This window comes from Dermacentor andersoni, chromosome 6, assembly GCF_023375885.2.
Source record: "Dermacentor andersoni chromosome 6, qqDerAnde1_hic_scaffold, whole genome shotgun sequence".
Lineage (NCBI taxonomy): Eukaryota > Metazoa > Arthropoda > Arachnida > Ixodida > Ixodidae > Dermacentor > Dermacentor andersoni.
Window position 1 is genome coordinate 84,580,278 of NC_092819.1, and position 72,089 is coordinate 84,652,366.

Sequence of the window (72,089 nt, forward strand, 5' to 3'; positions counted from 1 at the left end):
TCTGGAATTTTGTCATGCTGTGACAATAGAAGCGGCTGTGAAGCCGGGGGTCCGAGTGGCCAAGACGGTTCCATGGCTGGTGCCATGCCAGGCGCAGGAAGAAAGAGAGGTCCAGAGTGGCGTCTGAGCCATGAGAAACACAAGCTTTATATATAAATTTACATGATGATGGCTCACAAGAAGGGCTCCATGATTTCTGGAACCCACTGCATGCCAAAGCATTTACATATCCGAGCACACCTCACAACAGTCAAGCTCCACTTTTTGAACAGTTCCTTTCCCTTGTTACGGTTCCCTGTGTGCGGCGATGAATGGAACGAATGTCAAGCGCCTGAGACACGACCTACCTAATCGTCACGCTCGTCAACATGAAAAGACTTGTCCGTCGGGTATGTGCGACGGGATTATCATCATCATCATCAGCCTGTTTACGCCATCTGCAGGGCATAGGCCTCTCCCATACTTCTCCAACTACCCCGGTTATGTACTAATTGTGGCCATGTCGTCCCTGCAAACTTCTTAATCTCATCCGCCCACCTAACATTCTGCCTCCCCCTGCTACGCTTCCCGTCCCTTGGAATCCAGTCCGTAACCCTTAATGATCATCGGTTATCTTCCCTCCTCATTACATGTCCTGCCAACGCCCATTTCTTTTTCTTGATTTATTTTCTTCAGTGCAGTTGACAGGCAATGGCATGTGAAACATGGATCGACGCTGTTCCCACGGAAGTCGTCGGCGTTGGCTTTTCGCAGCAATTAGCGGGCGCGCCGTAACGGCCAGCTCGTAGGGAACTTCGGGAATCTCGTCTCGACAGTTGCTACCGCTCCAAAAGAATGCAGCGGTTGTGGTCACCTTGAAGGGAAGTGTTTCTTTCTTTTTCTTTTTTTTTTCTGCGGGTCAATAGTCGGCGCCGGGCCACATCACTGCTGCCGCTGGCGCTGGCGCTTGGCCTGAAGCGCACAAATAATGACGTCGCCGTTTAGAGACGCACACGGTCGATCACCCATCGCAATTTGGGGTCCCAGAACTCGTCTCGTTTGTCGACTCTGGGTGGTCGAACGGACGAAGACGCGACAGATAGTAGTTGCCAGTTATGTTGAGGTGACGCTGGTTTCGTCGCCAGCTCTTTGGCGTCGAAATGACGATGAAAGAAGGACGGCGTTCCAAAGCTGCACGCTCTCCGGTAAAGCACCCTTTGTCCAGAAGGATTGTTAGGCACAACAAAGCTGAGGAAGTCTAAACGCTACCTTGTGGTAGTTAAAGCACAACCTAAATTATGCTTTGTTTTGACCAATGTATTGCTTACAAGTTATTGAATAGAGGAGGGAATGCCGGAGGATTTCGTGCAGGGGAGGCTTCTTAGCATGCCTGTCGTCGCGAAGAAAGCAAAGTTATGTGCCGAACTCACTGCGTATGTTGCGCACAGGAAGTCGTGGAGGCAGTTTAGCCCTCCTGTCGATTTTCGCCCTACTGTTTCGCAATGCTGTCGAGTACCGCTCAAATAAGTCACGCGATGTCAACGGCAGAAGATTGTGTCAATGTGTGTCTACGAGTATTCTCTTAACGCGTATTCGTGCGAAACGGCGACCTCTGAGCAATAATATGTAGTCAGATAAAGTAATAAAAGAATAAGCTGCTAGCGTTAGCACCGCGACCGAGTGTCACCGCTTCTGCTAGCACGTGTTGACGCTGGCTGCCGTTAGACCGCCGGACGCAGAAACGCTAATGTGGCAAATACACATTTACCGACAGTGACCATCGGCAAATCGCGCGATTGGTTCTCCGCAGCCTTCGCCCTCACGTGCTGGAATACTAGTTATTCCTGCACGTGAGCTGCATGGCCTTCTCTACCCCGTCAGTCAAATTTGTTTCGCTTTACCTCTCGGCAACGTGTGCTGCAACAGTTTCTACCGCTTTGCGAGCTTTTACCCGCGATTATAGGCAGCTGACGATGATGAGGATGATGATCACGATGATGCTTTTTCGGCGTCCACTCTAAAACGGGGCGGTGAGAGTCACCTAACCTGCTTGAGTTGTTCAGGTATGATGTACATGTTTTTCGTTCTAGCTTTTTTTTTTGTATACATTTACCTAATCGTTCTTTTTTTCTCTCTCCCTTCCTCAAAACTTCTCTGTCTACTACATTGTTCCGCTAGCTACGCATGTAACGGATCCGGTCGTATTCCGTGCCTTTTTTTCCACAAATACACTAAGCGTCCCTCGCTTATTTCGGCTGCCGACAATTGATGCTCGCGTCCACCTTAAATCCGGGTGACTCGGCTATATCGAGCGGAGTCGCCGCCTGGCGGACACTGGCTGGACCACGATTGAAAAAGTAACACGTAGTTATGTATGCGTAGAAGCGGTGAAGTAGAGTCACAATAACTAGCCTTTTTAAATCTATTGTACAAGAATACAGACTGTTTTATAACCAGTGCAAGAACAGCAGAAAGCTAAGTTGCACAACAGCAGAACCAACAGAGTAGGCTGAACGCAAGCCGAACACCAAAGGAAAGCACAATGGATGTATCGGAAAAGAAACCGCGTTTTGCACTGCCTTTCACGTATAGTAGGAATGACCAGACCGTCGCGCCCAATGGTGTGGCATTGGAGGGCAATATATCAAGAAGTTACATTAGTCAGCGCGTTTTGTTAGCAAACAATCGGCCCAAATCCCGCACAGCGAGGCGCCGTCGTGCGCATTTCAATGCGCGCCGCCGACCGGCCGTCCACGCTAACGCGGCGAGAGTGCTGCCAACTATAGCCAGATCTCGCGGCCAATAGAGATAACTGCATTTTTGCGCCAACTTTTTGGCGCTTATGAGGTGAAGTTTGGACGGGTCGATACACAGGCTACTCTCAGCGAACGCAGGCGCCTTTTCCTACCATATACATCTAGACACCCAAATAAACTAAAAAACGAAGGCTGAACTCATTAACAAAGCAATCGAGACCAGCTGGACGGCGACAGCGAGCCAAAATGCGGGGACCTGCGACTTGTACGGCGGAAGAATCTATTGCTTGTACTATCCAGGCGATTTCGTCGCTCACCACCAGCTCGAAGCGCGCCGTGCTCACAGCACCAGCGCAACAGCCCTATATTACCGACACGTATGTTGGGAAAAGAAAAAAAACAATCATTTGGTAAAGCACCACAGTTAGATGCCAAAGGCAGCATCTCCGTGTACCTTGATAATGCAGGCATCTCCTCATGCTGGTTAACGTAAAAACCACATATCTTTTGCCCAAGCGGACAGAGGAAGATGTAACACGATGGCATGTTGATGCAGCATCTGTATATCCCAAGCGGAGAGAAGAAGATGCAACACGATGGCATGTTGATGCAGCATCTGTATATCCGGGCCCATCTCAAGGTATTCAAAACTCAATTCATGGGTATTTTTATGCGTCGCCTGCGAGAAAACGGTGTCGATCGTCAGTGCCAAGATGTTCTCCACGGTTCTGGTTGACTAAATGTGTGCCTGGTGCGTGCGTCATCGCGCACGTCAAGTCGCAGCCATCTGGCTGACTAACGTGCTAAACGTGTGCCCTAGTGTCGTTGGGCGCGTGAGGGCGCAGATAATGGGTACGAGGCGGCGCCACGTCAGGAATGTATGAAATGAGTTTATAAAATAAAGAGCATTATTGTCCAATCGAATGCTGCTGAGCGGTCCTTCGAATTACTAACTCCTCGCTGGCCAGCGACGCTTGGCGCGTTGTCATTTGACCTTACCTAGGCGCAGTTAAAACGCAGACATGAGCTTGCGCGCAATGGAACGCGCATAAAAAAAAATTACCAGAGCGACTATAACGCTTTCGCATTCCCTCGCATAGGCAGTCTGAAACGTCTCTGCCGAATTTTTCTTTTTTTCATAGGAAGCTTCTCCTGAATGTGCGCTTCAATTTACTGAAGTTTCGCTTCAGAAAAAGCCTTCACTGTGTTACATCAAACCTTGACCCTGACGAGGGCTCGTCGTGACAATGTAACAGTTCCCATTCATTTCACCTTGAGCAGGCAGAAAACACAAGAGACCAATCTTCCTGACCAAATTTTAATGAAACCAAACAAAAACAGAAACCACACAGAAAGGGATTAACGAACAAGCACACACATAATCTTTAGTATAAACGATGCTGCGAGACCTATTACCCGTTTCTTTTGAGCAACGAAAAAAAGAATGCACCCTCACTAAATCCAAAATTGTTCATTCAATAAACCTGAACGTTAAAAACAAACAGCTCATACGCAAGAAGAAAGAAATAAAACAGCAATGCGCATCACACCCTCAAGATTTCTGTGTGTGTTCCTTCATGGGGCACCGAAGGATACCTTAATCTAAACGACACCGACTACACGATACCAAGACATAGCGAGATCTTTTCTTTTAGTACGGGATGGCAAGCTAGCCAAATCACATATAAACGCAATACAAAAGCAGAAAATGTACATAAAATGAGTCCCTCAAATACGACATGAAAAAAAAAATGTAGAAAATCACACACAACAGTAGAATCAATGGTGCAAAAAAACGCAAGTACAGCGATGAAACCAATCTGCCAAACAAACTATTCCACACTCTCGAGACAGGTACTAGTATTGCAATACGCCCAGGTTCCCCCCTCCGCGTTTTATTTTATTCATTGTTTAACAAGGGAGGGGGGGCACATACACTTACTCTACAAAGCAATTCAACGCACATGCACAACGCTTGTGCCGTAAGTGGGAGGCCCGTAATTGCGGCAATGCGGCGTCACAGATAAGACTGGCTCCTTGTGAATGCGAAACGAGCGCCCGCGTGCTCTCAATAAACTGAGGAAATGGGCCCGTGGAAAGAGCGAGGTTTACAAGTGAAAGCGCAGCGTGAATAGATGCGCGTCGCGGTCGGAAACCATAAAAAAAAAAAAGCCCCGGAGATGTGTGTCCAGTGCCGTTAAGACTGCAACTGAGATAAGAGTAAGCACGAGTCCCCACGACCAACGGGTCGCAAACTTGCTGTACGCCTTGCCTCCTAGCAACAAGCTCTCAGTGGGTCGAGAGAAAAAAAAAAAAGATCAATATGGAGCGGACAACGCACCAGCAACTCCTTTACTCGACAATAGTCGCGTTGCCAAGTTTCTTTTTTACGCTGAGCCTGTATTTACAATAAACGGGGAGCTTAACATAGTAATATGGCCTATCGGTGTAGCAGGCAAGCTTTGATCATTCAGTATTGCAGCTTCTTACGTAGCCTAGCAAGGCGTGTGTCCTTCTCCTGCTGACCGTAAAGCAACTTGTTCAAACCAACGAATAAATATCATTGACGGGCTCAATACCAGGCTGCCATGCGTTCAACAAAGGGGTTCGTTGCGGGTAGACAACACCGTTAATCGTTGACACAAGCCTCAATGTTTTCCTATCCGTTTAACATTTTCGAACTGTTCAAATCTGGACGGGGAAACGGCGCGTAAGACGAGAACAATGAAAGATCAACAACACATGCGCTGACTAACAACCTTGTCTTTATTGCAACAAGGCAATATATATATAACGGGGACAACCCCCTGCATGCGCCGATCATATCGTCAAGGATAAAAAAAACTGATAAATAGTTGTATGTAAAAAGGTGAATCAGCGATTTAAAAAGAAAAGTCGTTTTCCCTCAGGAACGGTCTACAGTGCACATTCTGAGAATGGGATTTATTGTGGACCGTCTAAAGTACACTGTAGACCATTGCTGAGGGAAAACGACTTTTTTTTTATCGACGATTCACGTTGTTTACATAAACTGTTTATCAATTATTTTTTTATCCTTGACGATATGCTCGACGCATGCGGGGGAGCTGTCTTGGTTCTATATATATATATATATAGCCTAGTTACAATAAAGACAACGTTGTTATTCAGCGCATTTGTTGATCTTTCATTGTCGTCGTCTTAGGCGCTGTTTTCTCGTCCAGACGTTAACAGTTCGAAAACGTTCAACCGACAGGAAAACATTAAGGCTTGTGTCAACGACTGCCGACGTTACCTTACCGCGGCGAACCCCTTTGTTGAACGTATTGCAGCCTGTTATGCAACATCAATTAGCCTAACCTCGATCCCTTATGCTGTTCACATTTTCTCGCGCATGCTTCACGACTGTTTCGAGCCGTTAGATCCACAAACTACGGCATGTTTGATTTCGATTGGTCTTGGGAATAGCGCAGCACTACTCTGTTCTGACTGTATTGATACGTGTACTCCGACACGAGTTCACTTAGTTACCGTAAAATGAAACCAAATTGTACCCAACACATGAACAAACAAAACACAATAGTAAAAAATGGCCACTTCCAACCCAATCACAACATTAATCACAGTGCGGTTTAACAAGAAAGCTAACTTTACGGGAGTTTGTGGCCGAGTTATACTAGTTTTACTTCACCATGGCAACACGTGCAAGCAACGAGATCAGATAGACATAAACTGGAAAGATGCATCTGTCCTGTCTGTATGTCTCCTGGTTAGTGCTACTCGCTATGCTTGCAACTTCAGCTTGAATGGCGCAGCACTTTGCACATAATAGATATGTCCACTGTACACGTAAATGAACAGCCCGAGAGCTATTAGCAGACCAGGCACAAAGGGGCATCATAAAATGTCCAACCGCATATTTCGGTTCAACGACACCTTAAATGAGCCCTATGTAAATTGAGCAATCTCCACATACACCTTCAGACTATCCACAAAGGTGGTTTTCGAGTATTGCAATTTGATTGCACTGATGACAATGGTGATGCTTCTGGTGTTACTGTCCCAGCCACATACAATTCGGCATGAAATAGTCCTAGCACAAGGCAATAGGATGTATCTCAAAACATGCAAACAGTGTTTTGCATATTGTAGTGGTACATTACGATGCGACTTCTACTTTACAGAGGCATATGAAATTGGAGCATGTCAATATCTCTCTTCTTGCATGTGTTAACTATTGCAGAAGCTTCCGAGTGCCTTGCCTGCTCAAGCGCAGTATTTTAAACGTGTCTGCTGCAAGCGTTTCTGAAGCAGCTTAAGCTAGAGAAATCTACTTCCAATCTGAATTTCTAAATTGTTGTAACAATACACAAACGAAACAACTTGAAACAGTTTTGGCAGTGCTTGTTCTTAAGTATCTTATGTAAACAACATTCATGTTAACTCTTCAGGAACAAACTTCACGCTAGTTGAGCTTGGTAAGGAACTGTGAATTAATATATTCACACTGAAGAGAAGTCAAGGCACACTGTTCGCTGTATGTAACATCACAAAAAATTACTGCATATGCGTCCCTTTTCACTGGCCAATACCAGCCGAACAGCAGTACTCTCAAAGAGCCTTATGCACTCAGCTTCCTGCATCTTGCGAGCTACAAGGCTTAATCAGCACAGTAAAAGGTCTCGAAATATTGCACAGTACAGGAAAATGCAGTTTTACTTTCAAAGGTAGAAAATCTAAGAGGCTCTTTGTTGTCCTGAAATTATCAGTTTCTTAATCAACTCATCAGGTAACGAAAAGTAAACTTATCAATGCAAAGAAAGTATTACATACCAAACGTGAAGAAACTAGTTCTGACAACACTGAACACAGGCTTTCATAGTCAACTGTACAGCAAAGCCTGCATGTAGAGAGAGGGAGCTTATACAAGCACTCCTCGTGGCCATTCTATGGCGAATGGTTTTGATTGGCACTTTGAACGAGAGATTAAGGTACTATGTAAGGCACATGTGAAAACTACTTACAAGTCCATGGCAAGGATATCGAACACACAAAAAAATGGCAAAAGCAAGCAGCATTGTTGCGATTTGGTGCACTGCCAATGCAGCAGCTCTGTATAACAGAAAAGAACCAACAGCAGCATCAATGCAGCTAAAAGAAAGGCACTAATAGGTAAATGCCTTGTGTAATACCCTGTGACCAAGTGAATCCCCTTTGTTGAACTGCTTTTGCCATGACTACAGTGATGAAGGTGTTATTTCATACATAGAATTCATTAAAACCTATTGACCACAAGTGCATATAGAGGGTCAGGCTTTTTGCGGAGCTTGAAATCACTGTACATCACTCAAGCTAGTCCAAGTAACATAATTCTCATAGCAAGTCTGCTCTATACAGTATGGTAGCTCATATGTGGGAAGTTTTGCTAAACCATGCAATAAAGTGAGGCTTCATAGTTTCCTACAATGGCATTCTCAATATGCTCATATAGTTATGACTACAATTCTAGTTTCTGGTCACTTAGCATTAGATTGTAGTGCCAAATCCCTATTTATGGCTCAATTCCAGCAGCACACAAAACTTGAATTCTCATTGATGAGCCATCCACGAAATTATGGCACTTTAATGCTGCGAATTGTCCAAACTTAGTTCAATGCACCACATATCAGATAAAGGTGTCTGTAGACAAGGAATTGTCATTAAGCAAATCTATGCAGAAAAGTAGGCACTGCAAGAATGAGCCCAGTGCTTCCTCACTACACACGTTCCAAAATAGGAATGGTTCAGCCTTGTGTGGCAGTTCCTCTTAAGGAGAAAAAAAACGCCGGGAAAACTTTCAGTGATATCTATTGCTTCGGCAGACCCTTGAAGATGAGTCACTGGAACATATTCCTTTCAATGTGAGCAGCTTTCTGGAAGCGATGGTCATGATGCCAAAATACAAGCAAGCAGGGACTTTTTTGGCACATCAGATGCAATGCACCACAACGAAAATGCCGTCGTGGTGTCTACGAATGAAATGGATATGATGGGTGACTGGGTGTGAGTAGCAAAGAATCACTGGGCAAAAACTTCACAGCACAAAGTCCTCGGCAACATCGCTGCTCAGGCACAGTAAACACATATTGCCTGCCATCGAGCATAGCGGGTGCACTGCGCATGGAAGTTACAGAGCGTCCACTGCTCGATGCACTATGCACATCAAAAGTAAACGAAACACGTTTCTGCAGCGTAAATATAGCAACACTAAACCTAGGACAACACCATGCCGCATCGCAGGGAACAGGGTTCACTTCGCGTTCATGCACAATGGAGGCACTTTTACAGCCGCGCGTGCACGCAGAGTCCGTCGCATTCCACTAGATCGTGCGACAAGGCATTTGCATCGCAGGAACCACATTTCGTTTATGTTTGGTGCGCATGTACCCTAAGCAACTTTCATCCGAGCAACTTCAGTCAATTCACGTGAGTCCCGCTTCATAACGAAAGGCTCATTAAATTCGACGCCCTCTGCTCTGCCGACTGGGCTGCGGCAATGGGATCCAGGGCTGGCAGTGACGACGAGACATAGTGGCCGTTGGTCTGTTGCCGCAGAACTCCTCCGGCGGCACTGTAGGCCATCAGTGAGGACAGCGTCATGACTGCGGGCACGCGGCTGACGGAAGCAATGCCAGCGCTACCGGCTTGACTAGTGGGCGCCATAGTCGTCAACCCAGCTGTGCTGAAGTTGAAGGGTAGGCTGAGGCTGATGTGTGGCAGTGAAGTATTCTTGCCCATCAGGCTGTTCATATCGGCTGCAAAGGTAAGAGGGGGACTCAATCGAAATGGATAGACCAACATGATGCACAAACTTCAGATTCGCATGCAGGGAGTGGCCATATGGGCAGAGACTGTGTCGGAAGTTCAGTATACAAATTCAACATGTACCAATGCTTAACAGAAGACTTGTGTTCTCAGAACAAATCACTCCACACACAAATTATTCACATCTACTCAAATGTACAATCGGACCAACAGTGTTCGTGCTTCAAAATGTCCTCTGCTGTATCGCTTCGAGGAAAAAACGTGACTGTCCAATAGCACCAATTTGTGCAAACCCAGAATATAGAGAGCCTCCTCAGTTCGCGCTATGAAGCCATGCCATCGTGAAAAAAGGGTAGAGAGCTAAGCATTGCCCACACCACTGTAAATAAGTGCCGGTTGTCGTATTCTAAATGACAACGAATGAAAGTGCTTAGACCTGTTATAAGGAGCTTCTATATTACCCACAACTCAGCACATAACGATACTCACAAAACATTCTACAAATGAGAAACAATGCTTCCCTAACAGGCATGACAAAACACAGTATCTCGGTCAGAAGCTAACCTACGCATTGGCCCCAAGCAGTAGAGAAAAGTATAAACGAGGCAAGTACTTGGCAAGACTGCAAATGCTGCATATATTCTATGTGAAGAATAATTTATTCTATGAAGCAGTTGTGTGCTAAAGCTCTCCGTTATGGTCACTGAGAAGATAAGTCTGCACGAGAACATATTTGCGAACTTGGGCCATTTGATATCCGAATTGAGTATGCTTTTAATATTTAAATGTCAACAGTCCTATTTTAATTATTTCTTTACAGAGGAAACTTTCCCAAATTTTGCATGACATGAGCTTATATAATATTTGATTAACTGGTTTAATCTGACGTGGTTCTAGGGTCTCAAGTAATCACTGGGACTGCGACATATATGCCGCTGTGGAGGGCTCCAGAATAATCTTGACCACTAGAGGTTATTTCACGAGGACGAAAAACTTGGTAAACGAGTGTTTATGCGCACTTCCCGTTTCTAAATTAACCCGCCACGACCAGGAAACTGAACTCGTGACCACGTGTTCAGCGGCAGAACGTCATAGCCAACAAATAGAAAAATAGACACTAAAGGGAAAAATCATTTTAGCTGCATTAGTAAATGATGCTTCTACAATACTATAAATCCACTCTTTGCGTAAGATGAGGCTGAATAAGCGAAAAAAGATGCAAAAACTAAAAAAAAAAAATTACGAAGAAACTCCTCTGAGAGTTGTCTAAGTATGCGTAAGCATTCTACCACTTGCTCATCTTCACGCAATCTCCGTCTCCATCTCATGCTCATCTTTATTATCAATGTTATGAAACTTGATCCGACCAGTACAACCTACAGCGCTGCGGCCACATGAACTGCTGCCTACGGCAGCGCAAGGTGAACTGATGACGCAAGCGAACTACTGCAGGTGGCGGTGCCAGGTACGCTGATAACGTTCCGATCATTATAAGCTGTTATCGCTCTTCATGGCCTTATCTATCCACGTCGAACCGTAATCAGCCACACTCCGGCGGCGGCTGCATATGGCGCGGCAAACTACGGCCGTATCTTGAAAGCGATCTGCGATGGGGGCTCAGTGCGGCGAGTGCTGACAGCTTCGTGTGCTCTGTGTTCACGCCGCGTAGATCGCGTTGAAGTGATCGAGTGGCAGCACAAAGGTGGATTCGCTCCTTCCTGCGGGCGCCATCTTGAAAGCGATCGTCTTATGGGACGGGCGGTTTTCCTCGTCGGGTAAGCATAGAAATGCTCACGCATTAAAAATGGGTGGCCGACGCCATGTTGAAGTTGCCGCGCCAGCACACCTCGAACATCCGATTGTGACAGCGTCTGCTCGCGCTGATAGTTGATTTTTCTTTATTGTTAGATACTGAATACCTCGTATTCCAAAGGGGCCAAAGACAATCTGCCAAGTTTCAAGAACTGTATATTGAGCTACAGAGGCCTAAGTATGAAAATATCCGATTGAAGAACCTCACGTTAGCACGCTGGTGCTAGACTAAGAAATTTAATCAACTGGAACTTTGACCTCCATTTTCTCCTTTAATTATAAAACTGCAACCATAAAATTAAACAATCTATAGTTTTCAAAGTAGTAGTACTAGTTTCATAGTAGTAGTTCAAAGTAGTAGTACTCACCCATGGCAGGTTCGGGTATGCGCGTAGAGCCCAGCAGCTGAGACTGCTGCTGCTGGTGCTGCTGACCATCCTGGTCCTGGTGCGCTTGCTGTGGCTGCTGCGGCGTCTGGTCGGCCGTGCCCGTCGACAGCAGGACGCTACCGTGCGCGGCAATGGCCGCCGCAGCGGCAGCGGCGGCTGCGGCTGCCTCCACCTTCACGATCGCTCCACCGCTCGCGCTGCCAGCCGCTGCGCTCTTGGGCTTGCGCTTCCTGGTTTGGATGCTGTCCTTCTTCATGGCCAGCGGCCGGTTCACCTGCGGACGGGCGACGGGGGCAACGAAAAAGTTGTTCATCCCGCTAAGCCTAAACTCCGTTTCACATCAAAGAAAATTAATACTTTTTTCCAGTGTTTTCGGGCCATCAAAGGTACGTTCGCACAGAGAATAAAAGTAAGCGCGATAACTGATTAGTTCGTAATTGGTTTTCTGAATTATCTATACAGCTATCTATCTACCTTGTTTGAGTGTTCGGGCATGCGGTCATTGGTGCACCGCCCCGTTTACCGCTATAGAAACTGATTCTTATAATCTTATAGGAATCTTATAAACCACGCAGACACAACAGTCAACAACAAACCTCTGCCTGTGCTGCTTTTTACAACTTTTTTTGTTGTTCTTGGTCACCCGATTGACTCGGTGGAACAGGATACCTAACTTATTTCTGGCAGTAAACAATAACCTGAGTGCCCTGCTGAAACCATTTTTGGGATTATGCGCAACCTGGTGCACATATGGGACAACCGCAACCATTTTCTGTGAGTGATTCTCAGATTGAGCAGCTGACGATTGCTTTATTTTAAGGCTTGTTGCGAGGCTTCCAGCGATGCTAGTTAAAAGCGGTAACGGGAAACCTGCCATGCTTCAGCCTGGCTACTTGCAGTTCGAAGCTTGCCTCTATTTGGTGGTCACAAGACCTGATGAGGGCCATCTTCATGCAAGATCTTGCGATACCGCCCTTAACTATCTTTCGAATGCGCGGAGGAAAAAGGAAGAAGGCTCTTATGATACCAAGGAGCATAACCCCCACATACATGGTTGCTTGAGAACGAGACCTCCAAGCCTGTTGTGACTGTGTGGTTTTTAAGATTCCTTTTTCCTGCAAGCGTTTCTATATCGGTCAAAAGGGGCGGTGCATCAATGACCGCATGCACAAACACTCAAACAAGTTTCAAAAACAACCTAGAGATTGACAATTATCACTGCATTACAATGAATGCGGCTGCAAGCCGTCTTTTAAAGATGCGACCTATTTGTCAAAATACCGCGATGACCACGCACGTCTTAGTTCCGAAGCCTTTCACATTCATAATAGCGACGAAGCATGTGTAAGCCTCGTCTCCAATTCTTTCCTTACGAAGGATATAGCCTTCCTATCTCATCTATTGCAATTTATTGCCCCATCGTATTCTGAATTTTCTATTGCTTTTGTGCTTTGAGATAGCAGTAGACTATATATATGATGACTGAAAGAATAAAGACACTTGGTTGTTAGCGCTGTGGTCTGTGTCCCTCTCTTCGTCCTGTTGTTTAGCACTGTTTACTGCTCGTGATTGCGATTCCTTGAGCAACAGAAGGTCAAACTGCCCTATGTTGAATTTCGCGCCAGGACCTCGATCTGCACCAGGACTTCAGTGTGACGTCGCGGACTTCAAAGATACAAAAGCGCTTATGAAAAATTAAAGACTGTAATAAATAAATAAATAAATAAATAAATAAGTAAATAAACAAGTACTTGAGTAAATAAAAGCCGACCCCTATCTTGTCGTGTGGACATCTTCGCGCACGTAGCAACGCAGTTTTTCTTTCAGTCTTGTCTGGCGGGGCAAGTTTCCACTCACAGCATACAATGCCATTTCGTAGTGTGCGTGTATGTTGCATAAACGTACTTCATTCATACAACTTACTAATCAGCTGAAGCATCCCTTTAAAAAATGTATTTCAACTAAAAGTCGATAGGCTGTATATCCCGTTGCCTCTTGCGTGTAGCGAATCCGACCAGCCTCCGCAAAGCTAAAGACTTTCGAAAAAAGAAAAAGGCACTGTCACCGGCACCGACCGGGAGAACTGGACCTCGGCAGCTCGTCTTCATCCTTCGAGGGCGTCACCGCACGTGCCAGTCGGTTGCCGCAGCTCAAGCTGCTCGAGTGTCTCCGAAAATATGTTTACGCCTCGCGAGCAGCTGACGAAAGACGTCGCGAAGTTGTTTCCTCTCTTTCTCTCTCTCTCTCTCCATTTTTTCTTTAAGTTTCAGCTGGCAACCACGGCGCACTATAGCTGGTCACGCGACGGGCACGCACGGCGGCGGGGCGCCACGCTTGACCTCTCTCAGCCCGTCCAGCTCGACGCGGAGGACGTTCTGAAACTGAAGCGGATACGTTGCGTCTCGCAACCAACCTCTTCCTCTGCCCTCTACACTTCATTCCTGTTTTCTTCCCTTTTTTTTTTCCTTGCCCTCCTAACGTCTCGTTGTTTCTTCACCGCTGCCGCTTCTTGGGAAAAGCGATCCCCTGCGTTCACACACGATCCTTCGCGGCCATTTGCTTTAACTTTTGTTTTGGGGAACTATTTTCTTTCTTTCTTTCTTTCTTTCTCTCTCTCTCTCTCTCTCTTTCTCTCTCTCTATCTCTCTCTCTCCATTGCTGATTTGCCTCTCGGCTGTTGGTTCAGCGCCGGTACGTTCGAGCGCCTCGACCAAAGGTCTCGCTGTCCTGGCTATAAGAGGGCTTTAAACCCCCGTTCCGTGCACAGCGGGTGCATGACGCATAGAAAGTGTCGGAGGTCTGAACTTATCTGCTACCAGACGAGCGGAGTGGCACGCTTCTGAGACCACAGGCCACAGGGCACCGCCTGCGTGGTGGTGGTAATGTTGGGCCAGGCGGATTTAACTCGGTAGTCGATCGAGGCTTGGCGATTGCTCCTCCTGTATACAACGCGCAGCTCTCTCGGGGCAGTTTGTCGCTACACGTCAGCTCTCTTCAAGTTTTACCAAGATCGTATGGCCTGCTTTCGTCATGCAGGCGTGCTCCCACGAGCGTAACGTACATGCATAGCCTCGATACCAAAGCGCATCCTACCACCAGCAGTAGCTCAGTGGCTATGGCATTGCGCCCGTGAGCACGAGCTGACAGGCTGGATCCCTGCCGCATCGGCGTGTAACCTGCTCTCGGAGCACGTCAAAGAACCCCTAGTAGTCAAACTTAATGCGGAAATTTATGTCTCGTTATCAGATCAAAGTATTAGCACAGAAAACATCTGAATTATTGTTTTTAGTGGCCCTGTAAAGAAACAAAATACCCGAGCTGGCGCAACACGTTAACCTTTAGTGACCACGGGAGTTATACAGCAAGAGTGCCCCTGTGTGGACATATCCATTTCGTCTGCTGCTTAAGTGCTTATTGGCGATTTCGGCTCGCTGCCGTGGATGCGCCTGCCCAGCGCAGCCAATCAGAACTTCAACAGTAGATGAAATGGGCATTTCCACTATAGGTGGACTCTTACAAAATACCTCCCCGGGGAAAGGAAAATCAGGTCCGGTGCTACGCTGGTTCAATGCAAACACTAGCAGCGATGTAACGAAAACGTGGTGCTACTTTCATTTTTTGCTGCCTCCGTCTGTTCCAACGCTAGTGTAATAGAAACACTAGCACCGATGCGATGAAAACGCGGTGCTCGAAATGCGCGCGCACGTGAAATGGTCACCAATCTCGCTTCGTTATAACCCTTCAGCTCAATGGGGCAAGAAAAATATACAAACAAAAAACATTCTAACCTCGACGCAAAAAAGTTGGGTTCCTTTCCACGAAAAACAACAGAAAGGAATACGAAGAATGACGCTGTGCAAGCGTCTGTCGGCGCGGACACCGCGTCACAGAACCCGAGCTCGACGCGCGCGCCGTAAACACGACGCGTGGACGCGGGAGCCGGTCAGAGGCGCCGCGAAAACCGAGACCGGCTGATAGACGGCGACGGTGGCGGCCAGGGGAGCGCGATATAAAATAGCATCGCACGCCCCCGGTCGAGATAGGGGGACCGCCCTTATCTGCCCTATTAAGGGCCTTCACGAGCGCAGCCCGTATATACGACCCGACGAGGATTTAGCTGAACGCCGAAAGCCAGGCTACTGCACCGCGTATATATGTAGAAGGGGCCTGGGAGAAGATGCGTGAACTGAGATCTTCTTGAGTTTTCGCGTAAGGCTACCACCCGGCTGCTGCTCAAAGTTCGAAAAGGAAGGAAATGCATTTGTTCCGCGGCTTAAGAGAGGGTCTTCCACTCGGGAGCTTTGAAGACGCAGTGTTCCATGAAAGACCCGGAGTAATCTGAGAAAAAAAAAAAGTTATATGCGTGCCGATTGCATACCTCCGAGATACCGGTTTGATAGACGTTTGCTGAAGCACACGCACCTAAGTGCGAAGCAACTGCCGACTGGACTCGCCAGGTAAATCCCCCTTGGTGCAACACCATCACCACCTATATACTGTCACGTCGGCGGCTCAGTGAAACTGCGTTCTGCTGCACACGACGCCGCGGCAGCCTCATTTGCATATAGGAACGAAACGCATGAAGGCTCGTTTGCGATGCTTCAGGGGTGCGTTAAAGAATGGCAGAAAGCCGATATCAATCCTTCCCTCATTTCAAGTACGGCTTCTTTTACATACCCCGTGAGTTGCTTAGGACCTTATCGTGAACCTCCCCGAGGGCATTAAACCGGCCAAACTCAAGACCGTTAAGAACACATAAAAAAAAAAGCGTCCAAAAACGGGGCGATAAGGAGAGACAGACCGTTTTCGGAAACGAGGATCGTTGTGCCGTGGACATGAGCGTCGCCGGCGCGGAAAGAAACAAAAGCATTGCTCGAGTACCTCACTGCAACTTTGTGATTCACAGGCTTTTGCGTATTTTGAATTGCGCGCAACGAGAGCTCTATCTCTCCTATTCTTTCTCATCTATTCGTCCTCGTGTCCCTTTCTGTCAGTGCAGGGTAGCAAACCGGACTTGCGTATCATTATCCTCCCTGTACTTCCTCTCTTCCCTACCTCTGACGAAAACTCGTGATATGTACCGCTCTACGGTTACGGTTACGACAATTAACCAGTGCCAGGCGTGCGTTTGCGTGCGCCGATCTGACACCTGGATGTGGCAGTAACAGTACCAGCGCAGCGAAGATGCTATGCTGAAACTACCTGCAAGAGCGCCAGCCTTACGTACAAATCATGTGCTGTTATGAGGGAAAGCACCTCATTTATGTTCCACGCCATTCACTACCCTTACACCTTATGTGCAACGCGATCTTCCGAAGAGGCATCACGCGACAGTTTCTCAAACCAAAAGGATTCCTTGGGGAGGATAAACCAAGAATGAGCCGCTGCAGGGAGGAAGCCGGGGTTTGGGCAATCTACTTCTGGACAATTTTACGTTGCGATAGTTCGGGCTGCGCTTTCTAAAAAAGTATGATATGAAACAGGGCAGGATAAACGCAACTCGAAGTGCTGTAATCGCGTGGTTGCTTGCAATCTGCTTTGCAAATAGCAGATAGTCTATGTCATATCTAGTGCTCAATAACGACAATTCCAAATTTAGCTTGCTGGCGTCTCGCGTCCCCGAGTCACTTCTATGGATTAGTGTCGTGAGTACGGCTAACTGCACTTGTCAATGTCAACATGGGCACATGCAAACAGCAGATAGCTTAGAACGCTGAATACGGTTCTATAGGACTACATTTCAGGACAAGCTTTCTAGAACCCGTTTTCTTAGAGAGATGTTAGCGCGGAATGTAAGTTACGATGCCACGATCACCTCCGCCTGCAATACTTCTACGGTTATCGCGCGTCCGCTGAGATATCTTGAGCCTCTATATATATGTATACGTTGTCAGGCCAATAATTGTTATCCTGCCCTGCCCCGTTGTTGATGTTGCTTGGTCCACCTGTCTTGCTCTGCGCCTTTCTGTTATTCCTTTCCCCAGCACAAGGTGGCCAGCTGATACACTGAACACCCTTCCTGTATTTTCCTCTCTTCTTTCCTCCTGTGCGTTTGCTCCGATCTTGATTTGATTCATTTGATGAAATTCAAAACGCTCTAAAGTTTCGTCACCGGCTTTTCCCCGACGTTTCGTCATCTAATGCAGGCACAGAAACGGCGTGATGCATTCTGATGCTTCTGTGCATGCATTAGACAACGAAATGTCGGGGGAAAGCCGGGCAAGTAAGAACATACTGGCTAATGATTACGCCTTTAAGTCGTGACACGCCGGTTTACCTTTCGCGAGGTAACCATCAATAGGTTCTACGGTCGCGCGTAGAATCTTACGGCACTCTCGCAGGGTTATATTATTCGATCGTCGCAAAGAAACACTGTAGCTATAAGAGATGCCTTAATAAAGGGAGTGGAGGGGGCGTCAATTTCGACCGCCTGGGTTACTTCAAAAAGTGCTCTATAGTCTCAACCACGTGACGCGATTTTGCATTTCGCCGCCACCGGAATGCGGACTACGCGTCTGGGAACCGAACCTGCGACCTCATGCTCAGCAGCAGAACGACATGTGCCCTGAGGCACCGATCCTGCGGGCAATTTGTTCTTCCTACCCTTGAGTGTATTTTGGTGCAACGTATTACAATGTAAAGCTTAAATAAAAGCCGTCACGCGAGAATACAAAGCATTCAGCTTCGATTTCTTTAGTGAACCTTGAATAGGTTGCCAGATGGGTATGACGAAAAAATGAAATGATAGGTACAGTGCAGTGCCCGACCCACAAGCAACACACCACAAAACTCGACGAACTAAAGCACCTTAATGTGACCACTATGTCTCCGAGGAAGGTTAAACGTGCCTTCGTTGCGGGCGTCGCACATGCAGCATTGGTCCAAGGGTCAAGTACGTGTCGCAGCTGCTTTTTCCGTTACTTATACTACTACATGCCCAGAAGTATTCGGTCTAGTGTGATTGCGAGTTGCTAACCAAAGTTGAACGTAGCGCGCGAAGAATGCCTGTCCGAATGACATCGTTACTGCCGCGTTCATCATTAGCTGAATACAATTTTGACTACTTTAATTCACGAAGGTTGTGGCTTCAGCTGAGCGCGCAAGGCTTGCTTAAGAACCACGTAGTCGGTTCCCAGCTCGTTGCCAAATGAAGAAAACGACACAGAGCTGCCCGGCGACACGTTGGCGTCGCAGACATCCTAGACGCGGCGGCCTTACTCAGGAGCATGCGGTTATGATCAAAATCTTGACGCTCCGGGTTATCGCAGAAAGCACCGAGTCTCCCAAGGGGGAGGGGGTTGGGTCGGTTGTACACAGCACACGGACTGGCGTCCCCTGTTGCTTGGATGACTCGGCTTCTGGTCGCTTCAAAACCGAGAGGAGACCCCAAGGTTCGAGGCAGCTCGCCCGGCCTGATAACGTCAGTCAGAGACTCGCTGCTCGCGTCAAATGCGCGCACACCCGGTCTGGCGAAACTGAATGTGCAAGATCGCTTTTCATGCTCGACCTCACCCTTTTCTTTTTCTTTTTTTTCTTCTGATTTAGCTCAGGCGTGTAAGTACACCCTGGGGACGCTCTGCGCAATTCAGAAGGCTACGACTGCTACGCGCGATGCAGTGAGAACGGCTGGACCGTAGCTCGAGAGTCTTTACCAAGCTCGTCGCCCACCTTGCTGAATAACAGCGACACTATAAAAAGAAACGTATGACTATACTTGTTCGGACGACACGTTTAACATAGAAGTAGCTTTATAGATTGCTAAGATAAAGAATCAGACATTGTGGCCGATCTCATGTGCTCTGAACTTATCATACACTAAGTCGTGTATAAAGCCGCCACAAACTTCGAACGGGACGCGAACGTCGACTATAAAGGCACAACAATGAGAAACGCTGACTCAATTTTTGACTGTTAGATCGGTTCTCTAAAACTTCTTGGTATTTCTTGCAACGATCATGCGATGGTATAACCGATATATACATTCTGGTACGCTCGCTTGTTTGCGTTGTCCCTGTCAAGAAAAGGTCGCTTAATATTTTTGTTCAGAAATGGAATATGGTCTGTATAGTGTTACCTTAATTCCTACAAGACGCTGCCACACCCAGTGACGTCACAGAACGCTCGAGCACGAATCAAAAAGTGTTATCGCTGCCTTTCCATCTTGCCCCTCTGCCCAAGGTAAGCAGGTCCCCCCATCCTGTATTCCAGAGCTGCAATCTACCAGCACAGTATACCTGGTAACCTTAATACATCTATGTGGTGTTTCTTTAAGTACCTAGGGTTGTCTGATGAGCGTCGGGTCGCTATTTCATTAAATGAAGGACAGTATTTATCATAGTGATGCCGTGGCCAGTGTTCCATTACTCATTTTAGCCACATGGGCCAGACCTCGCTATCATGTTTTCGGCCCTCAGTCAGTGCTCGGTGAAAAAAATGAAACATTCAAGTGTACTTCTACTTCACTCCTGGAGTAAATTTTCGGCGGCGGCGCAATCAGGAACCCGTTGCCTTTCTAAATGTTTCTTCTTTTTTTTAAAATAACTGGTTAGACTTGGTTAGGCGAGGCCTCACAATTTGTCGCTACCAGCGGCCAGTACGTCGGCATTACGCAAACGCCATTGCGTATACCGTAATACCAGGTACACTAGAACTATCCATTAGCCTCGTTTACGGATCCGGTAACCTGCGTTTCTTGAGCGGTAATTCGTTTACGGAAAAGCTGGAACTCTCCAATCTACGCCCCCCTCCTCCCCCACCTTCCTCTTTCCTTGAGTATCAAGTCATTAGTGTACGTACCCCATGAAGGCGGAAGTAGAGGCCACAGGCGTTGCACACAGGCTCGCCAGCGTTGTTCCTCCTCCACAGCGACGTCGTGCTTGTGCTACAGTTGGAGCAGGTCAGACCCAGTCGCCGCGCAGCGGACTGCAACGCGCAAGAGGAAAGGAAATGAGAATGAGCAACACTACTGCCAATACGGGCAGCATGCATTGCAGTTAAGGTTGCCAACAATCCCAAATTTAGCGGGGCAGTGCCGACTTGATGCAGTAGGGGCAATCAAGTGTCCCGACTCTTGCTTTCTTTTTTTTTTTATTTCTAGTCTATACGAATAAACAGACCAGAGTTCATTTTTCCTGGCAGCTCGTTTTCAATGTCTGCATTTTTTTTTCTTGTGTGTGTGTGTCCTGTTGCATCGTCGTAAACATAAAGGCTGTACCTTTTTATTTATTTTTTTTCGTACATCTAATCCTCTTATAAGCCGTAATCGTTCACAGTACCTCTTTTCGTATTGGGAGTCATGTTAGTCAGGTGACTATACAATACCTTTCTCGTAAATCGCGACACGAAAGAAACAAACAAATATTGGTTAACTTCGTTGCACCTACAGACTGACATCGGGTCGGTCATCACCTGCCACTGAAAACTTTTGGCAGAGGGGAACTAAAATTAACGTGGCGCTGAGAGTGCGAAATTCGTAAGCACGAAAGCAGCAAGTAGACGAATTATTATGTAGACTTCCTATACAGTTCTTAGTGAGCGCATTGCCTTCTTGTAGATTATATACACTGCACACAGATAAAAGTCAGTAGTACAGTTTGGTCTATTATGGTCCACGGACTACTGTATGCGTTGTCAACAGGAAGTCAAAATATTTTTGCAGACGAAAAAGTCGCATCTCTGCAAGGTGCATACGACCAGTCTGTATAGAGTTATACAACAAAAATATCCTCCAAGTTTCTCTGAATAAATTTCTCCGAGTTTTGGTTCCGAACAGTGACCACGCAGTTCCGATACTTTAGTTGAAACAATGCAGTGTTCACTGCCTTGATCGCCGCATCAGTCTTTGCAACTAGTATATTTCCACTTCGTTAGGAAGAACGGGTGGCGATTAGATCAGTTCGGTGTCGCTAGCGCACCAGGCACTAGCGTTTTAACTCGTTTGTTAATGCGGCATCACGTTGACGGAACATTCTAAATAAAAACATTAAGTGACGACTTGGCGGTAAATGCGAGTGAAATGCATCAGCATTACCTCGCAGCTCTTTGAGGTCCCGCACCCGTGCTTTACACCGCATCCACCACTTTGCAAAGTGTTGTTAAGGATCTCACTCGACACAGGTCCACTGACAGGAAATGAAGCCAACGAGAGCATCGGGGAAACTATCTGTGGTTCAAATTTGAAATGTAATTGGAGGAATCGATAGTGAAATGGATTTATGCGGCTATATACATATAACAATTACATCATTTGTTTCAGAGCCACGTCCCACCTTGTCAAGTGCAGTAACACCTAGAAATGTACTACGCCAAAGCGGAGCGTTACCAAATTTCGCCGGTGCACAAACGATCGCGGGTAAGAAACGCCTTTCCGGGCTCGTCTAATGCCACAACTTTATTGCGCCTATCAGCGCGCCACGATTAGACAAGAAGCACGCACTTAACGAGGCGTTCGCCCTAATGGCAAGAATAACTTCGACAAATCGACCCTGGACAAGAAACAGAGCGAGAGCCCGCTCATAACGGATGGTGCGGCGCGAGACAAGATAATAACGGATCAGCGCAACACAAGCCTCGCGTCGGCGAAAGCCAACGTCATCACTCACGCCGGGTGGGCGCAACGCGGTCGGGACAAAGACAAACTGTTGTGCGGGGCGCGATCGGTTTCGGTTACACACGCAGCCGCGCCGCGAAGTGTTTGGACAGCCGCAGCGTCATCGCCTTCGTCGAGCGCTGTCAGCTCGTGGCTTCCGCAACCGGTCCACGATGCAAACGCGTCGACGTACGCGCATGCGCAGCAAGCACCTAGCTACACAGTAAAGAAGAATCGCCCATATCGCCAGTGCGGAAGAGGTTCACGGGACGATGGAGTTTTCAAGTGATGAGCATGGTGGCACAACGAGGAGCAGCCGCCGTTTGGGTCTCATGTTTGGGGCCTAATTTAATATTATAATTTGTGTTCGCAGGCTTCGTGTACACCATTCGCAGGCTTCGGTGTACACCACCGATGCCAAAAAGGATGCCGGCAGGTGTAGTCCTTAGTAAGCTTAGTGTCCTTAGTAGACAACAGGCTATAGGTTTGGTTGTTCTTTTTGGTGTTTCGCATGTCCAAAAACACGATATTTTGAGGCACACCGTAGAAAGAGACTTCGGATTAATTTTGGAACACCTGTGGTTCTTTAATGTGCACCCAATTAACTTTTTATTCATTGATCATCTTTATTGAATGTTCTCTTTATTCATTGTTTCTTAAAGCGAAGCTTTCTTTGCCTCTTCCTTCGACTTTCCCGCTGCTGCTGCTGTCTGGCATACTGCGTCGGGGGATGGTTCAGAGCGAGTGTTTACATGACAGGAGCGCTGTAGAGATGAAAGGCGACGCGAGAAACTCGTTTGGACCTTTGTACCGCGTCGAATGCGCACAATGCCACTCTGGAGCTCCCTGAGCGTCGCCACATTAGCCTCATGACAGCTGAAATCAATAATCGGTGACCAACGGCAAAAGCATTGCAGAAATTGCAGCGCTTACGTTTCTATTAACGTGCAAGTCCAGAGGGAGGCTAGATAGAATGGTAGACAGGAGGGGGGCGAGAAAGCAAAGAACGGCTTGAACCGATGCAGTTGCAAAACGAATGAACAACGGCCCTGCCACTCTTCGCTCGCAGTTCTTATACAAGCGGGAGGGGGCTTAGGGAAATAGGTAATAGGTGACGTGACGACACGACAGCGGTTGCTGGCAAACGGGATAAATTTAAGTTCAAGGTAAGGTACGGTACGTTTATGCTATTTCCGAAAAATAAACACCATGCAAATTTGACAAGCGGACAACTTACGCAGGGCGTAGAGAAGCAGAGCGGCAGTTAAGCGCACCGCAGGGTGTAGGCGACACTACGGAAGCGGTTACACGTCAAATCAACATTTCTGGGCCCGCCGAAATATGGTTGCGGCTATGGCAATGCTCGACGTTGCGGGTTTGATCTTGACCGCGGCAGCCGTATTTAGACAGGGGCGAAATTTAAAGAAAAATGCTCCTACACTCAGATTTCTGGACACGCTAAAGAATACGACGGTGTCAACGTTAATCCACAGTTCGCCACTACGGCGTGCCTCATAATCCGACTGTGGTTTTGGCACATGCAGTCCCATAATTCAGTTAAAGTTTAATACTTCTGTCGCAATGTCATGTGCCACGTGAGGCAATAAATATGAACAACCCTCTCAGAGGTTATAAAGTATGGCGCACAACAACGCCTGAAGCAAACATGTCTCCCTGTGTGTTCTGCGTACTGCGCAGACGAACAAGAGGGGTGCACAAGGCAACGTTGAAGAAATCAAACATTTGCCGTCAACATCGCCACTAATTATCGCCAATCAAAGCGAACAGCACAGAAAGCTTACATCGATTCCCATATATATTTTTTGTACTTATACTTCCCTGCAGACAGTTTCCTTTAAATGTATGTGCGCGCCAGCATTGAAACCTTATTGTTGTTCAGAAGTGAAAAATGGGTGAGTTGGTATGGAAGGATGGCTAAATTCAGAGCTCGAACTACTGGGACACAAGCTAACGCACAAGAAAATACATAAAAACGGCGCTACTCGCTATTGAATGTTTTATTCGATAGGTTGAAGGCTTTATAAGCCCGAGATGTCCTACTTCATCAAACGCCATAAAAATAACAAAAAAAACAGCCTTAGCCTGTGTCAGTAGCCGTGCTTACTGCTGTTCCTGGGCACGGTAAATAAATGGTTTATTATTATTATTATTATTATTACTATTATTATTATTATTACTATTATTATTATTATTATTATTATTATTATTATTATTATTATTATTATTATTATTATTATTATTATTATTACTAAAAAAATGCGCGGAGCACAGAGTAGAGAGAGTGTGCGAGCCAGCCCTGCTCACCAGTCTGCTCACCACTCTTCGGGGCGTCTTGGCGACCGGCCTGTTGGCGCCGTTCATCTTGTTGTAGAGTCCGCACGCGTTGCAGAGGTAGTGGCCCGTGCCGTCACGGCGCCACAGCGGAGTCGAGATGGCGCCGCAGTTGACGCACTCGCGACCCTCGCCCGCGTAGTAGTCCATGTCCGCTGCTGAAACCGCAGAGAGAGAAAGAGAGAAAAAAAAGTGGGAACGACGCTCATCCATCAATTTTACAAACGAGCTCGCCGGATCGGCTGTGCAACCAAAACTCTGCCAAGAACCGCCGCAGCGCGCAACGCACGCGAGTATCGGATTTCCCTTTCCGTGTCAAAGGCTCAAACTCAAATTGAGCTCAAGCTGAAAGCGCGTTTTCATTTCTCAAACTGGTCGGGACATACTATAGCAAGCATTTCCTTTAAGGTGAAACTTTCTTTGCTTCCTCCTTCGACTTTTTCGCTGCTGCTGCTGAAAGTTTCTTTGTAAGCCGCGTCGGGAGGAGTGCGTGTGTGTGTGGGGGGGGGAGGGAGTGTTCATGGCGTGTGTATACATGCAGGAGCGAGTATATGAATGAAGCTATGGGGTTTTACGTGCCAGAACCATGATCTGATTATCAGGCGCGCCTTGGACCGCCTCGGGTTCCTTAGCGTGCACATAAATTTAAGTACACGGGTGTTTTCGACTTTCGCGCCCATCGAAATGAGGCCGCGGTGGCCGGGATTCGATCCCGCGACCTCGCGCTTAGCAGCCCAACACCATAGCCACTAAACAACCACAGCGAGTGCAGAGAGGATAGGGGACAGGAGAAACTCGCTTGTACCTTGCATCACCACAATACCCTCTCGACGGCTGTAATTATTCGTGACCTCCCGTAAAAGCATTGCAGAAACTGCAGCGCTTACCTTTCTACTAACGTGCAACTATCCACAGGGGTATCTAAAGAAGGCAACAGATGACTAATAAATATCGGGCCCCTCGGTTAATCCCCGTTCTTGTTGTCCATAGGGGAGCTATACAGAATGGAAGAAAGGAGGCGGGACAGGAGGCAGAGAACCGGTAGAACCGACGCAGCCAATACACTCTTGGCACTCTTCGTTCGCAATTCGCACACAAGGGCTAGAGAGGGAAAATGGCATCTTGAGAAGGCCAAGAAATGCTACTATTTGGGTGCCTCGATGCGCGGACAAAGGGGCGGGCACCCACGGCGGTTGCGGACAAACTGGATAAATTTAGGTTCAAGGTACGGTACGGTACGTTTCTGCTATTCCTGACAAAAAATTTAAACACCGTGCAAAATTGCCAAGCAGGCAAATGACGCACAGCGTGCAGACTCAAATCATCATTGAAGAATCGTAGCGTGTGGGCGTGGCACTTCCAACACTTCTGTGCCCGCTATGGTGGCTTTGCGGCATCGCTCGAGGTCGCGGGTTCGATGCCGACCGCGTCAGTCACGTTTCAACGGGGGCGAAATACAAAAACGCTCGTGTACTTAGATTTAGGTTTTCGTTAAACAACCCCAGGGCGTCAAGCTTAATCCGTAGTCTGCCACTCCGGCGTGCGTCATAATGTGATTGTGGTTTTGGCATGTACAGTCCCATAGTTCCAAGTAAAGTTTAACAGTTCTCCCCGATGCGATGTGCAGTGTGAGGCAATGACAATACTAAACTTATCGGAGGTTATGAACAATAGCGCACAACAACGCCTCAAGCAAACATGCTCTGTGTGCATTCTGTGCACTGCTGAGACAGCAGTGATGCACGCAAGGTAGCATTTGCCGTCAACTCACCAGTCTCGTATTGCACGAAACGCTGAATAAATGATACATTCGCCCGTCAACATCACCGCCAATTATCGTCAATCAAAGCAAACAGCACAAAAGGCTTCGCTTACGTCGATTCCCACAGTGCCTAGGATCCGCATAATTTTACACATACATCTGATCAAGCGTCACAAGGGGCCAAACGCTGGACCTATGTTCGAGAACAACTTCCTGAACTGCAGGACAGGCTCACGTCTCCAAAAAAAAAAAAAAAAAAATCCTCATGACTCTGCCCACTGCAGAATTGTCAGAGCAGTGCGTCCGTACTGTGTACATACTAACGACCAGCCTGTTGCAATGCATGCCTTCTGGAGCTAATGGTACTGCAGCTCGCGACGTGCGGTGTATTCCATTGCAATCCACATCACCCGAAGCTAAGCGCCGAAAACGAAACAAAAAAGCAAGTCCCTGTGACACATTGCGATGATTCACGTGGTGTAGGCAGTGATCGAAGACTTCGGTCGCCACTCTGCCATGACGCGGCTCGCACTCTCACGACGCTGGGTGAGCCGGTAAGATGGAAAATGCGCGTGTCCGGGGTCGCACTAGCGACCTCGTTGCAAGAAACGAGGTCGCTGCCACATTATTCTTCGGCTCGCGAGCGAAGGCGTGTAACCGAATATTTCTGTCATTTTGGCAACGCGAAGACGAAAACGAAGTGAAGTCATTTTTTCGGAGAATTGCTTTTTTGTACAGCTTATGCAGCTTATGATACGCGATTGAGTCGGAAGTACGCTTGTTAACCCCGAGCTTGCGAGAAGGTTTTACGAACAATAGGGCCGGTACAACGAAATAAGTTTGTTTCGCCTGGTTCTCATCATTCCTTATCATCCACCGCTGCCCACAGGTTGATGGTGCTCGCAACAGAGACGCAGAGCCTTTCGGACCACTGACCAAGTGCGAAAAAAAAAAGCAAACAGGTGAGTAACAGGCTCGATATATTGTCCTGAGCCCAGATTTGCAATTTCTGAGTATACAACGCGTGTCATAGATTTTCGCTTCTATTACAGAGGAAACAACGCTCTATCACCCTTCTATTATTACCCAGACCATATATACTGTATGTAGCGCGAGAGTTCGGGAGTGTTGAAAAAAGACAGCTGATTACTAGAACAGTAAACGAGGCCCGCAGTTTCCCTTTCCCGAATTTCACAGCCAAACCTCAGGGCCTATACGTCAGTGCAACGTCACTAATATCAAAGGACATACTCGTGTTCATGCCTGCTCTGGCCAGGCAGAAAATTCTTGGATCTTCCTAAATTATGCCATTGGTTCCCTTGGAAAGCAATGACATCTCTATTTACCGATGAACAATTAACTAGGCCAGTTTAGATGCCGTAAAAGTTAGTGACGTCACCGCGAGTAGTTCCGGCAACTTCACGGCGGCGTCGGTACGAGATTTCATCCTTGCATTCGCTCACCGTTAAACGAAACCTCCTTCCACAGTGAGAGGGTTCAGCATGCTATTGCGGGAGCGTACTTAACTACCACGGCATATCTTAACTGATCAACGCAAACTTGAGTTTCATTGTGGTAGAGCTATTCGTTTGAGTGCTTTTTATAAAGCATTTCTGTTGCGAGCAAGCGGCGTTATCCATCGTTCTTCCGACTGCGTTCTACTTAGCGAAAGAGACATCAAGACGTGCATCTTTAGTGTGCCTGCAAGAAGCTAAAAGCTCGAAGACGCGAGCTTGTCCGGAGGAGGATGCCTCCTCGGCGATGCGCGCACTGCAGCCTGTCATTTACGCTACCGCGCAGGCCCCGACCGGCCCTGGTCTGCAGTTCGCCATTCTTTTTACGACCATGCACCCGCCTGCTTCGCGGTTTCAAGTTCGCGCGCGCTTTGCACGCGTTGGACAGCCTTCGCGCCTCCGTAGGGAACGCATAATATTTATGTGAATCGTCAGACACGTCGTTAGCCCTCTCCTCGCGTCTTGCTTTCTTTTTATTATCATTATTATTTTGTCGGTTTGCTTTCCCGCTCTTCGGTCGGTTCCGACTGTTTTCCATCACGAGGACGACGACCGCGTAATTCTTGCGCTCGAAAAAGACATCGAAGGGCGCACGAATGCGAGCTTGAAACATTGCCCGGCGCGATGCTGACGGCGCAGGAGTTTCATATCCGAGTGTACGCGTCAGAAAACGGAAGTACGCGAAAAGCTTTCCGGAGCAATACGAGCTTGCATTAAACGATGCGGGAGTCGGGAAGGGTCGAGCAAAGCAGAAGCTTGGAGTAGTTCTATGCATTTCAGAGCGGTTAATAACAAAAGTTTAAAAAGCTTTTTTTTTTTTTTTTTTTGTAAGGCTCAGTCTGTTAGGACACTCTTTACTTTCGATAGATCCGGCGAAGTGCAATTGTAACTACGTGAAAGTTTACTTTTTATTACGTACTGTTCAACTTATTTCTTGCTTCTCTAACCCAAATGACTGCTTTTTAGTGGCATTTCTCTTCTGCCGGGCGATGAGAAAAAGAAAATGACGCGATATATAGCCATAAAAGCTGGCGTTTTGCTTGGTCTGCGGAGGCATTCTCCGTGGTCTGCATAGCCGTTTGTGGCTGCCGACGATTTATTAAAAACAAGGAATAAGCACCATATCAGCAGGCAGTAACTCGGGCATTGGAACAAGCACTGGCTAGCCTTCACCGCTTGAGGCAAACTTGCATCTATGCGTCTGTGCCACTAGTGGGTGCGTTTTACAGCGAAGCTGTATACCTCTATACCGTCCAAGGGAATTTTCGTGTCGTAAGCAAAAAACTCCCTAAACGTGGGCCAATCCCGAAGATAGTGCAATACCGGGTCAACCCACGGTGGAGGTGAAGCAGGCGATAAGCACTCCCCCTACGTGGGCCGATTGCGAAGATAGTGCAATGCCAGGCCGACCCGCGGCGGAGGTGAGTTCACCATTAAGGGTGAACTCACCTGCACAGCTTCAACATGCACAGCTTCGCACAACACATGCACAGCTTCGCTGGTCAACCTTCTTCACAGAATGGAAGGGCACTCAGATTTTTATCGTAGTCGTCTTCCGAGACGACACATCACTCCGCTAAACAAAGCTGCGAATAACTCGCCCCCCCCCCCCTTCCTCCCTCTCTCCCCGGTAAATTTCTGTAAGTTTTCTTTGGAGCTCTCTTTCTCGGGCTGCGGCTTTATATAAGATGGCCAGGTATACGAAACCAAGTTTACCAGCGGCCGTGAGTTCCCGAAACATCATCACGCATCAAGGCCAGCAAGATCTCCCTTTATTTCACTCACCCGCGTAATAATAATGAATTTATCCGATTGAAACACACTTCTGTTTAGAACAAGAAGAAAGGGGGTTAACCGAGGGGCCCGATTTTTATTAGTCATATCATAAGAAGCCAACAAACACCAAGGCAACCTTAGGGGAAATTACTTGTGCTTGATAAATGAAATAAAGAAACGATAAATTAATGGAAAGGAAAGTGGATGAAAAAACAACTTGCAGCAGGTGGGGAACGATCCCACCTGCGAAGGCTGTGGGATCGTTCCTCACCTGCGGCAAGTTGTTTTTTCATCCACTTCCATGTCCATTAATTTATCGTTTCTTTATTTCATTTATCAAGCACAAGTAATTTCCCCTGTTTGACTTTGGTGTCACTGTTTGTTGGCTTCTTATGATACTTCTGTTTAGAAAGCACTAATGGTGAAAAAAGTTTTCCTGTCATGCAGACGACTAGCATACAACAGCAGTTAGCGGCGCCGTTTGTTTCTTGGTTTTACGACATATTCTCGAAATCGCTTGACCACTTTCCTTAAATGAACGCATTCAGGTGGCCTCTCAGTAAGACGTGTCAACACGCCCATTTGACGTCGCCCAATTCCGTTTTGTGGACCACGGCGAAGGAAAAAGTTGACACAATCGCAGCGAATCGGACTCTTGGTCAACCGGGGGCACAAATAGAAGTCTTCGCGAATGTACGAGCGCTGATTTTGCTAAAATGCACAGATGACACACGTGCAAGTTGGCACGGAGCTGCAGGCAAAGCTGGCGCGCCTATGTTACATTTTGGAACATTTGATATCTGACGGGGGAAAAAAAAAGCCGCTAAGCCACTGCACCATAGCGTCTTGTTCTCGGCCTAGCATTTCTTTTTGAGCGAATTGCAAATGAAACTTGCTAGATAACAAATAAATGGACTGAAGCATCGCATTATTGTAGCGCTTCCATTGTCTTGCGCTGATTGTATAATACGGGAGTGGAATACAAATATATAAGACGGCAGGAAAGCTGCGATTAACGCTACAGGCTTCTTAAGATACACGCCCTGGTAGGCCCCCATCATGCACCCAGGGTGGTTGCAACGTGCCACGCTCCCACACTCATCGCCGTACTTCCTCGGTTTCAGGCTCCCTTCTGCTGGTTCGAATCTCCACGCCCACTGTATTATCGATATTTGCGCATGCGTACTGGTTGGCGCGCGGTAACGAGCCTCAGGATGGGAACCAGCGCCATTTAGCCAACATACCAACTGGCGACACGTCACAGGCCGAAACCATTGCCCCGCCATGATGCGCGCAGATCGCTGAGCCCTGCGAAACGACGCCGCCTCTATACACACACGAGCGCCGCGGGGCCAAATCTCACGCCCTGCGGCAGCGCCGCAAGATCCCTTTGAAACGAACACTTCTGCCAGGCACCACGCATGGCGGTGCCGGTCGCCGTCTCCGCAGCCACGAAAGCAAACAGCAATCGTAAAGGCACGCGCACACACGCAACGTGTCAAGCCAGTGATCAAGACGGCACGACGAATTTTCGGGGCCCATGAAACGGCCCGCGTCGGGGCCGCGAATGAATCAAAGAGTGCCCCCCCCCCACCCTTGCGACCGCTATACCCAAGTCGCGGGACGGCGAAAGGGACACCCCATGCAGGGCGCTTCTTCAACAGCCAGTGTCTCGTTACCGAATCGCAAGTTGAACGCAGCCGCCGGACGCATTCGGCGACTGAACTGCACGCGTGGGGATTGGTGTCACGCGACGAAATAAATATGTCACGTCAGCGCCGACCGAAGGGGAGCCGTATGTGCGTAGCCGCGAAGGAGCATGGACCCCAGTAGCGCTTCGCGCACTGTCGTGTGCGCGGTGCATTCGCCGGTACTGGATCGTGAAACAGAAGGTCGTATACGGGGCAGCTCTTGTTGGGGCACGAATGACTGCGAAAGCACTGCATGCCGTGGGGCACGTCGCATGGTCTTGGCGCATTGAGCCAATCCAGACATGCTGTAGCGCCCGGCGCTTGCCTCTATAGGCTGTGTGCTGGAGCCGCGTTATATGTGTATCTCTCGTTAATCGAGTTGATCGAAATGAGCCTTTCTGCTTTTCTATCTTTCTATCAAATCGGGTCGCCCCAATTCATAGCTTTTCGTACAGCGCGTTAGAAACAGCCTGTACGGTCAAGCGCTACTTCGGCCACTGTTAAAGAGTTTTAGATTAGAAGACCGTAAGCTTTGGGGCCCCCTAGCGCTTGGGGCTATGGTACGGCGCATGCGCAGACACACCTACGTAGGAATCTACGCATGCGCACTGCCGTGGCCCCAAGCGCTATACGGGGCCCCAAGGCTCGCGTCCCCCTAATCTGAAGTAATCTAAGGGTCTTAATATTTTTGCCGCCGTAGAAGGCTAAAATGGCGAGAAGAAGGCTTCGTGATGTCCATTTAAACCCTGCCAGAATCGGTTTCTTCGAAGCCGGTCATGTGACGCGAACGCGTATACGGCAGACGAACTTGTTTAATGACAACGTGATTAGGAGATCGGAGGGAGCCGACTGCGTGAAAAGAAGAACCATAATGTCATCAGTCCGGTTGTCCTTAAATGGAAGGAATATGTGGAGAAAGCAAAGAACAATGTGCCACTTCTTTTGGACTTTCACATGTCATTTCGTTTAAAAACTTCATATTCTCAAAGAGCCAAGAATAATGTGGATGTGCCGGAATATACGCGTTGCAAGTAACTGAACGGTGAGAGAGCGCGCTTCGCGTTGCTGATATCTGACGTAACAAGACGGGTGCGGCAAACCCCTTCGCTTTGATTCGAGATTGGCAGTTAAGATTGCTTTCATGAGGGATATAAAAAAACATTCAATTATGGGGTTTTACGTGCCAAAACCACGATCTTATTATGACCCAGTAATGGGGGACTTCGGATTAATTCTGGCCGCCTGGGGTTCTTTAACGTTCACCTAAATCTAAGCAGACGGCTGCTGCTTTTTTTTTTTTTGTATTTAGCCCCCGTCGAAATGCGGCCGCCGTGGCCAGGATTTGATCCCGCGACGTCGTGCTTAGCAGCCCTACACCAAAGCCACTAAGCAACCAAGGCGGATATTGATTAGGGATTGGCACGTATCGATGCAAATAGCATGCAAGCGACTTCTCACGACGGATCGCCAATTTCCTTAGCGGCAATATTACAAGCTAAGCGACCAGTTCAGGACGAAAATTTGCGTCCACCAGTGCACATGTCCACGCGTGAACGATACTCCCTCCACCTTGCGTGGTACATCGTAATGATTTGCTGCTTAGTCAAGTATTTTCGACATTTAGATCGTGTTGCCAGAAACAGCTGGATACAAAAAAAAAAAAACGTTTCTATTTTCTTGAGACTCCTCGAACATTACACTGTGCATTTGTTTCAATCCTTTTCAATGTTAATTAGGAAGCAATTACGTGAAACACTCGTACCAAATATGAAGGAAGACGCCTGCGGGTGTGTACTTAAGAGTACTTAAGTTATATTCCTGTAGCCAGCTTTCGAGACAATTGACGCTTAATTGGCACAGGCATTAATGTCGTCAGAGGCGACTAAAAGCGATCTGAAAGTGTGTTTTAGAATACCAGGAAATCACATGAAAATAAGTTCGAAGGACGCTTAAATTTCGCCTTTAAGAGTGAATACTTGATAGCATTCAAAGATCCGCGACTGCCTCTCACGCTTCCCGGCAACTGCAGCTTATGTGACCGTAATGTTTAGCGGTAAACCCTGGTGGCGAACGCTATGCACGAGGGCGAGATGTCTGGTAGGAACGTGGCCTCTAGCCTGGGCCGATCCTGGAGGAGCCGCGCCAGGAAAATTACATCATTTTTAGGTTTCCGTTACTGTTTCGCAGTTTTAATATTTAAGTCTTATGTGATTTAACAGAAAACGGCACGCGCTGTCGTTTTCTTTTATGACATTTGTTTGTTAGCAGTCAGTCTCAACATCCAAAAGAATAACTTTACGTGCGAGCAACTTTAGTGATAGAATGGTATGGAAATATACCCCGCATATACCACATGCCACATAGCAAGGCGTGGCTTATACATACACCTAAATATATAGGGCAATTTTCGCTCACGGACAACTCCGCCGACGCCGAATATTATGCGACACGTGGCCCTTAACGCTGTCGCGATAATACAGGCTGTGCAGCATAAGATGAAAACGTGCGCCACACGATGTTGCATCTCCATCTGTCTGTTTATGTGATCAAAAGCGATTTTCGCCATATCGAACACGGCGAGATCGTCACTGACTATATGCATGCCAGGACGTTTTATTATTTATTTTTTTTGTCATCTATAAACGGGATATGTAAGAAAAATATTAGCTTTTTCACGTTCGTAACAAACAAGTCAGTAAAAAAAAAACTTACTTCCTATGAGATTACGACCGTGTTGCTGCCTCCGGGTCTCAGAAGGATATACGGCGACCGAAAATACTAAAGAGTACAACAGCCGACAGCCTAAGAACTAAGCCTAAGCCGACAGCCTAATAATACCACAGACAAGCGCTCAGCGCTTGTCTGTGGTATCTGTTTCTTTGTGTCCTCGTGTTTTTCGCGCTGTTTCACCTCAGTTCTAAGTATGAGCCAACTAGCCCTCATCAAGATTTTACTAAGACAGCCTAAGAGATGTGGACATGACGACATCATGGAGAATTGGCGCTGATGGAGACGCGCACCGCGAAGCAGTGCACTCTCGTCGTTTCCTTCGGTGACTTCCCGGAAGATGAAGCTTGCAAGTCTTAATAAACTCCCGCGCGTGGGCAATAACCATCGGCTATCTAGCGGCCACGGTCTACGTAATCTATTCCAGGACATCCCCTCCGTCTGCACTTCTTAACCCCAGTGATCAGATGAATCCGCATCCGTTCCACCCTCCACTCGAAAAGCATTGGTCGAGCTGCAAGATCGACATGCACCTTTATCGCCTTGTACTGCGATGAAATAAGAGCAAAATGCACCGTGTCCCTCGACCACTTATCGCAGTTCGATCGCACTAGACGACCGCGACTCGCGACGGCCATCCTGTGGGCAGCGCTTTCAAGACCGTTGCCATATCGGTTACGAGATAACGAAGCGCAGAGAGCTTTGGAATAACAACTGTGTATCTCTGGGCGCTGCCTTCTTGAGGGTTAGACAGAGAAGGAGATACGTGTGCGAAGCCCGTTATATGCGCGGGAGACAAGCGTAGATTTTCCGTTAAGCGAACTACACTCAGTCCTCATTTTCCTCCGACAAGCTTAGGGCAAATATCGGTCACTGCGGGGAGCGGATATCGATTACAAGCGAATCTTCGCAGAAAAAAATAAAGATATCCTAGTTTGCCTAAAAGTTATTGCAACCAGGCTATTGAAAAAAAAAAGCGCCTGTATTTTTTCAGGTGAGAAAGATTCACGTGTCGGTCTTAAAGCGTTGACATTCTTTTCTGTAATGAGGACTTCCGGTGACTTCCAAATGCAGATACTGAAATTAAAGCCGAATTTTTCTCGAGATGACAGCGTTTTCCAGCCTTCAATTATTATAGTTGTCCCCATACACCATGGTTTCCTTTTGCCGTTTTCGTGTGCTGCACTGCGAAAGAAGCAGCTTGCTAGGCGGTACACCTATAGACACAGACAACTCGATTTCTAGTACATTCGGAAAGCAGATCGCAATAAAGCGGTAATCCAGTTCATATCGGCCACGCTATCACACGACTTCTTTGCCAAAGTGCGATTGTAAGCGATATCGCGTCGAGGTGTCAAACGTTTCGCGTGATATAACGGTATACTCTATATAGCTTAAATAGTAGCAATAACGGGCCGCAACGAACCAGGACGCGCAATCTCGAAAACTTTTGCGTGACGACGTTCTCTCATTGGCTGGCACTATGGCGCCCGCCACTCACGATAACAATCGGCACGATAACGATACGATCATCGCGGCGGTGGTCGCTTGCAGTCAGCCCTCAGATATTTCTTCTGCTGCGAATGCCGGCCGCAATTACTCCACAGTGCGAAGCTAATTAGGACGAGCCCACGAAAACCGGAGGCATGCGCCGCACAATAAGTGGAACTGTTTCGTTAACGAAACGCTCGCAGAATTTCGCAAAGCTTGCACTACACATACAACGACTCTCCTAGCATTGTCGCTTCCACTGGCACGCGCGCTTTGCGCGACTCGAACGGCACGCACACAGCACGAAAAGGAACGCTGCACTGCAAAGATAACGCACCCCCCACGGGTCGCCATGCCGATTGCGACACGCGACTCCGGGAAACGAAGGAAGAAAAAACAAAATCACAGTAAAACGCGAGAAAGAGAGCCCGTCATTCGGTCGTACCTCCTCGCTGCACCAACCGTTGCTTGAGATGAAACATGGATCCCTGTGCCACCGCTGCTGCCGCTGCTACTGCGGTTGACGGGCGTTGCGACGCGGCGTGCCTTCTCGTAAGGAACGGATGCGAGTCTCTGCGCGCGCGTGAGCGCGCCAAGGCTTCGGGCGTATACGTGCGCCTTATCAGCGCGCCCGCGAGCTAGCCTGCAAGCCCCCGTATCGTGCCTTATCGACTGTCTGCAGATACATCGGCCCAGTGCAATAAACACCGTCGCGAACGACCCAGATTAGGCGCCGGACGGCCGGAGCACGCACCGCTCGCTCACTATATATATATATCAGAATTCACGCAAAGGCGCGCTCCATGTACCGGTGTTTCTGTTTCGAAACACATCCGAGTGCAGTTCACACAATGGTGTAGCGCACGCTTTGAAGAGTCGCCGGTCATTGCAATTCAAGATAGGGAACTCACGTTGACTGAGTAGATAATTACAATATTGAATGTGAGACGATCTTTTTATATATATAAATAAAAACACAATCCCGGTGGTGCCGGGATTGTGATAGCGGGAACCCGTGGGTTTGCGACCACATAGGGATTCGAACCTAGTACGTACCTCCCGCATACGAGTCGCAGGCTCTACGATTCTACCACCACCACTACAGCTGCGGTGAAAAACGCTCGCATCAAAATGCAGCCGTCGCGGCCTGGTATCGAACTCGCCACGTCGAGCTCGGAAACGCAGCGCCATAGCCAGCTGAGCCACTACGGCGGGGAATTCTGACGCATCGGCTGGATTTCTCCAAGAGCCGCGTGGTCATGTATCGGAACGAAAACTACAGTGTGACGTAACGAGCTGACTGGCAAAGTTACGCTACTTGGTAATTATTCCCTTCCACGCTAATCTCAATGACAGAACTGCAGACGAGCGGTAATGAACTTCCATACGTTTAAGGGGGGGAAGTCAGTTTCGCCCGAAAGGCGAACAATCGATTACAATAGCAAATTAGTAGACAGCTATACGAACTAAGGATAGTTCTATAGGGCGTATAAATTTGTATACATTCACTTGCTAACTAAATTAACTACCATGGTGTCGCGCGCGCACAAGCGAACATGAACACATCTAACTCGATGATCGCGCACACACGCTGTCGAAACGCTCGAGTGAGGAAACGCGGCAGCAGCAGCGAGCGAATTGACATTCGTGCTGCGAACTAAGCGGCAAGAACAAAGCGCACACGAAGCTATCAGCACTCGGCGCACTCGGTCCCCGTCGCAGATCGTTTTCTAGATAGGGCCCACGCGGCGGCGCCATACATAGCCACCACCGGAGTTGAACGTCCCTTCTCCCGGTGCCTTGCGCATGACGGAAGATGGTGCCCTTGCTACCCGCTTTCCTCCCTTGCACGCGCAAGATTGAGTCACCATCGTCGGCTCACCCTCGCACGCTTTCAAACGTACATACAGCATACGGCGCGCGGCGACGATGTCATCGCCCTTGGACTTTATACGAAACATCACGGCGGTGCCGACGAAGGTGGGCGTTCTTATATTAGCTATCGCAATAAAATCATATGCTTAACGCTATTTTTGAGGGATGCGCCCCAGAAATCTGTGGAGAACTACGCTGTTCCACCAGTTGACGACTTATCAGAACAGTATTTTACCAGAGTACTAGTAAGTGCTAACTGGAACATCAGTGCATTATACCACCGCAGTATTTGAAAACATATTTCTCGACACCGACGCTAAACACATGATTTCTAAAAATGTGATATTACTTCATCACAGCTCTGCCTGAATTTCGCAATTAGGACATGTGCGTTAAAACGAATTGCGAATTAGTAAATTTATTAATTACACAACATTTCACTGCGGCGTGTGCAAGTAATATCAAGCGCTTCGAGTAATTAAGCAGACACAAAAGAATTGCCCTAAATCTAATACAGGAGATCTTCAATAAGTCTCCTTTGATGACTTTCAATGATAATAAGTATACAGGGTGTTTCACGTAACTTGGACCAAAAATTTTTAAAAAGTGGCTAGCCGCAGCTGAATGAAACCAACGACATATGAGTTGCCGTCATTTGGCGCTCCTTATAGAGTACTTTTTTGTATTGCGTTTAATAAGTTCAATAACTAAGATGAATTGCGCAAAATTTCTAATATTCACTTTAGGGCCAGGTGCGTTTCGACGTGTTGTAGAAGGGATTCAGAAACGACCAAAATTTTTTTTGTGGCCACGTACAGTCGCGGACAGAATATTATGGACCATGAAATCTAAGAAAAAGCTGAATATCTCCGCAACCTCACAACGCAATCTGGTATTTACATTTTGGACCTCGACTAGAATATGCTAACAACGTTGTCGTGGGCAGTTTTACTGGTTACTGCTACAGGCTGCTCGGGAATTGAACGTTTTCGGAGATCCCGTGGTCCATTTTATTCTGTCCGCGACTGTACATGCTGCGCGGTGATTTTTTTCGGCGTTTAAAGAAAGCCCACGAAATATGAAACAACCACGTGACTGCGATCATGCGCATCGTATAGCAGGGCTCTCAACCGCGTTTCGCGCGAAAGAACCGTGCGCGCGGACCATGGCGAAGTCAGCGGCTCCGGATCTAGGCATCGGCTTCACAGTGCGTCAGCATCTTTGGCGGTGGCTCACGGAAAGGAAGCGCCGTCGTCCCTGATAAGCGGTAGGCTCCACGCACGGTAGAGAGCGCTGCAATATGATAGCGCACGCGCGCAGTCACGTGGTTTCATTTCATATTTCGCGGGCTTTCTTTAAACGCCGAAAAAATTTCCACGCAGCATGTACGTCGGCACAAAAAAAAAATGGAACGGTCATTTCAGAACTCCCTCTACAACGCAACGAAAGGCACTTCGCCCTAAAATGAACATAAAAAAATTTGCAGAATAGATCTTAGTTAAGTGTAATATAAAAAAAAAAAGCTAAGCAGCGCCCCGTGGCGGCAAACCACACGCCGTTCGTTTCATCCAGCTGCGGCTACTTTTCTTTCTAAATAATTGGTTCAAGTTACGTGAAACATCCTGTATGATGGGTGTCACCATGTTTGATGACGTGAGCATATGATGCCATTTTGAGGAAATGCCGTGCTCTGCGCAAACCCAGAACATTTATAACCAGCACAGGAGGCATGGCGAGGACGGTATACTCTTTTGGAGCCCCAGAGCTTTTCGGGCTCTCTTATAAAACCTTTTCTTTTTTACGACACACGAGGCTACACCATTAATTAACAAGCATAACAAGCATTAACAAGCATAAGGAAGGGTTGCAGTACGGCAGCTTGAAATTTCAGTAACCTATAATGTGCTCGGACTTTCTCGCATCAAAGCGGCCCAACTACGAAGATATATAGGGACAAAAGGTACGGCGCCAGGCCGACGATGACTAAGTGACACAGAGACGGCGTACACAAACGACACATTCGTCTATGTCGTTTGTGTCTCACTTCGTCCTCGGCTGTTTAACGCCGTACACTTTTGTCGTCAAGCCATGAAACAACTAGCTCAGCAACAAATTTTTTTTTAAAACGAACAGATACTTTGAAATACGCAACGCCACACTGACAAAAGGATACCGAGGATTAGGCGCGAATTTAGAAAAAAAAGGGCAAATCTGGTCCTGCTTTCCTGCACTGTCAATCAACGCTTTCACTTTAAACGAATAATAAATAGTGATGAACTAACACTCGAGCGCTGCTGAAGCGTGCTACATTGGGCAAGTCGGTGCAACATGGCTTGTGATGGTAAACACTGCAGAAAACGAAGACAGATTGGTAGCGTGTGTTGTGTTTTGCTCTGTTGTGTCGTACTTGCCTTCAAGATGCTAGCCTTTAATTACTGCTATTTAGCGTACCTTCAAAGGTACTATGCATGAGGAGTCAAATGCGAACAACGAAGCCCGTGGATTTTTTGTTCGCGGTCCAGCGCTAAGGAAAGGCCGCGGAGATATAGTGCGACCGACTGCGATGAGCCACAGGCGGTGTCTCTGACACACCGGAGATGGCCGGTCGCAGACATCCTTGGCGCCTCTTGCTATTCGCAGGGCGGCGCAAGAACTACGCTCTCCGCTGTTCGCATTCGAATCACTGTACGTTGTACGTTAAAAGAAGTCGTCGTACATCAAGCTGAACTACATTGTTGAAGAACTGCATTGTTAACTTGACTTTTTTACTAGCGATTATTTGTGTACGCTAAGGGGGTTGAGACCATGTGATACATTCATTATATCATGTTCGTTTTTCTTTCAGTAACCTTCGGTTGAAAGCGCCGTGTGGTGTCCCTTCCTACACCTTATCCTGATCTTGTGCAGTGCTGTTGCAGCCTTTAATGGAGCGCATTCCAACCTGCCCGATTCCCCCTCTTTCTGTACGACACAGCACTCCTGATATGCCAAGCATAGGCTTTACTGAGGGAGAAAGAAGTGTTTGCATGGTAAAAAGAAAGAAAAAAAAAAGAACAGAAGAAAGGTTAAATACTTGGCGCGCCCATTCAAATGTATTCTTCTAATCAGTTCGCTGTTAAATCACATTTTGTGAAAGCATCTGACAAAAAACAGTTACTTGGTGGCTATTAGACAGATGATCGACACTTGAACACACAAATATGTTCTGCGAAAGGACAACGCATGTTTGCGAAAGGATCCGTAGTTCCACGTGCTACAATGTAATTGCCGCAGGGTTTTCAGAAGGATAATTGAAGAACTTACTCCCTTAATCCCGAACTAATCCGCTGAACACTTTCTTGGTTCGCCAAACGACAGTTTCAACTTAATGACTAACTAATGCGTCCTGGTTTACCGCTTCCCCAAGTGTCCTATCATGCTCACACTCGCCGCCCAATCGGTGATCAGACGTTATCGCCCTCTAAATTATCTAGGCTCATTCGAACTGAGCAACAGTCGAAGCGGAATCTAAACGTCATCCAAACCTCGTAGAGTTGCTACCGAAGCAAATAAATCCCCCCTATCACTTGAGACGGCTGTTCTACAGCACGAGTCACCCTGATAGGTCCGACGAAGATGCACATAGCTTTCAATGATAATTGAGATTGCAAGAAAAGCCCGACTTTCGACCCATCTTGTGATAACATTTTTTTATTGCCAAGGACGCGAACCTCTCCTATGAAATCATGTCAATAGAATAAAAACGATACGTACCTCCACAGTCAGTGCGAATTTTTGCTTTTTACTTTATTACCTAACTGAACCTTTCTTTTTTTTTTTACTGCTCTGTATTTTGCCATGCTTCGGAGAGAGGATATATATATATATCCTGTTTGTCTCCTACGCTTGAGTAGCACTGTCAAACTAGCCCAATAAACTATTCAGATTACATGGTTGACATCGACGTTATAGTATAGCGGGAAGAAAATGAACGTGCACTCACGGTACTCGCCGATGAGGCCCCTTTTGTCATTGGGAGCTGAGTAGGCAGGGAAGCCAGCCATGACCCCGTGACCGGCATCCATGGCGTGGTTCCATACCATGGCCGAGTGCTGCGCCACATGGTGTTCCACTCCCTGGAGGAAGTGCGAGTAGGTGTTGCCCATCTGCTGACCCGTTCCACTCTGTGGTGTCCTCGGAGGACTCATCTGGGACTGGTGCAGCTGTTGGTGCTGCTGCTGCTGTTGCTGCTGTTGGTGCTGTTGCTGCTGTTGGTGCTGTTGCTGCTGTTGCTGCTGTTGCTGGTGCTGGTGCTGGTGCTGTTGCTGGTGCTGTTGCTGCTGCTGCTGGTTATGGTTATGGTGGTTTTGGAGGTGGGCCGAATGTTGGATCCGGCAGGAAGAGGCGCCCAACCCGTTGTTGACCTGCTTGGACGACGTAACGAAGTCGTCGTGATGGTGCAACGGCTGCGGCGAAGCCGTCCACATGGTATTGTTCGACGGTGACATCAAGACGGGGCTAGGGGACGAGTTGGAGTCGGGGGGCGAGTACTGCTGGTAACCCTTCGACTGCATGCTGTACGGGCTGCTGGGCGGGTAGCCCAGGGGATCGGTGCTGGCCGGGGTCAGGTGAGAATAAGTGGCGTTCTGTTCTTCAAGAAGGGCGCCATCGCGCGAACCGTTCCCCGAAGAACTGGACATCGTGGAAGCCACCGGAAGCGAGTAGTACGGCGACGACGACACCTGCATGGTCGCGCTGGAAGCGGACGGCTGGTACCGGAGCACGGTCGTCGCCGAACCGTCCACGATGTGCAAGTTTGCCAGGGACGTGGCTGGCGGGTAGTAGCCACCATCGTCGAAGCCGCCGCCGTACTTGCCAGGGTAGAACACGGGCGGCGAAGGTTGAGCCACGCTCCGTGGAGCCGCCATGCTCGGGCTGTGCTGCTGCTGGTCGGGCTCGATGACTTCGCGCTTGATGTTGGGCGCCTGAGGCGACGAACCGCCGCTGCCGCTTCCCGCGTCCGGAGACGTGCCCAAGACCGGGGAGTACTCGCCTTGCCGCTGCTGCTGCGGCGGGGATCCCGAGGCATAGTCATTCTGCGCGTGGGTAGGGGTGCCTTGCTGGTTAGAACTGACGGGAGAGCCGCCCGCAGCTTCCTCATCGAGGCGCTCTTCCTTTATCCATGACTGCATTATCCCTGGGGAAGTCTCCCGCTGCTGTTGATTGCCGGTCTTGTCAGCCATGCCTTCGGAGTCTTGTGGAGAGGAAGACACTAGCTTGCGCATCTACAGGCCGGCCTGGTTATGGATCGGTTCCTCGAAGGCTGGGCTCTGCATGTACAAGAGTTGGAAGGGGGGGGGGGGATAAGAAACGGGAACGGAGCTGTGGTGCTTCTAGTTAGGCCCGTCTTTGGTCCGCACCCTTAAAAATACCAGAACAGAGTTAGGATGACAGCGAGCGGGAGGTTCTTTGCGGAGATAGCCCCAGTTAATGTCGTTTAGGAAGGCCGAAGCGTTTCGGAGCCTGCTGCGAAGAGATAAGCCAGTAGCTCTTATCAACCGAAGGGGTTAAAGCAGCCTCGCCCGTTTCCTCCATTCCTGGATGGGCAAGGTCAGAACATCTCCGACTCCAATGTCTTCTTCCATTTTTCAGAAAAACCGACGCATAATTTCGTTCGAGCATCGCTTGCAAATACAATGCTCGATTGGAAGTTGTGTTCTTACAGAAACCTTTTAATAAAGTTTATCAAAAGTCCCCCTTTTAATAAAGTTGATCACCACCACCACCAGAAACGGTAAACCCAGGAATAGACAACGTTAGAGCGCTTTTTGCACACTAAAAAGTTTTTTTTTTTTTTTCCTTGCCTGAAGCAGCGTTTCAGTAGGCGCGCACTTCTAGCCGTACAACATCATCACCACCGTTTCGGCCATGCGCCAGTTTGGTAAGCTCTAGCTAAGCTCTACGGGTACGTGCGCGGCAACCGTACTATAGCGGTAACGGTATAGAGCACTATGCCGTCAACCTGAAACACTCCTAATAAGTCTGTTTGCAGCCGCTGTAACTTCACGTCTCGCTACATCCAATTCGCGCAAACTGCGCAGGGTCATTATTCCAGCAGCGTTCTCACCCATATTGTCTACCGAGCTTGCACTACACGTACAGACTGAAGTACTCTTGCCATACTCTTACTTGCCCTTTGTTCTTCGAACTATTAGCAATACTTCGTACACGCTTAAAATTAATAGAAATGAGCTAGAGAATGCAGAGGCAATCCCTAGAGCATTGAGTCGGCTACACCATACTGGGTCGGGAGACATGATAATACGAAAATGAGGAGCAAGCGATACGATAGACACGTGCACGCGAGCGCAAGCTCTGCGCAACTAGCAAATTAGTAGTTACGTTAACGAGGCTTCGCTGCCGCCGTCCCGGCGCTAAATTTCTACTTCCACAGGTCTTGTCTGGCGGCATCTCCTAAGCATATACATTGCTCTGAAGCGCAAAAAAAACAACGACTGAACAATTTTTGCTTGCATGCCAGTGATTTTTCTCGCAAGAAAAGGTTTCTAGAGGTCCTTTATAAAGCTGCCAGCCTTTTCAAGTTATGCGAGATATTGTGCAAAAAGTTTTCCTTTACCGATGATCAGTACTGCTCGAATTGTTGACTTCTTAACCCGAACGCTACTTCTTAATCATGAACAACTACATTATTTTTGACGGAATGCGCCCACGTTAATGTTTTTTTTTTTTTTCGGTCCCATGCAAGGTGAAACCAATTTGTAAGGTCAGCTATCCACTAGAGGACAAGACACACTCCTGCAAAAAAACTACATAGAACACGCCTGGTGATCCGCAGGGGAGCAGTTGTTTACCAGACACCTCTTTCCTATGGCAAGCGGTATCTTATTTATTTATTCCAAATACCCTCAAACGCAAATGCATTGAAGATGGGAGTGGTTACAAAGGAACCGTAGGTTATACGAAGTTATACAAAGGAAACGGTAATACAAACCTATTAAGGGAGAATCTAAGAAATAGCAACAAAACCAAAATCAAACAGCGTGATACAAACAAAAAGACACACGAGCCGTTGCCTAAATGACATTAATGAACCGTTGTAATCATGTAAGTAAAGGACGCGATGGGTGTCTAGCATTGCGCTATAGCGCGTGTGGGTTCTAACATTTCTTTTTTCTCTTTCTTTTCTTTTTTCAAAAGACATGGCCTGATCGACACACAAAGCACTTCGTCCCTTTTTTTTTTTTTTTTTCAGAGAAAGAACTATAATTTACGTATGCGTACAGTGTGCGCTTTGATAGTGTGTACGCGTCAAAAGAAGAAAAAGAACTATAGGACAAACGGCATATTTCTGAGGTTTTTTAGCGCACGAAAAGGGACGAAGGACAGTGGCAAGACCCTTTTCGAGCGCTTAAAAACCTTAGTTATGAACCAACACGCCCTAACCTACGCTCTTTCAGGCATATTTCTGCTCATTGCATTTGTTCTAGGTATACGGGCATCGTCAATGTATGTAGGTATTGCCGCGGTTTCAAATAAACCATTTGTTGAAGGTTGGCGCTCGTGTTGTGTACTCCTCCTTCGTCCTCATCTTTTCCAGCGTTTCCTATCTATTACTGACACGAAAAATTGCAATGCTGTGAATCATGGTTGTTAACTTCGTGGTTGATTGGGGGAAGTCTTTTCTAAAGCCACGCTATAGTAGTGAGAGCAAATACTTCCATCAGTAAGAAAGTTCTAAATCGATTTGGCTAAAATATTATAAGTTATAGTAGCTTGAAGCTTCTCGTAGCTGGCTAGAACCAAAGCCAGCCAACATGCGGATTGGTGCCAACGTCGCTGCCGCTCTACACATCTTTCATTTGCCACGATCCCAGCCCCCCACGCAACCCAGAACTGGAGTCCTTCAATACTTTTCCAGAGCCTAGAAACTTGGGGGAGGTCGACGAATCCTTCTACTGAAATGCATTCTGCCACACACGCCATCGCTACAGCTTCGTTTTAACCTGCAGTCTATTCCAAAGAACTGTCCAACGCAAGATGTTGCACGTTCTATGATTTAGACGTTCTGCCTGAAATTCAGCCAAACTGATCAAATCACGGGTCCCTTCAAGTCTGGAGAGCGAGCAGGCATGTTTATTCGGTGACTCTTAAGTTGCGTCTTAAGTTGCATTTTTCTTGTTCTTTTTTTCTTCTCTCTTCCTTCTCCTTTTATTCCCTTTACCCCTTTCCCCAGCACAGGGTAGCCAGCCGGTATTTACACTGGCTAACCTCCCTGTCTTTCCTTCCCTTTTGTCTCTCTCTCTCTCTCTTAAGTTGCGTCGAATCAAGTATACAACCGAATCGATCGAACCAATCAACTCAATCACAAATGCTGCGACGAACATGCTTTAACCTGCGCGCTAGTAAAGCAATGTCCACAAAAATGAACGGCACAAGTTCTCATTAGAACTAGCTCGAAATTCATGCTGCATATAGGTACCTGCGACTATGGCAAAAATATTTGCGAGGGGCAGAGACACGTCGCAAGGCAAAGCGCGCAACGCGAAGCTGAACCGCCACTTTTGCACCGAAATATATCCGGTATAAAGGCAACGAGCTATGGAGGAAGAACGCAAGAAAATGTTTCCCCTAGACAGTCCTCAAGAATGCGCAATCAAGTATGATACCCGTCGACAAAAGAAAGCCCAAGACGATTACATTTTTTTCCAGCGCACTGGGTCCGTGTACAAGCTGGCCTAATGCAGCCAGCAGCACGCCAACAAACTACGATAAAACTACATTTCGCGAGCCCGACCGAGGTGCGCGCCATCGACATCCACGGGAAAAGCGATAAATATCGGACGCTAAAAATACGGGTCACCGCGTAACTCGGCGGCACGCATTCTTTATCGGGCCGTCCCGCCCGATACCGACGCCGAGAGGGGACCGCCCGCTCGCCGAGGTTGATACGGGCGCAGCCGTTAAGAGGCCGAACCCGTCGAGCCCCTTATATCGGCCCCGCGTCGCCGAAGGGTTCGCACGCTGCCGGCAAAGGCAGTGGGCGGGCGGAACTGTCGTTGATAACCCACGGGAAGAGACAAGATAGGCGACGCTAATCAAAAAGCCGGGTTACCTTGCATATAAGGCTTCGGGCCGCGCTGGTCCCCCCGCGAGAGCGGTTCCGGCGCCGGCACAGTGCAGCAGGAGCCGACGGATGTGTGTGCTCGGGTCGACAGCGCGAAGTCGTCGTCGGGTTCCGGGAGTGCCACCACCACGGCTCGACGTTGCCGTTCGTTTCGGCCGCAGCAGCCGTGGAAAAGCGAAGCTGGCGGACGTGTATAGCGGACGTCTCCGAGCCGGCGAGGAAGCGTTTTTAACAAGCTAGCAACCACGGCCACTGGGAGGAACTGCTGGAGGCTGGGAAAAGCGCGGGGCGGTGGCTTGGTGTGTGTGCGCGCGCGCGTGTGTGTGTGTGTGTGTGTGCACGATGCACCGAAGGAGCGGGCATGCGCAGCGCGCGGATTTTTTTTCAGCGGGACCTCCGTGTCTGCATCGTCGGCGAGACGCTGAACCGCGTGTCAGCGTCCGGCTGGCCTTGTCGCCACCCGTGGCTCGGCTCGTGTAAAGAGAAGCGACGGCTGTGATTGGCCGCGTCGCGCGATGTTTCGGGGACCGATCTTGAGTCAGCAGTAGCGTTGTGCGGCTTCGGTGACAGCCGTGCCGTCGATGGAGAAGCGCGAGCCGCTTGTGTCGCAAGACGCACGCCACGCTTCAATTTCCTTATTTGTACTTTTTTTTTCTCGCAAACTAAGATGCTTTGCGCGGTAACTTCAGGCAGACGTAAGGCTCTAGAGACGAAAATTACCGAGGGTCTTTTTCTTTTTCTAATTTTTCAGACGCCCTAGAATGGCGGACGTGATTGAAGAAGCTTTGTGATGCTCGTGCGATTTCGAAAGGAGAAAAGGCTACGTCATGAATTACTAATTGCTGCGGAACGAGGCTGCACTTGCGCAGATGGCGGATTCATGTACAGCTGTAGCCGTATAAGACTTAACGCGAACAACGAAGACGCACCCATAGCGGTTTAACTTTACCACGTGTTGTAAGAAGCGAACAGCGAATGTCTTGGAGGAAGACGCATTCAGCTAACATATTCAAGCCACTCCCCGCAAGAAACCACCAGCGTCCACCGGAGAAGCAAAAAAGCATTCGTGGAGTGTTCGGGTTGAGTACGACGGTGACTTGTGCTAAGTCACCGTCGGTGACTTGTGCTAAGTCAGCAGCGAATTGGTGCGACTCGTGCCCCCGCGGCCGATGACTACTTAACTATATGGCATTCTATACTGACGGTCACGAAGTAAGCGGTTCGATTTCAGCCCGCTGTCACCCCGTTCTAGTACAAAAGAATAGAAAAGTTGCCCATTCGGCGAGATATCGGTGAGCATGGCGGTGTGTTGTTCCAGCGTCCGCCATTGCATTTCTCATAGTCGAGATGTGTTTCTTGGAACATTAAAGCCGTGACGTGCACAACGCTCCCCACTTCGCAGACCTAGCCGTCAGCACTGTACCACCTGCTAAATAAGGCAGCCTGGCGAAATTGCAATTTATTTTAATTGCCCGCATTTGAACGCTATCGCAGGCACTGTGGAATTTATACCACAGAGATGCCAGCATGCATAGCGCACAAGACGTCTACGAAAGTATTTTTTTTTTCAACCACGTGTGGCAGTGACATGCGGATGAATATGCGCGAAGAGACTCCGTCCACAACAACGCTAGGCATTCATTGGATTTCCAGTCGAGTTTCTTAACGCGAGTGCTGCATGATTGAACGACTGTGAACATGGAAAGAAAGCTTCGCCTGTGTATCGAAGCCGGAAGAGATGGATGGCAGTGACGAGTCGCTGGATCTCGAACACCAAAAGCCAACGGGTTAATTTATAGCCAACTCGCAATGTTCGCTTCGTCTCTCCCTCGCCGTCATTCGAGCGTACTACGCATGTCGCTCCAGGGGTCAAGTGAGCACGGTTTCGAGCCCACGGCCCAGCGCACCGCACGCTGTTTTCCGCCTCTCTCCCTGTACACTCCGCTCTCAGCTCTGCGGCGTCAGTCCGGTGACTTATGTTTCTCGAAGAGTGTCAAATTTGCTGACTCCTAGGGCCGCAGCCCCTCTCCGGAGGGAGGGCAAGCAGGGTCGAAGGCTGTTATCAGCAACGTCGCCGTTGAATGCAGAAGCAGCAGCAGTAGCTTTGGCAGCTCGCGGCACGGTTTTCGAAGCTCCCGCAAGCGACCGCGTTGGCAGCTTTCAGCGCAAATCTTGCAGGTCCAGTTCGCGGTGCTGACGCAGTCCCAGAAACAGAATTCCAGGCTACCGCAGCGAACAGCTGATAGCGAAGCCATCGCAGCGCGAGCGCGTGCACTAAAACGACGCGGGTGCGTGGATTGCGTGTAAAACCATAGCCTCCGAGATCTATCGGTGTGCGCACCGCGCTCATGATCCTGCAGGTTCTGGTTTAGAACTTGTTCATTCGCTGACCCCAAACGGAGAAGGAAAGTGGAGGGGCGGGAACTACGCTGGAGTGCATAGCACCAGCAGCATTTCTACTGGACAGAAATACGCGACTGTACTCACTTGATCCCACATAAAGTCTTCGAGCGCCATCACAGCTTCGCCGTAGAGACGCCACGCTTTTATACCGACTTTGGTTGGGCGTTGCCTTTACCAAAGCCTATGCATTCCCCATAGGGATGACCGACACCGCAACCTGTGACCACTGCGGCCACGAAGAATCAATTGACCATATTTTGTGCACCTGCCCGCAGTGTATACAGTCCACAGAGGGAATGCCTTCGCCACGAATTTGACCAGCTGGAAAGCCAACCGCCATCAGAAAAAAGAATTTTACACCATCGAAAGGACCTACCGTCACAGAAGAAGGCCGTGCAAGCACTATTGCGTTTTTTGCGATCTACGGGCCTGTGTGAACGACTTTAACTGGAACGTCTCTTGTGTGTGTGTGCCTCCGTGTGTGCGTGTTTTTTTTTTTTTAACGTTTTCCTCTCTGTCCTCTTCATAACCCCTATCTCCCATCCCCAGTGTAAGATAGCAAACCGGAGATCGATATCTACTTGACCTCGCTGTCTTTACTCTCTCTCTCTCTCTCTCTCTCTCTCTCTACTGGACAGTCTGCGTGTTTATAAATAAGATCGCGAGGTAACGCAAGGAGCATAGAGCGCAAAGGAGCATACAAACTTCGATCCACCAGTGATCAGGGTGTGACCACCTTCCGAGTACTGACCAAACACGATGCTGCTGAGGCGCAAAACGGGAAGGAAACACGCACACATATGTGGCTATTGTGATCTGGTTCTGGGGTTCGTGATTCGGACACACATAATATAAGGTCGGCTTGCCTAAGCCGCCGGAGCGCATGAAACATATATATAGCTGGCCTGCGCTATACCGGGGGGTTGCGCTAAGCTAAGAGGGCCCATACCGTGGTCCGTCTCTATCGTCAAGAATGGCTTGTTGGTAAGGAAATGAGATTGGGAAGTTTGAAGGAACAGATTGGTTTAGTTTACATATTTACAACTCGCAAGCGTCTGTGGATATGGGAGTATACACTCCATGTCGGAGCACTTTACGTGTCTGATCTCACTACATGCCTCGGGACACTACAATGCCCCAAAAGATCCACGTTTTAAGTCATCGTTTTCCCTAGATCACTAGACAAGGTAATTAAGATTACTCTTGTCACGGCCAATCGAAAGGTTCGAAGTGTTCGCGGCACTTCGCCCAACTAACTCGCTGGACTTCACCTTTGATGTCTCGAAATCGACCCCGCATATGACCAAACCATGAGGGAAACTGAAGTCGACGCAATTCCCACGGAAGTCATTGACGTTAGCCCCTTGTATCAATTAGCATGCTCTCCGTGACTGTCACCTCGTAGCAAGTTGAGAAGTCGTTACCGCTTCCACAAAATGCGGTGGTTGCAGACAGCTATAGAAGGGAGCTTTTTGTTTGCCCGCTAATTCGCGATGAATGGACGGATGAATGCTATAGGTGTCCCCTTTGAAACGGGGCGATAGGTTGCGCCACCAAGCTCTTGTTATTATTTTGCCTAATGTCCTACCTATTCTTTAAAAAAACACACGCAGAATTCCCAGCATCAAACTTTCAGAACCACTATTGGGAACTTTGTTTTTCTACGCCTCCATTGTTTGCGGTCTCCCTGCGTCTCTGCCACCAAACCTGCAATCGTCTTTTCCTATCGCAACTCCAATTAATTGCTCGCCGCCTAGCGGCTGCCTCGAGAAACAGCCGATCCAGGTTCAGACTTGAAGCGAAAGACGGTCTTCTGTCACGGCACGCGCTGAATGCCTCGGACAGTTCGCAGGTTGTCCTCATGCCGCCGCGTACAAGCCCGAAAAAAAAAAAATGGAGGATGTCGAAATACTTTTGTTGTGTACCCTCCTTATGCTGGTCATCGTGGTGGAAAGAGAGCACCGCATGTATGATTGCATCGTTTCCAGAAAGAAACCGATGGCGCGAATCCTAGACCGACTTGGATAATAATCTTACGCATTGGGAAGAGGCGACTGATACTATGCTGGTTTGTCAAAACACTTCACTCGGGACGACTTCCTCATTCGTGGCAGTGTACCACTGCTTTCTTTGTACATATTTTAGTTACGCTGCTGGTATTTCAAATTCCGGGGTGTACTTGGTTTAGGCAGGTGCTTAATTAAATTAGTGATATACGCTTATAAGCTTCATTTGACCTTCTTAGTTTAGTATTATGCCCCGGCGTTAGTGTTATCAATGCCTTAAGTAGCAGGATACTCTCGCTAATGTACTTTTGTTCGTACCAGTAGCAGGAACAAGAACTAGCTCGGAAAGTCTGAAGTTCATCATGAATTATGTTATGCAGCGAAGCGACATATCATTTTGATAGCATGCTTTAGTTTAGCGGTGTAAGCAGAATATGCTGTCTTCTCATTCGACGCTGCGGGTTCTCAACTTGTTGGCCCACAATAAATTAAGAACTGCAAACAGCGCTCGTTCCAGATTTGGAGCATTAGGCGTCTCGATAGCGCCTCTATAAGTTTTCTTTCTGACACTGTGCAAACAGCCAAATTCCATTACAACTGGTTCAATTTGTTTCCAAGTCATGCGTTTGTACTAACAGAAGCGACATTGCTCAAAGAAAACCCTCGCTAAATTTCGAAAGCCTGATGGAAACGCAATTTCCCTTCAAATCGTCGTGCATATCGTGAAGTACCGCATATAGTCCACCATCAGTCCAGTGCCACTTCCTGCTCGTTCAGAACCGGCCTCATCCGCACCTGCACGGGCTGTGCACTATCTGTCCCAACGAGTGCAGAGAATGCTACGAACTCGTCCCGCACGAAGCATGCGCTGTGTGAAACGAACGGCGACGCGCAGATGCCGCCAAGTTGAAATACGTGGTGAAGCGAACAGCAAAGTGCGGCAGTCCGCCATCTATAGCGCACGAAGTGCGTACGAAAGAAATAAACCTATAGGTTGCCACAGAGCACACATCCTGCAGACAACCTCATTTGGATATGGGGAACGGCGTATTGAAGAAGGGGCCGTATTTTGCTCACGCGAGGTTCCTTATAGCGCACGATATACACAAGACGATTTTCACGCTCCGACCCTATATCGGCCTTCGCGACCTGGTCTTCGGCGGCCGTGTAGCCACTGCGCCATAGCAACGTCTCCACCGCCATAGCGGCGGTGGAGACGTTGGGACCCAATATGTGGCAGTGCAAAACCGTCGATTGCCTCGAAGCCCTTGGCAACGGACAGTGGAGCGACGCAATACGCGGCACACAGCTAGCCGCAAGACTGCGCGGCGGTCACGTGGCGCATGCATTCCGCCGGATGCCTTACGAGCGCTCGTCTGTTCCTGCTTCTCCGGCGCCCGCCGGATGCCAGCGGAACGGGAAATGTACGGGGAGGAACGAAAAAGAGCCACGAACGGCTGCCGGCCGCCCAGTCACACGCCGCCGGATTTTCCACGCGGCGATGCGCGCGACAACAGCGAGTCGCTGCATCGTCTGCTGTAGCGCGGCGCTATTGTGCAGGCGTTTTAAACAATACCCGCTGAAGCGCACATACCCAGTTGACGAATGAAATCTATTCAGTATTGACGTATCGTTAAACTCCTGATTACGCAGGGGGCGCGAGTGTGCTTCGTAGTGCGAATGTAAAAAAGAAAAAATTGTAACAGCAGGTTATATGGGAGGTCTGGAAGCTTGTCACTATGCTTGCAGTCACCCTTTAAATGTTCCTTAGGCCTATTGAAATCTGGTTCATGGAGACTATGGGGCCGCACACTTTTACAGAAGTATGCAGCAGTCCGTTCCCTCTCCTACAAAAGATGCGTGTGCGCAACTTGATCTTTCGAGCTCATCTATAGAATCTCTTTATCTGAATTCTTTTCTCGTCTGCTCAGGAATCATATCGTTTTTCATCAAAGTCGACTGTATGAGAACTTGGCTATTCAGACGGAAATGGGGCGGGAGGGGTGGGGGGGCAACGTCGCATCTCAGAAGCTTTCGAGTACAAGAACGAACAAGGAGATGAATGAAAACTGATAACACACACAGGCACAAATAAATAACTGTATATGAACTCAGGCGAAATTATTGTGAAAGAAAAGGCATTCTTGAAGATACGGATACGTATAGATAGTGCAACTGGTAACCATATATGTTGGTAACCATACAACTATGTTGCCTGCCTTTACGAAATTTCATTTTTTTGGGGGGGGGGGGGGGGAGGGGGCACGCAATCGCATTACATATAACGAGTATACTTATCTAAACGAACTTTACGCGCTACCACGAATAGTCCCCAGTTTGGTGCTAGGTTAAAGCCGTCGCTTCGATGGGTGCCCCCATGTTGGTTGACGCCAAGCATTTGGGGCAGCTTTTGGGGCTCCCGCCAAATCGGTGAAATAGCGTGCGCCCGACGCAAAACCCAAACGCAGTTTGCGTCTCCCGCATGCGCAGTGGCTTCGAAGCCCATTTCTGCGGGGCCCCAAAACGTACGTAAGTAAACGTGAACTTCACTGCGCCAACCTCAGGACAGCAGAGGTCATCGAACACCTCCTCGTATCAGCGACACGGCGTGTTCAATGCGCGCCTTGCCTCACCAGCGGCGGCGCGAATCGCGAGGCTCTGCGGCGCAGGATGCCGGCAGGCAGATACGGAGGTATCTGCTCGAAGGAGAAGCGTTTAAGATAGCCCGCACAAACACACCGCTTATAGCTGACGGCATTGGCAGCGGACGGAAAATGAGGGATGTCCCCGTGCAAGAAGCGGTTTCGATCCCCCGTCCTTCCCAGTTTACACATGGGGACAGATAAAGGAAGAACCGATCCTAAATTTAGAAAAGCCGCCTCTTGTTTGCCCGCGCAAACGCAAACTCCGCACCCTGTCGCTGTTAGGAGGCGTTGCCCCGCTTCCTTTCCTGCAATAGCCGTTCTTTCGCCAAACTCTCGCTACTCTTGCGAGACGGAACAGGCTACCGAAAACATCCCGTGCCGTTGTTCCAGTTACGACGTTTCGCGCCACTCTTCCGGACGCGTCAAGCCGGCTGAGATCAATTAGGACAGTTTTCGGAAGCAAAGGTCCCCGGACTATGGTCTTGAGTGTTGCTGTCGAAAAACGAAGAGAGAGCGTCGGCAACAGTTCTGTCTATATCTCCCCTTCTTTCTCCTTTTTCGCCCATTTAATTCACTCTCCTCAAAGGCAGGGCAGCTAACCGGACGTCCACCTGGTTAACATCCCCGCCTTTTATTGCTTTTCTTGTACAATGTGCTCAGGGAGGCCCAACTGAAGTTTGTTCCAGAGGACTATCCCTATAAGATGCACTGATTCAATGCTGCAGTGTCTGCATCGCACAAGGCCCCGTGCCTTTATTTGGTGTACGTTTCCATTCATTTTGTTGCGATCAGCATTTTCGGGATATTTCACACACTTTCTGGTGCCTACCGTTTCATTGTTTTATGTGTTGTTGCCGTTTTACCGCCAACTTAGGCCACTGGTGTACATATAGCCCACGCTGAAATGAAATGAAATGAGCATGGGGCTACTGTGCTGAGCGAACCCAGTTCGAAACCGACCATCGGACCAACTTAATTAGGTCCCTGGCTATAGTGTGAGTGCACGTATATGCCTGCTCTTCAAAGGACCTCAATGTGTCACTGTGAACTTGTGCCAGGACTCAGCAGGTACCCATGTATCGCTGGGTGTGTACTGCCCTTCACTGAAGCTACCGTGCATCTTCCTCGTCATCACCAACATCTCTTTCTCTTTTGACTCCCGTCTTCCTTCCCCAAGCCGTGTTTCGTGGTGGCAATACAATGTATCGCTACACTGTCTCAAAGTTAATCAATGACATTAATCGTAACATGGCTACTGCCAGAACGCTTCTCTTTATTTATATATCCCCGGCTGCTAAAGTTTTCGTATAGCACGAAATTCAAGAAAATAAAACGAAACCCGGCGCATCTGTGTGCATGTGATCGAAAAGATCAGCGCATACCTTTCTGCATGAATACCGCCGTGCTTGTAAGCTGATAAGCGCCGACTTTTCCGCAACTTCCGTGCTCTGAAAACGTTTGCGGTCGCAGTACCTTTCTGTGTACCTTGTGAGCTCCACTGATCTGATAGGAAGCGTTGTCTTGCACTACGACGGAAATATACAGAGTATCCCTACATACAAAGAACCGCGGTCGAGCTTTTTCTATATATAAACACCGGTAAATCAAACACGAGGTGGTCCTGCGACGACTGTGCCTATAGTGTATAAAAAAAGGGATTTTACATAAAGGATTAATTGTTCCTAGCCCAGATTGCTAGCAGTGACCAGACGTCATAATTGGTGCGATAAATCTTCAAGCTATAGCATCGCTGCAAAGTACCTGCAGATCTTCAAGCTAACGGTAAAATGCTCCAATCTTTTGTACTTATTGTACGGTTTAAGATTCAGATGTCCTTTTTCAGGTATGTTCTTTATTATTATTTTTTTTCAGGCGTACTGGTGTACTATAGCTTTGATGGCCAACTTTTCGGACCACAACAATAGGCAAGAAACGGAGAACACATGCTGCAAGAAAATTTTGTGTTGCGGCGTTGAGCTATCACGCACGCACAACCTTCTTTAAAGTTACCACTGCTTTCACAAGGTTTCCGCTCCGATATGCCCTCTCGTTTGTGCCGCCTCTGGATCGTAGTGGCATTTACCAAAGCTTATTCGTTCCGCATTGGAATGTGTGACACACTTATGTGCGGCTTCTGCGAGATCGAAAAAAAAAAAACTACTGAGAGTGCACCTGCTGTTCATTTGTTCCTGTTACAGCGTACAGCCCCACCCTCACCGGACATCGTTAAATCGGTTGGACTCGAGGCCGTTTTCTTAAGCGAAAATTCTTGAACCATCGCGTGCGCCTAACAGGCACAGAAAGCAACGCTACAGTTTACCAAGAATCGACAGGTTTCTGTGGCCATACACCAACTTGGAGTGCACTTTCAAGTATGCGCGAAACTCGTACATACACACACTCTCTCTTATTGTTTCTTTCTGCTGGATGTGCGCAAGTTTCATCTCCTTTCCTTTTCTTCTCTCTCTCTCTCTCTCTCTCGGAGTCCATATAGTACTGTTTTAAGTTCCTATCAAGGAAACTGAGGCGATCGACTCTAAACTCGTATATAGTGGTCGCTTCTTGGCGCAGCTCGCAAAGTGATTTCTAAGCCCGGACGTCCCCGCGTCACCGACAAGCATGGACGTGGAGCGTCAGTTGCGTATAGGGATCGAGTAATAAACGTTATTTCATCCCTCCTCCTCACAGCGGTGCTTTATAAGGCGAAACCGCAGATGCCCGTTTTATGCCGCATGGCCGCTTGCGGCGGTAACATCTATACTCCAGCCACAGAGCTAAGTCCAACATCAATTCCGCCCTTGTATTACACCCCTCACCCTTCCTTCCTTCCTGTATTTCTCATTCTCCCCGTTTAAGAGCCGTTTCGGGGACGGCGAAAAGAAGCTCTCGGGAGATGCAGTCTCACGTGTCCGCGCGGGCAACGCGATGACAACCGCCTGTCGCGAATCGAAGATGAATTTGGTGCCCGACAGGCATGGCCCATTACGTTATCTGGGGGGTGCGATCCCTCTACGCAAGCGAACTGCCGCTGGTGCAGAGAAAAGCTGACCGCATCCCCGATAAGACTCCCGCGCCCCAGTCCTCCACCCGCGGCCAATTCATTATACGCGTACACACAAAACGCAGCCGCGACTCGCCTCGAGAATGACGCTTTGCGCCGACAATTAACGTGTGCCTCCGTGGGAAGAAGGGAGGAAACGCGAACCATCGTACATATCCACCAATGCACTGCATGTGAATTCTAAGGCGCGGCTCTTGTTGCCGATCGTTCTGTCGAACCACGCTGATCGTGCTTGATACGAAGTTGGATAGCCGCCATCATGGGAAGGTTGACATGCATCATCTTCTAGCCCCATAGCAACCGATACATTGCGCTATATATAAGCTCCATTCGAAAGTGGTGATGCGAAAATAATTCGGTGTTTGCGGACCACATTTATAACTTGAAGTCAATGCGCGCAAAAGTGAGAAATCGTTTTCATATAGCCCGAAAGGCCGATAGTCCGAAAGCGAGAAGTCACGCATATATAGCTGCGCTAGCAGTATCCTGGTTCATCCTGGCTGTAGCTGCATTGTCAGTATAAAGCGCGTCAGCAAAACAGCAACAGGTCATGTACCGCCCGAGTTAACGAGAAATAAATTTGACACCTCCTTGGAAACTATGGTGGGCTCTTCCGGAAAGTATTGCGTCCGTATTCACAAAAAGCTCTCACGACGCTATATTGCTCGTAAGAAGGTAGAGGGATGGAAAGAGAGAAGCAGAAGGCAGGGAGGTTAACCAGAAAAACGTGCGGTTGGCTACCCTACACCGGGGGAATGGGAAAGGGGAAAACAAAGATGACAGGAAGACAGGTGAGCGAAGGAAAGAAGGAATTGTGGTGAGTTCGCTGACGTGTGTGGTCTCATAGAAATTGCATTAATGTTCACAGATGGCCGCACAAGCCCGTCGTCCTTAAGATGCTCGTAAGAAGAAATGCCAGCCAATAGTAATGGTGGACATACATACTAGCGAAGACTGCCGGCCAAGGGTAAAGAGCACTTCAAACTGGGAGACTTGGGAATACGGGCCCAGGTGCATCTCGTATATATACACTCATCGCGGTGGAACCCATAGACTTACGCAACATTAAGCTAGACGGCAACGACGACGGCCCAATAGTTTTATTGCAACTTTGCCGGGGAAACTAAAAGCGACCGAGATATATAGATCAGAATTATGAATGACTAAGATATATAGGTCAGCCAACTCACTCATGTGCACACTTGATCATACTTGGTCCATGCTGACCTCACAGACGTGGGGTATACCCAGAGCGAATGAGTGACGAAGGGTATGTATACGGGAATGAGTGCAGGCGAGTTCGAGTCGACGTTGTAGCGCATACGAAGGGTAGTGACTTTACCGGTTAATGTGAGCATCGATGAAACTTGGCGATGGCGAGTTTGAGTGGGCGTGCACAGATATGAACGTGAGCGACTGTCGTCGAGTGCGGTGGGACGCGATTGTACGGCCGTGACTAAATACTGGTTATCGTGAGTGAACATGTGCTTGCGTTGGCTGCCGGCACGTCGAATTGAAGCGAGTATGAATGCGAGTGAGTTTTGGCGAGTATATATGAACGAGAGTGGGTGTCGATGAGTGTGAGTAGACATCGAGCGTGAGTGAGTGCATAGTCCACAAAAAATGTTGCCGAGTGAGTATCTTATTTTGCCCATCTATATGCTAAGATGGCAAACGTTTACCTACGCCATCTGCATAGTGAACAAAGTGAAACAGTGACATGCGCTTCTACTTGAGAATACGAAGAGAGGTCTCGCCAGTGTGAGTAACCTCCATGGCTGTTATAATTCGTCATAGCCGTCAGCGATGGGTGTATATATATATATATATATATATATATATATCTCATATATATATATATATATATATATATATATATATATATATATATATATATATATATATATATATATATATATATATATATATATATATATATCTCAGAGGGCGAGAGAAGAGATAGGAGCTGTTTTGAATCGTGATCAGAAAGCGGACATGCAAGATCGGCGTCGGATGCGGCTTTTCGCTGCCTGAAGTGTGCTTGCGGAGGCGTTATATATATATATATATATATATATATATATATATATATATATATATATATATATATATATATATATATATATAACGCCTCCGCAAGCACACTTCAGGCAGCGAAAAGCCGCATCCGACGCCGATCTTGCATGTCCGCTTTCTGATCACGATTCAAAACAGCTCCTATCTCTTCTCTCGCCCTCTGAGAAAACAAAAAAAATGCAGTACCTTAACGCCCCGCGGGATTGTCGAATACCATTCAAAGAGCTGAAGGAAGTTAAGTCAAAATGGCAGTCGTACCTGTGGTCTACAGTGTAGCTGCTGAATATGTTGAACACGATCACCGCAAACTTTCTGTGACAAGCATAATCCCTAAATGACAATGTGATAGTCCACTATACTGAACTGTCTGTCAAGCGCCCTGCATCTAAAGCAATGCCTAGTGGACGTACAAGACCGCGGAATAAGTAAACGGGGGCTAATATCGGCGCTTGCGAGTAAGGGATGAAAATGGACGTCGACGTTTCTGCAGTTGCAACTTTATAGAATGCGTCTGCCAACTAAGAGAAAAGAAAAACGCTGAGCCCCGCAGAGAACGATGGTGCGTATCAAGTTAGCCTCACGTCATTGAAATACGGAACCCGATTGACCATCAGGGTGCGCACTTCACGACTACTGCGTCACCTAACCCGAACGAAAATAAATTGAGCTGACAAATTCTCACTAGGAGGAGAAAACCTGCGCAGTAAACACAAAGAGCTGTGAAGCTGGCAAGACAAACGCATGTGCTAAGAAGTGACGTTTATTCAGAGGAAACAGATTCCACCAACACCGCGTGTTGAATACATTTATGCGCTGATTTGTTCCTCAAAGTACGATAGATGAGCCCGACCAGCAAACAATTCCAACAAACTGTATGCGTGCATCTTTCTTTCTGCAGCTTTCCTGCACGTCCCCAAGTCCTGGTGCACAACGGTTGACTTACCGCGTCTCGCCGATTTCTGACGCTGACGTCTTGCACGGAAGGGCCGCAGAAGAGACACGTGACCGACTGTCCTTTTCTTTCGATCGTGCAGCGGTCGACAGTTCTCTCGTCTGGACGTGGAGACCGCCTCCAACATTCGCGCCCCGGTCGAAAGTTCGCGCGTCGCTGTCAACCTCAAGTTCCTCAGAAGTCACGGCCGCCGTCGGCGAGGGACAGTCGACATCGCATTCTAAGACGACACGGTAAACTCTTTCCGAGGGGAGACGGGCCCCTCTCGAAACGGCCGCCCCCTGGCGCCGAGCGACCGCAACGTGAGGGGGTACATTACGCGAACGCCGCATTCGCGGCTCGGCAAACCGGGAGCGGGCGGTTTGGAAGGCAGGCCCTTTCTGCTCCGTTCGGGGGAGGTCCCTTCCCGGGCCGACACCTCCCATCGTGCGGCGGCGGCGCCTGGCCCTCCAGCGTGGGACCTGATGTAATACGCCGCCCACGGAAGCAGGCAGGGGCCTCGCGACGTGGAGAGACAGAAATATTAAAAAAAAAAAATTTGGAAAATAAGAAAGAAAGCCAGCGAGAGAGAGAGATGGGAAGAAAGCAAGTTGCCGCCGCGACTGGATCAGCTTTCGCGCGCTGCAGCCCGCGCTTGTGCTCCAGCGCGACTCGTACGGCGCCTCCGAGGGACGTCAACAAGACGAGTCGTCAAGGGAGGAGGGTCTGGGACGCGTCGGGATCGCCCGTCCCACCGCGGCAACGCGCGGATCGCAACCGCGCAGTCTGCCGCCGGTCGCGGTTGCCAGGACCGGAGTCGAATTCGTCCTGCATGGACTCGCTCAACGGCTCGACAAAATGCAACGCGATCGTGTGTAGGGTCCTCTTTCCTCATACGAAGGCACTGGCAGCAATCCAGCGGACACTGGTTGAGTGTGAAATAGCTAGGGGTGCGCGAACATTCGCAACCTGAATCCTGAACAGTGTTCTATTCGATTCGGTCTTCGAATCGAAGTCACCACTCGTAAATGCGAATATTTTCCGAATATTTTTCGAATATTTCACAACGTCAACTTCGCCTAAAGGAACATAAAATTGTAGCAAAAGTACGATAAATCCTCTCCCCCCCCTTCCCACTCCCATGGTACGGAAATAATACATCAGAACTTACGTAGTGGAGCAGGCTACATCACTTAGGTAGCCTACAGTTGACAGGCTGTACAGCGATCATTCTCACTCTCTGAAGAGGCCTGTGCTGCGAAGAGATTACTTGTTTGCTCCTAATACTTCATTTGCGCTTTTAATAATACCAGCGAAACTTACAACCATCAAATTTAAGACGACTCGCACGACAACACTGACGGCAGCGCAGCTCGCAGCACTCTTTGCTGCCCTTCATTACATTGGTAATGAACAGCCACGCAAGTGAACGGTATTCTGCGATTCGAAGGCGGCACTGCAGTCTCTACTGTCACCTTTACGACACGGACCGCACGAAAAGCTAGTATTTCAGATTACAGAGACGGTGCACCATATAAATGATGCAGGCCATGAAATCTTTCCAATGGCTTCCAAGTCACTACGGTATTATCGGCAATGAACGTGCCGATCAAGCTGCCCGTTCAGCCCACACTGAGGACCATCCCGCACCAATACCACTTTCTAGAACTGACGCAGCACGGAAGCTCTGCCTGCTTGCTCGCCAGTGCACCACATCTCAATGGAATGAGCCACATTTCAGGAATTCCCGATTGTACTCCCTTGATCCCACATTAAGCCTTCGAGTCCCATCAAAGCTTCGACGCGTGGAGACGCCGTGCTTTTGTATGGACTGTGCTTGGGCGTTGCTTTTACCAAAGCCTATCCGTTCCGCATAGGGTTGGCCGATACCGCAACCTGGGACTTCTGCGGCCATGAAGAAATTATTATCCATATTTTGTGCGACTGTCCGCGATACCATCCAAAGAGGGAATTCCTTCGCCACGAATTCAACCTGCACAGCTTCAATGTGTTCAGTTGATCAAGCAAACATAGGACAACAATGGACGATTAATGATTCGGAAGACATTGAGCTATATTGAGCTATATAAATAAATATATATATATAGATCCTTTACTGTCGATCTCTCTATCTCTTTCTCAGATAAAAATATCGCTATAGAGGACCAGCAGCAGCGATAAAGGCTTCACTGTCCGTATAGACACCCAAACGCCAAGTCGCTAACACGTGTATATATATATATATATATATATATATATATATATATATATATATATATATAACGCCAGCAGACCATGAAGCCAAAGAAAGCATCGGGGAAATTAGCCGTGGTTGAAATTGGAATGTAGAAAATATTAGAGGGGGGGGGGGGTAGAGAATGGAAACAAAACTGGACAATTGTAGGGTTTGTAACAGTGCAACACGGACAAAAGGAAGGTAGAAATGACAATACGGGGCTGTGTTGTCGTTTTTACCTTTATTTTGTCTGTGTCTTGTGTTGCACTGTTACGAACCTTAGATTGAATATTAACCAACTGGCCCCACTTGCCGCCTTGATGCAGGAAGTGGACGAAAGGATAACGTGCCGCCGGTGGGAGCCGAACCCGCAACCTTAGCATTAGGCGTGCGTTGCACCACCATTTCTTCTACGGCGACGGCTATCAATCCGTCCACTAACTTTGGTATTTATATTTACTAGGCTTAGTCCTGGGGGGTGTTAGCCAGCGCCACTCAAAGCCATGGTGGGCGGATGTGGAACATCCTTTTTTGCACGATGGTGCTACGGAACAGGTGAACTTAGGAGAGCAGGCATGTGCGTAATGAACCGCCGTATGCTACCTAATGAAACCAAGGCTTCCCGATTCGGGAACCTCGCTATGAATGAACGAGTCAAGAAGGGAAACCGAGGTGCTCGATTTTTTTTTTTTTTTTTTAGGAATCATGACCATATAAATCCAACAGATAACGAAGCCAAGGAAAGCATTGGCGAAACTAGCTGTGGCTGAAACTGAAATGTAGAAAATAATAAAGAAAAGGGAAGTGAAAGTGGACGAAAAGATAACGTGTCTCCAGAGGAGACGAACCCACAACTTCAATATATATGCTTAATTTGGTACCCGTTAATAAAACTCCTCTTCCTGTACTTTCTACTGTCCCCTGTTATGTCTCAAAACGGCAATGGGCATTCCGCGGATGCTTCCCACAAAGCGACCACTTGACCAGCGCCCGCCTATATATATATATGACGGAGCACGGCGCCAACTGTTCAACGGGTCAACAAATTTCCTTCGAGGCGACAGCGACTGCCGCTAGGTGGAAGCGGTAAGAACTGTCAAGGTCAGGCTTCTCAACTCGTTGCAAGTTGACCGTCACGGAGAGCCCACTAATTCATGCAAGGGGCCAACGTCCACGACTTCCGTGGGAACAGCGTCGACTTCAGATTCCCAATCGCTTCGTGGTTCCGTCGCATGCGGGGGTGGTCGCTCACTATCGGAGGCCGAGTACAGCGGAACGATGCGACGTCATGGGTTGGATTTAGCGAACAGTTCGACGATTGTGATTGACCGGGACAGCGTCTTCATATTCCCTCGTTTATAGTCAGCTGTAGCTTAGCCAACTTAGTGCCACGCCCCGCTATAGAGCAGGTCGGCTCCCATTTTTCAGGCGCCACGGCGGCGAAGGCAAACGACCCTCTGTATGACGCCCGAGTCCGGACCACGAACCCTAAACCGGATCACAACACCCCACAACCCGCGTTATTATGCTGCTGTCATATTTTCTCAAGTTCATCATTTCATAGATCCTACTGTGACTGCTTTGTATATTGAGCGACACTGCTGACTGTATAGGCTGACTTTTTTTTTTCGATTCACATGTTAGTGCGCACATTATGCAATTTTCAAATGCTTGTCAGCGCCACATATCTTCATTGCTTAGTCCTTATTGAGAGCTTTTCCTTCGCAAGGAACACCCTTTCCCTCTCCTGTCAAGACTACACACCGCATGCGTTTGTTTAAAGCTTTGTTCCACGCACCCGATCGTTTATTCGTTTCAAAATTGCCTGCTGTACTAAATGCCATTTTACGAAGCAAGTGAAGCCAAATCAAACTTTCTTACGGCCTTTCAATCACGGGAAATATTGAAAGAAAAAAAATTGACCGCCCTTCCACTGCTGTACAGAGGGGTGCAAGCGAAGCTCGGGATCCGCGGCTCTTCGTCTCGACTTCGCGCTCCCTCACGGTGAGGTCGGCACGTCGACGACGAGCCCTTTCTCGAGCGAGTTTCGGACGACGTTCATCAAACGCCGCCTGTTCTTCTGCCTAACGCACGACCCGCTCCCGCTGCCTGGAGTTACTGTATATGCTACCACAGGCGGATCGGTATCGTCGTATGCGTCTGGTGCGGCTTTCGTCGTGCCTGCGCATCAAGTCATTCGACGGTTTCGTCTGCATAACAAGACGACTTCAACATCTACGGAACTAGTGGCAATCAGAGAGGCCGTTCAATATATTTCGCGACAGCCTCCTCAAATATGGACAGTCTTCAGTGACGCAAAATCGGCTCTTCAACTACTTAGAGTGGTGTTGAAAGAAAGCGCTTACAGAGTGTTGGCTCTTCAAACTGCCGAGATCTACACTTTAGCACAAGAAAACGGCCACCGCATCACATTTCAGTGGATTCCCAGTCACTGTGGTATACAGGGCAACGAACTGGCCGACGCCGAAGCGAAGAAAGCACTCGAAGAACGAGAGTCGCTGCTTTCAATTCCTTTTTCAAGAGCGGACGCCAACTGTCTCCTCTCCAGTGTCATCCGAAAATTGACAGTACAGCACTGGGACAATCCGGATAATCGCCACAGACGACTCCAAAGATTGGACCCTGCCATGAATTTTAGGCTACCACCGAAAATTCATCGAAGCGGTGCCAGTCTTCTGCACAGACTAAGGCTGGGGGTAGCGTTTACGCGCGGATACGTGCACCTCATGCGACGCACCGAGTCTCCGCACTGTGAGGTGTGCAATGTGCCTGAGACTATAGGTCATGTGCTTTGTGACTGCCTTAAGTACGTGGAAGAGCGTGAAAGGTTGGACAACGACCTTACGCGTCTCGACAGCGCACCGTTGTCGGAGGACGTTATTTTAGGCCCTTGGCCAGATGCTCGATCAAGTTTCAAGGCCATTCAGGCATTACTGAACTTCTTAAAAACTACGGGCTTGGATTGCAGACTTTGAGCATGCTAAATTGCTTGCGATATGTTCTACATCTTCCTTCTATCGTCATCGTCACCCATCATGCACCTCTTCTCTCTTTCTTTCCCTCTTCCCCTTCCCCCAATGCCGAGTAGCTGGCTAGAGGAATATACCTCAGGCCGACCTCTCAGCATTTCGTATCATTAAACTTCTCTCTCTCTCTACCACAGGTAGCACCTGTGGTAGCATATACAGTAACTCTACCGCTGCCATTCCTTCAATGCAGCCTGCCCCTCGGCAGAACGAACTAAACGCGGCCTCCCCACCTGACTGTCGGTCCTCAACTGGCGGGAAACGGCGGTGCGGAGGCGAGCGAACGCGCGATCACACCCTTTTTCACCCCCGGAGGTAGGGGACATCTGCGATTGGCTCGTGCCCTGCGCTGCGTCTACTTCTTCATGCATATAAAACTTCGCTCTAAGGGGCGCGCATGATGAACGGATGATAAACATCGTAGTGAAATCACACGTGTAAAAACATGGCTACACAAAAAGAGTATCTTCGTCTCTTCTGTTAAGTGTCGCCTTTGTGATGTGCCAGATACAATTGAATATTGTTTTATTAGCCCCACCGACGCCATCCTATTTTGGGATGTCCTCCAACGGAAATTAAAAAGAAAAGACTGAAATTAGCGCTCATACTGTGCGATACCTGCTGCCGGCCTCTGATAATAATGCACCTTTTAATGTGTTTTTTCTCATGGGAATGCACAATCTATGAAAAGCGCGAATGATGGACCGAAACGCCGAAACGGTTGTACCTACAAGGGTACATTTCATCCAGATGATATTACACCAAACATGTTTATGATGGACTCGATATACAACTGCACTGGTACCCGATTTTGGTGAGGTGCCTATCCTTACCACCGTTCTAAAGTGGAACCAACGTTTCCATCCTCAGTATGAACGCTGCTTTTTCTGTGTAACTTTCATTGTGCCCTCCATTCTCTGACCATGCACAAGAGGAGAACGTTGGGTTGAATGCTACTGTAATAAATACCATGAAAGAAAGAAAAAAAAAACGACAGTGACTGAATTGGTTAGCGTGGTGGTCTCGCAATCCCGGTGGTCGGTGGTTCGAATCAACAGCCCGACAAGCAATTTTTTTTTCGTGCGGAAAAGCAACACTGACGCCGACACGAGTGAGGGAATACCAGCTTCGCCTGAAAAGGCGCGGTAAGGTATATTGTCTGCGATGCTAACTTCCGCAAGGAAGGTCAACATTAAGCGCCTACCAATCGCAAGTTCACCATGAAGTAACAATGTTATTTAAAAAATGGCACCCGGTATATATGTACATTTGCGTCCGTCTGACTACGTATGCTTGGCTGAACCTGACATGTCCTCGTGTCATGCACACCCGGCAGAATGCAGGAACATTTCCAGCGAATGATCGGCGAGAAGGTTTATTTGGATAGAGTTTCTTGAACGCGCACCTAATGGCGCACGAACAATTTCGCTCCATTCGACTCTAATCCGAATGGGGCTGCCGCGGTAGGGAATCGAAACTAAACGAAACGTGCTGGTAACTGAGCCATGCGGGGGTGTAACTCCCTCTGTATCTTTTTTTACGTGTGTTTTTGCCTTTCTTTACTTCTTTCGTCGATTCTGCTAATTAACATTTTTCATTCGCAGCTTCCTCGCATGGAAAGCTCTCGCCGCCGTCAAGTGCTTCAATCGGCTCTGCGTGGGCATCACTTCCGTGTTTAACGAAGCGTTAACGCGCGCTTCCCTCTTCGTCACCACACGTACCCCGCTATCTGCCTTCAAGATAAGTGGGCATGGTGTGTGTACATAGATTGATGACGCATATATCACCATACAGCGGCCGTCAATGGCGGCTTAACGTCTCGTGCATCGAAAAATTGCACCAAAATACACACCTTTATAGACACCGACAGTGCTACGCCGCATATATATTAGCTCTTATAAACAAAGCGCGCAGCGGGAACTATACAAAGTTTCTATAACTTTCATTTATTATTCTGAGTGACAAACCACGAGAACTAAAATAAATAATAATTATGACCTGCGCTGATGCAGATTACGTCATGACATGCGAATTAGCCGAAGTGTGACAATCAAAGCTAGGAATAAAATTTCAAGCGCTCCAACCACAATACAAAAACAAATCGTGTTCGATAAGAGCCAGCAAGCAATGAACAGGCTAAGATAACGGCCGCGCTGATGACTCCTCGCAATTTATTTCCTGCTTCCGTCGCCGCTTGGTGGATCTACCCTATACAGTGTATATACGCACCTACACAACACCGTGTCGTTGGCGGTGCTGTGTACGTGACTCGTGAAAGCTAAGTGCACGACACCTTTGTTTGATACGTCCGCTTGGGTTTAATAGAGAAATCGGGGCCGTTACCGAACTCATTGAAACCGTCATTGAGTTGCCGACGGGGTATTGTGCAACTCGATCCTTGCGGCAAGCACTGACGTTTTATGCGCAAGAGCACAGCTTGTTAATGGCGACAACGTTCATCGACCACGGCGGTGCGAGGCACGCGCAACAGCGGTGCGAGAATGCAAGTGGAATCCATTTGGGGGTTAGTTCGCTGACAGTATAAAATGCACCACAATCTTGCAGGGTCATTATATTTGATTTCTAAGCAGGTCAGAAAACTGTTTAACCTCCCTGTTTTTCCGTCTGTTCTATTCGTCCTCCTCTAAAGTATATAGGGGCGTTGAATTTCCGAAGGTTCATACGATATTTGCAGAAAGAAAACACTCGGAATAATACAATTGTTGCAGGTAACTTTAGCGAGAAAGCAGAATTACAGACAGACAGACAGACAGACAGACAGACAGACAGACAGACAGATAGATAGATAGATAGATAGATAGATAGATAGATAGATAGATAGATAGATAGATAGATAGATAGATAGATAGATAGATAGATAGATAGATAGATAGATAGATAGATAGATAGATAGATAGATAGATAGATAGATAGATAGATAGATAGATAGATAGATAGATAGATAGATAGATAGATAGATAGATAGATAGATAGATAGATAGACAGACAGACTGCACTCTGCACTATAATCACGCACACGTAGTGTATACGCATGTCTACATGCCAGTATACGGCATCACGAACATCAAAATTTAGCATATCATTCATAAGTTAGCACGCAAAAGGAATAGCGCGGTATTTTGGGTTCCGCGTTTATGAGAACTGGCAGGCAGTCGGTCAGGCTTACTGTTATGCAGCGTTAGAGTCACAGCCGCATTTTCACCCGCGAGCAGACTCCTCAAGCATCTGCAGGTCGAATTAATCAATTACAGCAATTATTTGTTTTCAGACGGCCTCAGAGAGGGAGCATGTGAAATTGTTGCGCGGAGGAGCTCGCAACATCTTAAAAATTAGAAAACAAACACGCACTTCGCCCTTGACTGTCGCACAGGCCACGTCTCGGCGGCATATCTCTTCCGTGTCACCTCTACACTCCATACTTGCACTGCACTTCCGGCGCCACGATAACCCCATGCGTGACATACAAAGATTAATGACTCATATATCACTGCTCGGCGACTGCCAATTACTGCGCCATAATTGCATCATTCGCTTGCGAGTCTGGTGTTTAGAATGCATCGCACATAATTATTAAGCTTGTTCAGACCCACCGTGGTTGCTTAGTGGCTTTGGTGTTGCGCTGCTGAGCACGAGCTCGCGGAATCAAATCCCGACCATGGCGGCCGCATTTCGATGAGGGCGAAATGGAAAAACACCCGCGTACTCAGATTTAGGCCCACGTCAAAAAAAACCAGGTGGTCAAAATTAATCCGGAGTCGGCCACTACGGCGTGCCTCACAATTAGATTGTGGTTTTGGCACGTGAAACCACATGACGAAAGAAGAAAAAAAGAAAGCGAGAAGTAGAAAAGAAGAGGAGGATATTAAGCTATGCCTTTCTGTTGAATGTTTAGCTGCTCGTGCTGCCAATTTGATTAGTACCTATATATGAGAGTATTTACTGATTACGCGAGCGATAGGTTCGTAGCAGCTGCATTCCTACATGGGGGAGGATAGCAAGAACGCCACTAAGTCCTATATTTCCCTTCCGCTACCCCCGTATTCTAGAACGTTCATCTATTCAGCCTTCCACCTCAACTCAAGGAAGCATATTGAGTTACTGTATATATAAAGTCCAAGTGTATATAGACCCCTTGGGAAGATATACAGGAACTCTACAATGATGATGACGATAATGACTGTATTCAACGAACCCTTGTAACCGGTGGACTCAGTATTAGTGCCGGAAGAGGGTGGCAGCCCCTCCCCCCTCCCTTCCGGCAGAAACGGTCACTGCGGTTTTTGGCACTCAATTCTGGAAAGGGTAGCGTCTTCAGTCGAAGGACGACTCTGCGCTCAACTCGGTGGAATGGGGGAAGAGGTTTGAGTCGAGGATCGTTTGGGCAACGCGGGGTCTCGAAATTCTGGTTTCAGCACGAGAAATCTAACGCAAAGCACACAGTGAGGTTTTTTAACGTGCTGATACCATTATTCAATCGCGGACAGTTGAGCAAGGTAATTAATTATTATACTAGCCATTTGCACACAGGAAACATCATTGTTCTTTTCTTATGTTACTTTTATAAGACCGTACGAATGTAATGTTTTAATAATATCTGGCGAGAACCGACCGCACGGCGTGTCAACGGCCTTTGTAGCGGCCTCGCCGCTACAAAGGCCGGATATAGCCGGATATATAGCCTAAAAAGGCTATACTAGCCTTTGTAGTCACCGCTCGTGGCGCGAACGGCGCAGCAGAACACATTCGAAATTGAAATCATGTTGCGCCTCCGCGCTTTCGGGCGCGGATACCGCCACCGCTTTTGCACGGCGTGCGGTCGACGCCCCCGTGATATTATTTAAAAAAAGTTTCACGGTGCACTCCCTATGGCAAGAAATAAAGGCGAACAAGGCGCTATAATTTTCCTCGATGTGGCACGGCGTTTCGACTTTGTGGGATTAAAGTATGGTGTTAGATCGACGGAAGCGGTTGACGCAATGGCCATGGGTCAGCCACAGCGCAAAAAGAACGCGTCCGCTGCGTCGGGAAAAAAAAAAGGAAACGTTCTCTACCCCCCCCCCCCCCCCCGCCTTTCTGTTCGTGTTCCTGGAGGTTCCTAATCTTTTCGTCCGAGTACTCATTTCCCTTTCAACATAAATAGCTGTGTTGGTGAAGGGCGTTGACTAATCTCCGCTCTCGCGATATGTTTATTTTCGCCTTTTCAATCTCCTGTACACACAGGCTGCGTGCGCGGCACGCGCCAGCCACGGGCCCTGTCTGTGCACACCCACACTCGAAACGAGACGCCTCGCGAGAGCCACACAAAGGAACCCGCTCCCTGCCACGCGCTGCAGAAAAAAGGCCCGGCGCCAACTCTGAAGCAAAAATGGGCTCATCCCTTCCGCCACTTAGCACGCCCCGGGCGGTTAATCCTCGTTGTCCGGTGGGCACACCCCACAGTCTGTGCCGACCCCAGAAGACGTTTCGTCCAACACCGAACGAAGGCAGCAGCAGCAGCAGCAAGGCAGCAGGCAATAACACCTTACGACGCCAAAACGGCGCATAGTTTTCTTTATTTTATTTTTTTTAATAGCCTACGCTAAATGGTTCCTAAGCGTGCTCAAAAATTGGTGTCGGGAACGCTACGTCTCGACGTACAGGTTTGACATGAAATTGATTTCTCCTGATGCGTTCAAATGTCCGTAGTGAGGAAGGATAAATGAAAGGCAGGGGGACGGCTAACCGGGCTTGAGCCCGGTTGGCTACGCTGCAGCATAATTGCAGATTCGTGACACCGTGTTAAAGGTCTTGCTTTTTATTATTAGTTTTATTATTACAACGCAGCTGTGCTGCCCTAAGAGTCGGTGCCTCTCAGGCGTTTGCTCGTAAATCTAGCCGTGTCACCTACGGCAACGTAGGATGTGAACTGTAGCAGGAGCACTGTCAGCCATGACCCCGTACAACTATTTCTGCGCTTAGAGACAACAACAATACGCTCATAACTCTCGCTGTGCTGCGCGCTTTTACGCGCAGTCGAGGATGCGCGCGTGACTCGGCTCCACTGGAGGCCGGTGCGACTTCCCACGGGTTCTCTGTTGTGTGTGCGTGCGTGTGTGGGGCGGGGCAGGGGCTGAAGGTACAGCACGTCACCTTCCGCAAGCAAACGCTTCGCCCGTCGGCGCATCAGGTGTCCTCGCAAAGCGAGCGGCTTTTTAACTGCGCTTCCGCTATCCCAACTCGGGAAAGAAACGGGGAGGGCCACCATTTATCCCTCCACCCAACTGGCTTTGCTTTGCATCCCCACCCCTTCAAACCATCCCGCCATTCTTCCGCTTGCCACCCACACAAAGGCAAAGATTCGATATCTGCCGCTTGGGCCGCTTAGTGCCCACCCGACGGGAAAGTATTTAACGGCTTTGGTCGGCACTGGAGAGGCGCGAAGACAGCGCTGTTTTCCTTGTCCTTTCTTCCCTTTTGCGTGAGCGCTGGTTATACTAAATGGGTACATCAATGCGACACACCTCCGCCGCTCCGTGCAAGGTGGCGATTCTTCGAAGGGGTCGATGCCGACGAAACCATTGCTAAGCCAGTTTCCTCGGCACTTCTCAGTCATTTTCCATGTCACCTTCGACTGCCGCCGTACACGCGCGTGATCGGTAGCCGTCGCACGCCTTGCCAGCCATGTTGCGACTACAGCGTCTCGCAGAGTGCTGCGTCCAACAGTGCTCGAATAGTTCGATAAATGGCTGGCGATTGCTTTCGTTTCCCTATGATAGAAAACAAAAATGTCGCAGCGAAGAGTTAGTTGCGATAGCAAATTATTGGACAGCTATACGAAGTGAGGGTAGTAGTTTTATCGGGCGTACAAGCTTGTTAACATTTGCTAACTAAATTACCAAACACGGTGTAACGCGCGCACAGGCAAACATGAACACATCTCACTCGATGACCGTGGACACTCGCGGTCGAGCCCCCCTCCACCCCCCCATTTCTTTTTACCCTTGCGTCGTTACGTTTTACATACTGAGCCCCGAGTATCAATAGATGCGACCAATAGTGTACAAT

The 72,089-nt window shown here is 48.3% G+C and overlaps 2 protein-coding genes across 5 annotated transcripts; both read right to left on the bottom strand.

Moving 5' to 3' along the window:
• Nucleotides 1-7,193: 7,193 nt before the first annotated feature.
• Nucleotides 7,194-41,735, bottom strand: LOC126522472 (uncharacterized). Of its 4 annotated transcripts, none has more exons than XM_072288778.1 (5): nt 41,478-41,735; nt 24,645-24,817; nt 20,516-20,641; nt 11,699-11,993; nt 7,194-9,508 (listed from the first exon to the last, which is right to left on the bottom strand). In XM_072288778.1, the coding sequence occupies exons 1-5, from the start codon at nt 41,680-41,682 to the stop codon at nt 9,192-9,194; spliced, it is 1,116 nt and encodes a 371-aa protein (XP_072144879.1). In that variant the 5' UTR covers nt 41,683-41,735; the 3' UTR covers nt 7,194-9,191. The 4 variants fall into 4 exon arrangements, with proteins under 4 accessions (XP_072144879.1, XP_072144881.1, XP_072144882.1 ...); XM_072288780.1 differs by lacking the exon at nt 41,478-41,735 and adding an exon at nt 36,066-36,248 and having other exon boundaries at nt 24,633-24,814; XM_072288781.1 differs by lacking the exon at nt 41,478-41,735 and adding an exon at nt 36,083-36,247 and having other exon boundaries at nt 24,633-24,817.
• A 31-nt stretch (nt 41,736-41,766) lies between these two features.
• Nucleotides 41,767-60,664, bottom strand: LOC140212834 (uncharacterized; the record flags this gene model as incomplete). Its single annotated transcript, XM_072288946.1, has 2 exons — nt 59,754-60,664; nt 41,767-42,804 (listed from the first exon to the last, which is right to left on the bottom strand). A coding segment is annotated over exon 2 (993 nt), but the record flags the coding sequence as incomplete, so codon positions are not given.
• Between the last annotated feature and the right edge of the window lie 11,425 nt (nt 60,665-72,089).

Excerpts from the sequence above, each read along its gene's own strand:
- LOC126522472 (XM_072288778.1), bottom strand. The coding sequence starts at position 41,682 with ATGAGTCCTCCGAGGACACCACAGAGTGGAACGGGTCAGCAGATGGGC. Across the intron at positions 20,642-24,644 it reads CCAAGACGCCCCGAAGAGTG|TCCGCTGCGCGGCGACTGGG; the intron begins GTGAGCAGACTG and ends TGCGCGTTGCAG. Across the intron at positions 9,509-11,698 it reads CATACCCGAACCTGCCATGG|CCGATATGAACAGCCTGATG; the intron begins GTGAGTACTACT and ends TTACCTTTGCAG.